A 72089-nucleotide genomic window follows, 5' to 3' on the forward strand; every position below is an offset into this window, starting at 1 on the left:
AGTTTTTACACCAGATTTCTTCAGATAGGAAGCCAGGGCTGTATTTGCCATGAGGCAAACTAGACATTTGCCCAGGGGGGCACTTTCAGGGGGCGGCAAAAAAAAGCTGCCCTAAGTGCCTAGGCAAATGCCTTGTTTGTCTCTTATCCTGGGGGGCCCAAGAAGTGACCCTTATGGTCACCCTCAATGCGTTCAGATATGCATACTGTAGGTGGGTGATGAGGGAGCACAGTCCTCTAAACTCTCCCTGCTCCCTCACGTGCCCTTCTATAATGCCGGGAGCCAGAATATGACGTCCCTCCGGCACCGGCGGTGCGTGAGGAAGCAGAACTCAGTTCCCTCGCTGCCTCCATTGAGCGCCTGCCCGTCTGCCCAGCCACGCAGACAGGCCCAGCAAGGAGCCTGCCAGTCCAGCCAGCAGCCCCAGCAAAGAGCCCGCCCATCTGCAGTCAGGGACAGGATCCACTCCAGCTATCCTAAAGGTAGGGAGGCTGAGTGGATTTAAATAATAAAAAAATGAGTGTGTGTGTGTGTCTGTCAGTGTGTGTGTGTGTGTGTGTGTCTGTCAGTCAGTGTGTGTGGCTGTCAGTGTGTGTGGCTGTCAGTGTGTGTGTGTGTGTGTCTGTCAGTGTGTGTGTGTGTGGCTGTCAGTATGTGTGTGTGTGTGTCAGTGAATGAGTGTGTGTGGCTGTCAGTCAGTGTGTGTGTGTGTTAGTGTGTGTGTGTGTGTCTGTCAGTGTGTGTTTGTGGGTCAATGAGTGTGTGTTTGTGTGTCAGTGAGTGTGGGTGTGTGAGTGTGTGTGTGTGTCAGTGTGTGTGTGTGTGTCAGTCAGTGAGTGAGTGTGTGTCTGTCAGTGTGTGTGTGTGTAGCTCTCAGTGTCTATGAGTGAATGAGTGAATGTGTGTGTCTGTCAGAGTGTGTAAAATCAGTGAGGATGTTTGTGTCAGTGACGATATGTCAGTGTATGTGTATCTGAGAATGTGTGCCAGTCAGTGAGTGTATGTCAGTGTATATGTATCTGAGAGTGTATACCTGTCAGTGAGTGGGTGTGTCAGTGTGTGTCTGTTAGTGAAAAAGTCGGTTGTTTAAACAGTGTGTGTACCAATGACGGTATGTATCTGCTAATGACTGTGTATCTGTCAGTGAGTATGTCAGTGCATGTGTAAATGAGGGCGTGCGTCTGTCAGTCAAAAAAGTGGCTTTGATACAAAGTGGTGGGGCAAATTTAGATTAGGGGGTTCCCGAATTTAGTAATGCCTAGGGCAGGCAGCACAAATCCAGAATATACCACTGTAGGAAGCTCGTTGTATGAAGTGACCCCTGAGAACCGCTTTATGGGCATTCCACAACCAGGTATCCTTTAAATATTGGGCAGAATTTTCCCTAAAATAGTTATTAATCACTGGTTCACCCAATGTTTTATTCTCAAGCTCAGTGACCAAATTGTCACAAAGTCTCCACTGTCTGGTTGGGTTTGACTGGAAAGATTCCTCTATACACATCGTTATGGGGGCATGATCGGACCAAGTACTGTCCGAAATATCAGAGCGTGAAACAAGGGATATGGTGTTCTCACCATGTTACATGTTATAAACTGCTGAGTGATAGGTCTAGTCTTTCTCTCATTCATGCCGTACATACCAACAGTCGAATAAGCCCTGAGAAAAAAGAAATTTGGAACAAGAATCAGCCAATTGTTTACTGTTATGATTTTTAACAGCGCTATTTGCATCTCTGATATTCGCATATCCAGAACAAAATTAGTGTCACTCCAGAACAAAATTAGTGTTACTCCTTTTAGTCTGCCTCTGACCCCATCTGAAACCTTGCTAACAATAGATTTCAAAAAGCAAAATTGCTCAGAGTTAGGGGAATACAGATTTACCAGAGTATACTCAACATTATTTACTGAACCTTTCCAAATTAGATATCTGCCATATGGATCCAAAGTCATGTCAGCTGTGTGGCAAGCCACATTTTTACAAAAAAATATGGAGACGCTCCTAGATTTCTTACAAAATGTACCATGATACTGGGTGGGATAGTCTTTCTTCAAAATATTAGGTACATTGTCTTTCTTAAAATGAGTCTCTGGTTTGTTACGTTTCATCTCTTTGAATAAAAGTTTTCGCTTGTGCGGAGTGTTCAGTCCCCTCACATTAAATGATAAACATTTTAGGCCCATACCTATCTCTTTAAAAAGAGCAAATTAGAACAAAAGAAAAAATTGGTGAAGAAATCCAAACACACTGCACAATCCAAAGTATGTTTTAAAATTAAGCAATCCCATCTGAGTAAGTAAGGTCCACCTGATCGATTTTTGTTTAACTCAGTGTATCACTAAAATCAGGAAAATAAAACAGCATATTACGAATGACATTATACATATTTTAAAGGCAAAAATAATAAAAGGGAAAGAAATCCCCCTGAGAAGGTGAAGAATAAATATGTGAAGTCCCCAAATAGGAGTAAAAAAAAACAAATCAAAAGTAAGGTATTTATAAAAAAAAGAAGGCAATGAGAGGAGAGGTAAAAAAGTTTTTATTTACAGGCCTACGTTGGGGGGGAGAAGGCCAGGGACACTGGGCATTATGAAAAGTAACTAAGAACAATGAAAAATGTGAGGCTATAAAGAAAACAATATTAATTTAAAAAAAAAATGGACAAGAGACTGAAAATAATAAAATAATTATAAAAAGAAAAAAATATATTTTTTTTTAACAAACTCCATAAAGAGAAATAATAAAAAAAATTGCATAAAGAAAGTAAAACAAATTGTAATGTGTATGACAAAAATAAACTAGTCCAGAATCAGGACCCGGAGACAGGAACCAGGATCTGAAAATAGCAAAACATCATAACGAATCCCAAGGAACAGGAACCAGCAGACTGGCATAAATTATGTAGAAATCCAGAACCGATCAACAGGAAACATTGTTCTGGAACCTCAAAATAATAACAGGAAATCAGGAACAAGAATGGAACGTCTAATCGTACTGGTACCAGGAACTGCAGACCAAATTCAGGAATCAGGGTTCTTCATAAGCATCATGTTTACTCCTTTTAAGGTGCAGGTGTAGATGGGAATAGAGTATGAAGTGTAGCTGAGGAATGCCTGTTCATGTGTTGCAAGAGTTCTATACCCTCTTCTGGAGAGGTAATGACGTAGTTTTGGCCATCCATCTGAAACTCTTTGATGGAGAAACCCCATCTGTACCTAATATTTCTGCAACGCAGCTCCGAAGTGAAAGGCTGGAACGCCCTATGTTTTTTCATTGTATACGCTGAGAAGTCAGGGAAGATCTTAATATTGTTGTACTCCTCAGGTATTCCTGACGTGCGTACAAATGTAGAAAGAAAAGTCCTGTGCTCACTCCCATCACTGGGCGGCTGCAATGACTACAGTACACATCAGCCCCAATATATAGTAAAAAACAAAGAAAAACAAGTTACCTGCACTCTCTCCTTAATCCCTATGTATTTTTAAACAAATTGAGGTTTTTTAGTTACCTCCAATGGCCATGAGAGGATGAGCCCACCTGCCAACGTCAAGGCAGACCCCCCTAGGTGGGTCCTAACTCTAACCATTCACCTTGCTTCCTTGAGCCTCTGGCAAAAATCTCTAATGAGACAGAAAGGGGTATGTTTTATATACACCCCTATACATAATTAACCCTTAATAGGGAACACATGGGATGGGCGGCTGCATTGTAACAAGGCTGAGTAATACAAAAAATGGATACAAATGCAGAAAGAAAAGTGCGCACAGGAATTCCTCCATGACGTGATAATGATTAAATCGAACTTTGACGTCCCTGGGAGCCGCTGCAGGTGCACTGTTAGGCTTAGGAAGTCTATTAATGTGGTCCAAAATTAAATCAAAGTTTGTGGCATTAAGTTTTACCACCTTCACCATATTTTGAAAATAGGATCCCCCTGATATGTAGATTATTTCGTCTGCTCCTGTCCTCTGCGTCCACAGATTTTTCAACCTGTCGGTTGAGTTGTTTCTGTAGATAGTTGAACTTCTACTCTAAGTCTAAGTGTGACTGTTCCTAATAATGAAGTCTATTTTCGATATCTTCCATTCCTGAATTAATATCTTCCATAAATCCATATATAGCATCGAAGTCCTTTTTGAAATCATTTCTGATTTCTACTCTTACATTTTTAATTAGATAAATCAGCATATCTGCTGAGGCTGAGGCTGGTAAAGCCATCTCAGGAGGCATGTTTGGATTTTAGGCAACTGCCCTACTAGAAATGCCTACATCTGTTTTTGTAGTACCCATCTTGCTTGTGGCAGCAGCCATCTTGCTTGTAGTAACAGTTGTATGAGATGTAACAGCAGCCATCTTGGTAGTGGTAGTAGGTGGTTTAATATCGGTAACCATCTTTGTTGTTGTGGCAGTAATGTCTCTTCTGCACCAACTATATGTGTTGGTGCCTCTTTAAATCTTGTAGAGGAGACAGCAGAGGCCCCTCTCGCCGGGACCAACAGCTGTGAGGCTGGAGGCCCTGACAGGGATCGGGACCTCACAGCACTCTCCCCTTTATGTGCAGCCAAATCGTTGTATAAACAAGCGATCGGGCCGCTCATGTAACTGGTCTCTCGTGACCCCCCTTGCACATCGCGTAACTCGCAGCACTTGCGGAAGAACTATCATGCCGTGTAGATCGCACCAAGTGATCAGAGCGGCTGGAGACCGTTTTTGAGCCTGCGGCTCTCGCAGCCGCGGTCCCGCCGCGTGGAGGAGCTAGCAGGCAGGCCGTGGCCGCATTTGCATATGTGCAAGGTGGCAAACCAGGGCGCGAGGGTGCTGACTTCCCCTTAGTCAAATTATTTTGTCTTGTGTAAAGTATTTCGATTTCATATGCAGAACACTAATATTGTTAGAACTAGCACACATCCAATGATTACTACAAGTCAGGGTAATGCTTTCACAGGTCTTCGCACCAGACCTATATAACCCATAATATGTAAAAAGTAAAAGTAAAACATGAACTCAGTGACTCCTTACTGTAGTCTTCCTTAAAACTAGGGTCTACCAGTTTGATCAAACAGTTTAACTAGAACAATGGGAAATATTTATCAGTGTTCTGAAATGTGACAGCTAAACGCAATCATTATTTTAAACACATTTACACATTTTAAAGTGTTCTAAAAGTGATCTAAAAAAGGATTTTTCAATTTCAAAAGATAGCCAAATTCAGAGTGGTGGAAAAAAAAAGAGAAGTAGAACAGAACATGCAGAAAGAGTGATAAATTCATTGCGTCACTGAAAAAATGGCATATTTTCAAAAATGTTAGATAACAAATGAAGAAACAGATTTAAAAAAAAATACAGACAGACTTAATACCGTATATACTCGAGTATAAGTCGAGTTTTTCAGCACATTTTTTGTGCTGAAAACCCCCAACTTGACTTATACTCGAGTCAATGTCTGTATTATGGCAACTTACATTGCCATAATACAGACAAGGGGCTGTTGGGGGCTGGCAGGAAGCGTTTACTTACCTTTCCTGCAGCTCCTGTCAGCTCCCTTCTCCTCCGCGCCGGTCTGGTCAGCTCCCTTCTCCTCCACTGCAAGTCTCGAGAGCCGTGGGGTCAGAGTGTTGCCACGGTAACCCACTCTGACCCCGCGGCTCTCGCGAGACTTGCAGTGGAAGAGAATGGAGCTGACCGGACCAGCGCGGAGGAGAAGGGAGCTGACAGGAGCTGCAGGAAAGGTAAGTAAATGCTTCCTGCCAGCCCCCTCCTACACAGCCCATCCACTGGACCACCAGGGAATGAGAGCCCCCCTCCCTGCTATGTATCAAGCAGGGAGGGGGGACGAAAAAAATACATACACACACATACACACACTGCACTCATACACACACACACTGCACTCATACACACACGCACTCATACACACACTGCATTCACACACACACACGCACTCATACACACACTGCATTCACACACACACACACACTGCATTCATTATATACACACACTGTAAAAAAAATGTCAATTAATATAATTTTGGGGGGATATAATTTTATTTAGAAATTTACCAGTAGCCGCTGCATTTACCACCCTAGTCTTATACTCGAGTCAATACGTTTTCCCAGTTTTTTGGGGTAAAATTAGGGGTCTCGACTTATATTCCGGTCGACTTATACTTGAGTATATACGGTAAAGTGCACTGTAAATTCACTGAAAGTTATGTGCTGGCAACACATTGATAAATCTTTCCCTTTGTTCTTGTTAGATTGTTTGATTACATTGTTAGACCCTAGGTTTCAGGAAGACTGCATGGTTGAAACTGTTGCCGTATTCTTGTTAGATAACTAAAAAACTATGCACTAAGGAGTCACAGACTTCATTAGTTTTACATATCTGAAATTACAAAGTGAAGCCAGGAGCCAATTCCCTAATTTGAAAAAGGATCCAGAACATTTTGTTATATGATGTCACAAAGAGCTGCAGAAGAATATGTCCTCCTCCTTTTTGTCATTGCCAATAAAGTATATGACGTTACTGGTACCCTATGCACCTTGAACTATGGTGCCGTTCTGAGTTATTCACTAGTATGTCAATTATTAGGAATTTGATGTGAACAGAATGTGTAGTTTATTTGAATATATATTGACTTTATGACAATTCACATTTTAGTATCACAGGTAACTAGGAATTATCTGCTATCTGTGTCAGTCTGCCATTAAAACAAATTAAGGAACAGCACACATATAAAAATAAATTTCAAAATTCTATAAGACTACTTAAAATCACCGAGCTAACAAATATGGGAATTAAGTTCCACCATATGGACTTATTGTGTTAAGCCTACCACTGCTTTACAGTACCCCAATATCGGTGGGTTCTACACTAATTCAAACGTGGGAGGCAATTTAAATAGTGCAAGTGCTAATTCAGCAAACATTTATTTTGATAAATTTGTTGTAAGAGCATTGTGAAAATATATCATGCAAAAAATATATAGTAGTGGCGGGCTTAACACAATATGACCATATGGTGGAACTGACTCCCCATATTTGTTTGCGGAGATAGATGATTTTAAGTAGCCTTATAGAATTTAGAAATGTATTTTTATGTGTCCAATGTAACTTAATCTGTATTAGGTATAAATGATGGTCACTACAGCAGCACCATTCATGCAAGATGCATGTTCCAGGTGTGCCCCCAATTCCGTTTTGTCTTTACCATTAAAACAAGGCATATTTCCTGTGACTAGTTTAATTGCTGAGTGGCTTATTCATTAAACTCTGAATTTTATGAAATGAAAATCTAAATGGCAAAATTTAGGCACAAATTAATCTGGAAAAAAATCCAACTGGATTATAGTCACATCTCAACTATTTTATCCTCATATTTGTAATTCTGTTTTTCGGTTTGCTAACTCTTGAAGTGTAGTAAACCGCCCTGCTATAATAACTTGTGTTGAGTTATCGAGTAAATTTGTAAACTTTAGACTAATAGAGCCACGTTGGCCACCACTACAACTGAGATGTACATTTTTTTTCTTGGCTATATTGACGTACATTTTGCAATGTGTATATATATATATCAGACCAGACTCTGGCACTCAACCCCCAAAAAAGTATATGAAATATGTATTACCAGGGTGCCTCCAGGCCAATAGATAAAAAGGTGAAAATCAGGAGCACTCGCTTGGATTTGTCAAATGTGAATAAACTGTTTAATCACAACTCAGCATCAACGTTTCGACCCTTCAGGGTCTTTATCAAGATAGTGATAATGCACATAGAATACAAATATATACATAATCATAATTGATTAACTTACCCCACCTGTGTGAAGTGATTCCGGAAGTGAAACTTCGGAGTGTGTGTATAGTAATGAGAACGTCCGCATCATGACGTTCATACGTGCGTGCGTGATGACGTGCGTGCGTAATGACGTGCGTGCGTCACAACGTACCCCCCCGTGTGGTGACGTCATCCCGTGTAGTGTACAGCGTAACCCTGGTAACCACACGATCCCCGTGCAGCTAACCCTTCAAGGAGGAACAAACTATTATAAACCTACAAACAGCTAATAAGGGAGAAAGATATCAGCATGCAAGAGTCACATTGTAAAATAAAGCCAGATATTATACCTGAGGCATGCAAACCGAAATAAGTGTGAACATAAAGTGAATGTATGCAGTGTATAGATGAATAATAAGCACAGCATGTGCAAAATAAATCCTAAAAAAGTAAGCAATAAGCAAAGAAAAAACATACAATACAAAGGAGTATGAAAAATCTGAATCAGATGTATGTGTGAATATGAGTGTAAGATCTGATGTATGTAGAAAAAGAGTGAATCTGGCAGACACTGTGATGAGAGTGAGAAGCTATATACAAAAGAATATAATGATAATAATAAAAATAATAAAGATAAAAAATAAAAAATAAAAAATATAAAATAAAAAATAAAAATACAAACATACACAACAAAATCAGTGAATGCACGATGTCAAAATGGAAAAAACATAAGTATGTATGCACCCCCAGAATGAATAATCCGAAGCAATAGAAACATGGCCAACCTCACTGTATAAATCATCTACATAAACAACTAAATAGATAATATTTACCCCCTGTCACTGAAATGGGGGATAAGTAACACTAACATAGTCACATGTCATAAATCTCTGCTGCTGATAACCATAACTACCCTCATAAACCTACATACAAAAGGAAAAAACAAAGATAAAAATAAGAATAAAGGCACAACACAACAGGACATGGCCGATGGAGATATATACAAAAAAGTACGTCCAAATCCTTAACGTATATAGAGCCACGAGCAAGCGCCCAATGGCCATAGCAATAAACTAATCTGAATATGAACTACAAACCAGTACCTCATAGCGATAAGCAATAAATCAACTGATCTAAATCTAAACAGGGAAGATAACAAAAAAATATAATAAAAAATACTGATAAACTAGCGAGTTTCCAAAAATGAAGAAAATGAAATATATTCATTCAGTCCCCTGGGTTGTAGGGTGTCCAATTGTTTAATCCAGAAGGTCTCTTTCTGGAGCAGTAATTTGGAACGGTCACCGCCTCTCATAAGAGTTGGTATCACATCAATGGCAATGAATTTCAAGGTGGGTAGTCTGTGGTTAAATTCCAAGAAATGCTTAGCCACCGGTTTATCTGTTTTCCCATCTCTGTAGGCTGTCATAATTGATGACCGATGTCCCCTGATTCTATCTCGAAGCGTAAGGTCCGTCTTACCCACGTAACATAGTCCACATGGGCACGAGATGAGATATATCACGTGGTCTGTCAGACAAGAAATATAGTGCTTGATCTTATATCTGGTACCAGAATGTGGATGTACAAACGTAGAGCCAGTTAACATGTGTCCGCACGTGACACATCCTGTGCATCTAAAACACCCCATGCTAGTAGGTTTAGTAGAAATCAGATTTTCTCTTGGTAAGTCCGTCTTCATCAATAGGTCCTTGAGACTTTTGTTCCTGCTATAAGCAATTCTAGGGGGATTGGAGAAGATAGTGCTCAGAGAGTTATCGGCTGATAAAATTTCCCAACGTTTTTTAATACTTTGTGAAATATTAACACTTGCCGAATTAAATTTCATAGGGATAGTGATTTGTGGAACATTATGTCGGATGGTGCCTTTTTCAAAAATCTCTCGGGCCCGTTTAAGGGCTTTCTCCAACGTATCCTTGTAATATCCCCTTTCAAGGAATGCTCGTTGCATCATCTCAATTTGTATGTCACAATTTGTGCTGTCAGAATTGTTCCTCAGTACCCTGAGGAATTGGGAGATAGGCAAAGACTTCTTTAGTGCATGAGGGTGAAAGCTAGTGGAATGTAATAATGTGTTACGGTCAGATGGTTTCTTATACAGGCTGAAGCCGATTTTATTATGTCATTTGTACACCTCCACATCCAAAAATTGTATCTTGTCAGTACTCCAATTGAGTGTAAGTTCCACTGGGGATTCATCGTTATTAATCACCTCAATCATGGATTGTAATTCTTCAACCGTTCCAGACCAAATAATAAAAATATAATCCACAAACCTATGGTACGAAATAATATGTGCACCAAACATATCCACAATCTTGTTACGTTCAAAAATATACATGTAACAGTTGGCGTAGGATGGAGCTATGGCCGATCCCATCGCAGTTCCCCGAAGTTGTATGTAGAAATTCTTTTCAAATCTGAAGTAATTATGAAATAATAGGAACTCCAGACATTCCATCAAAAATTCTATGGGGGGGCCATGGTAACAGTTGCTCTCACATAGCCAAGTACGTAGCGCTGCCATCCCTACGTCATGGGGGATAATCGTAAACAGACTTTTCACATCAATAGTGGCAAATATCACTGATGAATCCGGTAAGGTAAGGTCTTTGATCTTCATCAAGAAATCTTGAGTATCTTTCAAGGATGTAGGTATGGTCTCAATGCTGGTTTTGCAATGGTAATCCACAAATTTGGCCAAGGGTTCTAATAAACCCCCTCTTGCCGATACAATGGGCCTGCCCGGAGGTGTCTTTGGATTCTTATGCACCTTCGGTAATGTGTATAATACCGGGATTTTGGGATGTTCATTTACCAGATATGCCACCGTATATTCATCTATCCATCCTGAAGTCATGCCTTGCTCAACCAATATTCGTAATTTCTTCAGAAAAGAGGTGGTAGGGTCATAAGTGATCAGTTGGTATGTAACACTGTCACTCAGTTGGTTCAGAATTTCAGCTCTGTAGTCCGTGTAATTTTGAATGACTATGGCACCCCCTTTGTCCGCTGGTCTAATAGTAATAGTATGATCTTTCTTAAGATCCTGCAATGCTATTTTCTCCCCAACAGTCATGTTTTCTCCCATAGATTTGTGTTTGAGGAGAGTCTGGTCTATATCATGACGAACTAATTGTCCAAACGTTTTGATGGAGGCCTGAGTGGTTTTCGGTTCCCATGTATTTTTCAATTTAAATGGATGTTTTTCTTTGTTACCCCATTGGTCCCGTGTAACATTCAGATTGAGAGTACGATTCATCTTAAATAATTCCACATCCAATGCGAACCTATCTGGTCTGGAAAATGGTATAAATGTCAATCCCTTAGAAAGTAAATTAACATGATCCATTGTTAACTGTTTAGTTGATAGGTTGAATACAGGATTCATTTCTTCTTTATTGGTGGTTTGGATCTGAGTCTTGTAGATCCTGCCCCTTTGTCCCCGCCTAATGGGTCTGTATTTGTGCTTGCTCTTGCTGCCAGTATTGATGATGGTGGGTCGTTGGAGTGTTGTCCCCCACCTAAAAAATGTTGAGAGGAATCATATCTCGTTTGGGTTCCAGATCGTTTCATCATGTCTGCGCCCTCCGTTTCAGACATAGATTCTGCAGAGCTTGTGTCAATAGACATGAATTGTGGTTTCCTAATCCTGGTTTTCTGCCGTGGAAATTGCGGTCTCCGTCTCTCTCTCCCCCACTCAACCAGTGGTATACTTGATGATGCATATAATCATAATCAACCTTTGCAAGTTTTTGCTTCTTAAATTTGATCAAATCATTTCTATATCGCATAATCTCATCCTGAAGTTTGATCATTTGTTGTGCAGAAGCTGATGCCGTTATTAATGATGTATTGGAAATTTCCACTTTATTAATAGACTCTTTAACTACCACCAATTCATTCTTAACCTCCTCTACTGTGATAATCATCCAGTCTAAAGCACACTTATTGGCTATACTGGCCCATTTACGGCAGAATTCCGGATTCTGTCTACCAATGGTAGGTGCATTGCGCACCCTAAATCCTCTGGGGATCCTCTTGGATCTATAGTAATCAGAGATAAATATCACATGCAGATCCAAATCCACTTCTCGCCTTTTTAACTTAATAAGTTCATTGTATACATCTCTGATGGAATCCACATGTTGTAATTCATCAGTGCCTTTCGGCCAGAGAATATTCTCTGCCTCCGCTTCTGAGATTTGTAGTGTCTCGGCCGTGTCCACTAGGGCCCCAGCCCTAAGTAAAAAATCCTCCATAAAAAAATCCTTGATCAAAGATCAGCAGGAATCAATCCCCAAACTTGATGGTAGTAGAAAAATATATGTAGATAGTATGGTGGTGCTAACAGAGAGTGTGTGGCAAACACACTTACAATATATCAGACCAGACTCTGGCACTCAACCCCAAAAAAAGTATATAAAATATGTATTACCAGGGTGCCTCCAGGCCAATAGATAAAAAGGTGAAAATCAGGAGCACTCGCTTGGATTTGTCAAATGTGAATAAGCTGTTTAATCACAACTCAGCATCAACGTTTCGACCCTTCAGGGTCTTTATCAAGATAGTGATAATGCACATAGAATACAAATATATACATAATCATAATTGATTAACTTACCCCACCTGTGTGAAGTGATTCCGGAAGTGAAATTAGCCGGACGGAGTGTGTGTATAGTAATGAGAACGTCCGCATCATGACGTTCATACGTGCGTGCGTGATGACGTGCGTGCGTCACAACGTACCCCCCCGCGTGGTGACGTCATCCCGTGTAGTGTACAGCGTAACCCTGGTAACCACACGATCCCCGTGCAGCTAACCCTTCAAGGAGGAACAAACTATTATAAACCTACAAACAGCTAATAAGGGAGAAAGATATCAGCATGCAAGAGTCACGTTGTAAAATAAATTTAATTCGGCAAGTGTTAATATTTCACAAAGTATTAAAAAACGTTGGGAAATTTTATCAGCCGATAACTCTCTGAGCACTATCTTCTCCGGAATCCGGAATTCTGCCGTAAATGGGCCAGTATAGCCAATAAGTGTGCTTTAGACTGGATGATTATCACAGTAGAGGAGGTTAAGAATGAATTGGTGGTAGTTAAAGAGTCTATTAACAAAGTGGAAATTTCCAATACATCATTAATAACGGCATCAGCTTCTGCACAACAAATGATCAAACTTCAGGATGAGATTATGCGATATAGAAATGATTTGATCAAATTTAAGAAGCAAAAACTTGCAAAGGTTGATTATGATTATATGCATCATCAAGTATACCACTGGTTGAGTGGGGGAGAGAGAGACGGAGACCGCAATTTCCACGGCAGAAAACCAGGATTAGGAAACCACAATTCATGTCTATTGACACAAGCTCTGCAGAATCTATGTCTGAAACGGAGGGCGCAGACATGATGAAACGATCTGGAACCCAAACGAGATATGATTCCTCTCAACATTTTTTAGGTGGGGGACAACACTCCAACGACCCACCATCATCAATACTGGCAGCAAGAGCAAGCACAAATACAGACCCATTAGGCGGGGACAAAGGGGCAGGATCTACAAGACTCAGATCCAAACCACCAATAAAGAAGAAATGAATCCTGTATTCAACCTATCAACTAAACAGTTAACAATGGATCATGTTAATTTACTTTCTAAGGGATTGACATTTATACCATTTTCCAGACCAGATAGGTTCGCATTGGATGTGGAATTATTTAAGATGAATCGTACTCTCAATCTGAATGTTACACGGGACCAATGGGGTAACAAAGAAAAACATCCATTTAAATTGAAAAATACATGGGAACCGAAAACCACTCAGGCCTCCATCAAAACGTTTGGACAATTAGTTCGTCATGATATAGACCAGACTCTCCTCAAACACAAATCTATGGGAGAAAACATGACTGTTGGGGAGAAAATAGCATTGCAGGATCTTAAGAAAGATCATACTATTACTATTAGACCAGCGGACAAAGGGGGTGCCATAGTCATTCAAAATTACACGGACTACAGAGCTGAAATTCTGAACCAACTGAGTGACAGTGTTACATACCAACTGATCACTTATGACCCTACCACCTCTTTTCTGAAGAAATTACGAATATTGGTTGAGCAAGGCATGACTTCAGGATGGATAGATGAATATACGGTGGCATATCTGGTAAATGAACATCCCAAAATCCCGGTATTATACACATTACCGAAGGTGCATAAGAATCCAAAGACACCTCCGGGCAGGCCCATTGTATCGGCAAGAGGGGGTTTATTAGAACCCTTGGCCAAATTTGTGGATTACCATTGCAAAACCAGCATTGAGACCATACCTACATCCTTGAAAGATACTCAAGATTTCTTGATGAAGATCAAAGACCTTACCTTACCGGATTCATCAGTGATATTTGCCACTGTTGATGTGAAAAGTCTGTTTACGATTATCCCCCATGACGTAGGGATGGCAGCGCTACGTACTTGGCTATGTGAGAGCAACTGTTACCATGGCCCCCCCATAGAATTTTTGATGGAATGTCTGGAGTTCCTATTATTTCATAATTACTTCAGATTTGAAAAGAATTTCTACATACAACTTCGGGGAACTGCGATGGGATCGGCCATAGCTCCATCCTACGCCACTTGTTACATGTATATTTTTGAACGTAACAAGATTGTGGATATGTTTGGTGCACATATTATTTCGTACCATAGGTTTGTGGATGATATTTTTATTATTTGGTCTGGAACGGTTGAAGAATTACAATCCATGATTGAGGTGATTAATAACGATGAATCCCCAGTGGAACTTACACTCAATTGGAGTACTGACAAGATACAATTTTTGGATGTGGAGGTGTACAAATGTCATAATAAAATCGGCTTCAGCCTGTATAAGAAACCATCTGACCGTAACACATTATTACATTCCACTAGCTTTCACCCTCATGCACTAAAGAAGTCTTTGCCTATCTCCCAATTCCTCAGGGTACTGAGGAACAATTCTGACAGCACAAATTGTGACATACAAATTGAGATGATGCAACGAGCATTCCTTGAAAGGGGATATTACAAGGATACGTTGGAGAAAGCCCTTAAACGGGCCCGAGAGATTTTTGAAAAAGGCACCATCCGACATAATGTTCCACAAATCACTATCCCTATGAAATTTAATTCGGCAAGTGTTAATATTTCACAAAGTATTAAAAAACGTTGGGAAATTTTATCAGCCGATAACTCTCTGAGCACTATCTTCTCCAATCCCCCTAGAATTGCTTACAGCTGGAACAAAAGTCTCAAGGACCTATTGATGAAGACTGACTTACCAAGAGAAAATCTGATTTCTACTAAACCTACTAGGATGGGGTGTTTTAGATGCACAGGATGTGTCACGTGCGGACACATGTTAACTGGCTCTACGTTTGTACATCCACATTCTGGTACCAGATATAAGATCAAGCACTATATTTCTTGTCTGACAGACCACGTGATATATCTCATCTCGTGCCCATGTGGACTATGTTACGTGGGTAAGACGGACCTTACGCTTCGAGATAGAATCAGGGGACATCGGTCATCAATTATGACAGCCTACAGAGATGGGAAAACAGATAAACCGGTGGCTAAGCATTTCTTGGAATTTAACCACAGACTACCCACCTTGAAATTCATTGCCATTGATGTGATACCAACTCTTATGAGAGGCGGTGACCGTTCCAAATTACTGCTCCAGAAAGAGACCTTCTGGATTAAACAATTGGACACCCTACAACCCAGGGGACTGAATGAATATATTTCATTTTCTTCATTTTTGGAAACTCGCTAGTTTATCAGTATTTTTTATTATATTTTTTTTGTTATCTTCCCTGTTTAGATTTAGATCAGTTGATTTATTGCTTATCGCTATGAGGTACTGGTTTGTAGTTCATATTCAGATTAGTTTATTGCTATGGCCATTGGGCGCTTGCTCGTGGCTCTATATACGTTAAGGATTTGGACGTACTTTTTTGTATATATCTCCATCGGCCATGTCCTGTTGTGTTGTGCCTTTATTCTTATTTTCATCTTTGTTTTTTCCTTTTGTATGTAGGTTTATGAGGGTAGTTATGGTTATCAGCAGCAGAGATTTATGACATGTGACTATGTTAGTGTTACTTATCCCCCATTTCAGTGACAGGGGGTAAATATTATCTATTTAGTTGTTTATGTAGATGATTTATACAGTGAGGTTGGCCATGTTTCTATTGCTTCGGATTATTCATTCTGGGGGTGCATACATACTTATGTTTTTTCCATTTTGACATCGTGCATTCACTGATTTTGTTGTGTATGTTTGTATTTTTATTTTTTATTTTATATTTTATATTTTTTATCTTTATTATTTTTATTATTATCATTATATTCTTTTGTATATAGCTTCTCACTCTCATCACAGTGTCTGCCAGATTCACTCTTTTTCTACATACATCAGATCTTACACTCATATTCACACATACATCTGATTCAGATTTTTCATACTCCTTTGTATTGTATGTTTTTTCTTTGCTTATTGCTTATTTTTTTAGGATTTATTTTGCACATGTTGTGCTTATTATTAATCTATACACTGCATACATTCACTTTATGTTCACACTTATTTCGGTTTGCATGCCTCAGGTATAATATCTGGCTTTATTTTACAATGTGACTCTCGCATGCTGATATCTTTCTCCCTTATTAGCTGTTTGTAGGTTTATAATAGTTTGTTCCTCCTTGAAGGGTTAGCTGCACGGGGATCGTGTGGTTACCAGGGTTACGCTGTACACTACACGGGATGACGTCACCACGCGGGGGGGTACGTTGTGACGCACGCACGTCATCACGCGCGCACGTATGAACGTCATGATGCGGAAGTTCTCATTACTATACACACACTCCGTCCGGCTAGTTTCACTTCCGGAATCACTTCACACAGGTGGGGTAAGTTAATCAATTATGATTATGTATATATTTGTATTCTATGTGCATTATCACTATCTTGATAAAGACCCTGAAGGGTCGAAACGTTGATGCTGAGTTGTGATTAAACAGTTTATTCACATTTGACAAATCCAAGCGAGTGCGAGAGAGAGAGAGAGAGAGAGAGAGAGAGAGAGAGAGAGAGGTCTAAAGTTCACAATTTGCTTTATATATATAAGCATTGTTATTAGTTATCAGTTTGTCAGTTGTCAGTTTTGAAAACTGAGCTAAAATCGCTGAATTCACTGGTTAAAATCATTTTATAAAGTAGATTTAAAACTAATTTCATAAAAAAATAGCTTGTGAAATAAACATGTTTCAGTTATAAATAAACTGTAAAAATTCATTGTGGTAGGAAATAACATTCATGCTCACGCTACATCTATTCCCATATAAGAGTCATAGTACAAAATTTATTTTTTTTTCTAAGTTACTATTTTGCAATCAGAGGAAAATATAGTCCTTAAAATTTTTCTTGTAGTGAAACGTGTGGCTTGAATCTTTAAGGAAGTTTATTTATTTTTATTTTTTTAAATTCTTTATTTTTGAGTGCATAAAGAAGAATAACAATTGCGAATGTGTGTGCCATGCCCCAACAACATGTACCCGCTATATAGTAGTAAACATCATTGGCATGACAGTGAAATACAATGCACATTTTTTCAGTATAATGACATGATGACAATTTGTTTAAACTTAGATAAAAGTGGTATAAATCTAGAACCGGAACATATTTGTCTAAGTGAGGGATGATACAGAAGATTCATACATAATGATCCCTAGACATGACGATTGTTAAATTAAATAATTAGGGAGGGGGATAAACAAGCCAGCTACGCACCTCTGATTGTTAGCTGCCAGAGTTGTAAGCATGAACATTAGAATGCACATATCGGTAGACATTATAAGCAGATTAACTACAATGCATCGTAATAGGGTGTATGGTCTGGCTGCTTGTAATTTGACCTAGACTTATGTCTCGTGAGTATTATAGTATGCCTATTATAAATGAGTAGTAACAGTAAGCAAGTTTACATGCACACGTGTTGCTCTATTGAGTAATCCTGCTCCAGTTTAGTGGAATGCCTTTAAATAATTAAGCATAAGATTGTAGCCCCATGTAGCTAGAGCGCAGCTAAGCGGAAAAAGGCCTTGACAGGGGTTAGGAGGCGGGCTTAGGAGGAAGTAAGCGTGGGTTGGAATTATGGGTAAGTGGGATTGGCTATTTAAATGAGCAGCCATTTTAGGTGAGTCATTCTAACTTCCTACCTGGTCGAGTTTGTGTTCGCCTCGGTGTGCGCGGACTTTGCTTGGTCGGATTTCTTTTGTCTCCTCTGCAGGAACAATGGACGACGTGGAGCGTTTGCTGGAAGGGATCAGGTCGGCAGCACGGCATCAAGGTGTGGACTGGCTTCGGGCACAGCTCGGCCCTACCCTTGCGGAGGCGGCGGATCGGGACGGCGATGGCGGGAGACCGGTCCGGGCCCGGAGGCCCCCGAGGAGGCTAAGCCCGGGCGCGGGGCCCGGTGAAGTGGTACCCGGTAGCAGTGGAGTTCCAGTTACAACCGGCAGCAGGCCCGGGAGCCGCGTGGTCGAGGCCTTGCCTCCCCGTGTGCGGACGGAGCCTCGGATGTGCACTAGGCGGCAAAGGGATATCGTGGACGGGGGCGCGGCTGCTAGCAGGTCGGAGGCGGCCGGGCGGCCCCCTGGTGCTTCGAGACCCACGGAGGGGAGGCCCAGGAGGGCTTCCCCCCCTTCGGACAGCGGAGACAATGAGGAGGCTGGATCCGGGAGACCGCATGGCAGGCATCAGGCAAGTGCAGAGGGCTCAGGTCGGGGCCCTCTTGGCGGGAAGGTTGTTCGGGGGAGCTCTGCCACTGTGGGGGGCGGGAGTAAGCCGGTTGGGGGTACACAGGCCTTAGTGGGAAAGGGGGAGGGCCCTGGGGCCCCGAAGAGGAAATGTGGCTCTAAAGGAGTAAGTTCTACGGGTGGTAGGGGTTCCCGGGGGGGGGGGCCAGGTCAGACAGAGGGTCTCCCGTAGGGGTGGTGGGTAGTTCGGGGCCATCGGGGTCTGGCAAGCAAGGGGTCAGAGGTAAGGGGGTGGGGGAGGGGGTTTCGGAGGTAGCTAGGCAAGGGCGTAGGGTAGGCCGGGAGTCGGGTCTTTCCGTAGTGGAGGGGCGCAGGGGGGGCCCGGGTTCCAGGAGTAGTAGTGACAGTCCCTCGCCCGTTAGATCTCTGGGGTCCCGGGATGCTCGGGGGCGGTCGGGTCGGCACTGCTCCCCCTCGGATAGCTCAGCAGGGGAAGGTGCGGCAGCCCCTCGGTATGGACAGCAGGGGCGGCTTGCTGGTAGAGACGGGAGGAGCCGTAGCCCCAGGGGTTCCCGGGTGCCACGTGGTGGTAGAGGTCAGCGGGAGGCTTCGGTGCAGAGCAGGCGCTCCCGGGGTCGGGACGGGAGGGGAGTGGATGTTCGTTACCCCCTACCCAGGACTTCTTCTCCTTGTCCTAGATTTCGGAGCCGTTCTGCTTCCTCACAGGCTGGGCACCGGGTGGGCTCCCCGGTCGGCGAGATGGCGGCGGAAGTTCCTCTTCCCGGACGTCAGGCGACCTGCACTGCAGCCCCCACCGCTCCGGTGTCGGGGGGCTTGGCCGGTGAGTCCAGTGGGTCACTACACTCTAGCGCACTAGTTACCACACTTCAGGCACTACTCCACTCATTGGGGGCGGGGGGTGACACTAGCGGCGTTGGTCAGGTGTGGGCTCCGGGTGCAGGGGCTTCAGGTTCTCGGATCCGGGATTCCGCGGGGCCTAGTTCGGGCGGGGATTTGGCGGGGCCGCAGGACGTAGGAGAGGTTGGGAGCGAAAGGGCTGAGTTGTCCGGGGGTATCCCCGACGCGGCTAGGCAGCACGCGTACGTATCTTTTGCGGGCCCACTGGGGGTCCATTTGAAACAGGACGTGAAGGATAAGATTTGGAAGGGCGAGTTCTGTGAGATCTTCTCCCTCCTCCCGTTAGAGGACTTCATTGACCTCAAGGAGGAGGATAAGAAGGATGAGAAAAAAGAGGAGGAGGAGAAGAGGAAGCGGTACCGCAAGATACCGAAGTCCTTCGGTAATTGGTTGCGGGCCTTTTGTGTGCTGGCTAGTGTGCTCGGCGAGAAATCGCCGGGGTTGTGCTCGTCTTTGTTCTGCTATTTGGATGGCATTTGGGAGGCGTACCGGACTTACGGGGGGTTGGCATGGTGGAGGTACGACGAGCAGTTTCGGCAGCGGCTGGCGGCTAACCCGGGTATGCGGTGGGACCAAATGGACCTGCCGCTCTGGATGAAGCTAATGATGGCGCAAAAAGCGCAGCCCTTTCAGAGTTCGGCCGGCGCCAGGGGGCAGTCCGCCTCGTCGGCCACCTTACAAAAGGGCTTATGCTGGCTCTATAACGAGGGCCAATGCAAATGGGGAGCCTCCTGTCGTTTCAAGCATGAGTGCTCCGGCTGCGGGGGAGCTCATGGGCTCAACCGCTGCTTTAAGAAGGGTAAGTCCGGAGGCGCCGGCGCGGCTGTCGCGCCGGGGGGAGGGGGTGCATCCGCTTCCCCTGGGCCTAACCCCAGTGAAGCTAAGCGCGATGGAGCCGTGGCTAGGCCGCTACGGTAACAGGGCGGACGCTGCGGTGCTCCTGGCGGGGTTTGCGGTGGGGTTCTTTATTCCGTTTCAGGAGCGACGAGGGGGTCAAGGGAGGCTGCGCAACCTGAAGTCTGTGGCGGACTTCCCGGATGTGGTTAGGGAAAAGCTGGGCAAAGAAGTAGGACTGGGCCGCATGGCAGGCCCATTTGTAGTGCCTCCGCTGGAGGGCCTGCGGGTTTCCCCACTTGGGGTGGTCCCCAAGAAGGAGCCGGGTAAATTTAGACTCATTCACCATCTCTCATACCCGAAAGGGGAGTCGGTGAATGACGGTATTCATAAGGAATTGTGCTCGGTGTCATATGCATCTTTCGACCGGGCGGTCGATTTGGTCCGGCGGGCCGGGCATGGGGCCCTGATGGCTAAGGTGGACATCGAGGCCGCGTTCCGGCTGCTACCGGTCCACCAGGACTGTCATCACCTGCTGGGGTGTTTCTTTGAAGGGGCCTACTTCGTGGACTTGTGTCTGCCCATGGGCTGTTCCATTTCCTGCTCCTATTTTGAGAAATTCAGCACTTTTCTCGAATGGGTGATACGGGTGGAAGCGGGGAGTCGCCTTATTGTACATTATCTAGATGATTTTCTGTGTGTGGGACCGGCCGGTTCCCTGGATTGCCTGCGCCTGCTGCGGACGGTTGAGTGGGTGGCGGGCCAATTCGGGGTTCCGCTGGCGGCGGATAAGACCGAGGGCCCGACCACGTGTCTGAGTTTTCTAGGTCTGGAGATTGACTCTGGGAGGGGAGAATGTCGGCTGCCCCAGGATAAGCTGGCAAGGCTTCGGGGGGCGGTGGCTGCCGTTGCTGGGGCACGCAAGGTGACTCTGGTGCAGCTACAGTCCTTGATTGGGTTGCTCAATTTTGCGTGTCGGGTCATCCCGATGGGAAGGGTGTTTAGTCGCAGCCTGTCGGCCGCTACCGCGGGGGTTAAATCCCCGCACCATTTTGTACGGGTGTCGGCGGCCATGCGAGCGGACTTGGGCATCTGGGATGCCTTCTTGCGGGATTTTAATGGGACGGTGTTGTTCCGGCAGGAGGGCCAGTCGTCGGCCGAGCTGGAGCTTTTTACGGATGCTTCGGGCAGTATAGGCTTTGGGGCATATTTTGGGGGCTCCTGGTGTGCGGAGCGGTGGCCGGACTCTTGGGGTTCGAGCCCTCTTATGCGCAACTTGGCTTTCTTGGAGTTGTTCCCGTTGGTTGTTGCAGTAGCGTTATGGGGTGACAGGTTGCGTGATCGGAAAGTGGTATTTTTCTCGGATAACATGGCGGTGGTTCACGCGGTGAATCGCCAGTCGGCGGCATCAAAGCCGGTGGTTCAGCTGCTTAGGCGACTGGTATTGCTGTGTATGTCCCGAAATGTTGTTTTTCGCGCGCGCCATGTTCCCGGCTATTTGAATGAGGTGGCTGATGCTCTATCTCGTTTTCAGTGGTCCCGTTTCTGGCTGGCGGCGCCGGGGGCATCGAAGGAAGGGCTGGCTTGCCCGGACGAGATTTGGCAGCTGGGGGCGTCCTGCTTGGAGGACTCGTGAAGGCTTCTCTGGCACCGGCCACTTGGGCCTCGTACAGTAAGGTTTGGGGCTTGTGGGAACGGTCACTGGAAGGGTTGGCCATGGACAGCGGGGAGGCCCTGCGGGACGCTTTCTTGTGGTACACCTGTCAGTTGCTGACAAAAGGGCCGTCCCCTGCCGTGGTGGACAGATCCATGGCGGCGATGGCGTTTTGGTTTCGGTGGCATGGGAAGGAGGACTTTACCAAGACCTTCGTCATCAGGCAAGCCCTGAAGGGTTATCGCAAGGGGCGCAGGGCGCCGGATACCAGGCGCCCGGTGTCGGTGCGGCTGCTGGGGGATTTGGTGGGTATATTGCCTGAGGTTTGTTTTGATGGGTTTGAGGCTTTACTGTTCAAAGTAGCGTTTGTTTTGGCGTTTTTTGGGGCATTCCGAGTAGGGGAATTGGTGAGTGCTAGTAAAATGGCGCAGGGGGGCCTGCAATTTTCGGGGGTCCGTATCTTGGATAGGAAGGTGGTGGTGCACCTTGGCAGGTCCAAAACGGACGTCCGCGGCGTGGGCCGGGACGTGACACTGGGGGCCTTGCCGGGCTCGGCTTTGTGCCCGGTGGCTGCTACGGTGGAGTATCTGGCGCGGAGGCCAGCGGTAGGGGGCTCCTTATTGGTACATGCTGACGGATCGTCCCTTTCTCGGTTCCAGTTCACGAAAGTTTTTCGGTTGGGCTTGGGCAGGTTGGGGCTTCAAGCTGCACGATTTGGGACGCACTCGTTCCGTATTGGGGCGGCCACGGAGGCCGCACGGTTGGGATTGGGGGACGAGGTGGTGAAGAGGATCGGGAGGTGGGAATCGGTAAGATTCCGCTCCTATGTCCGGTTGGGTCTATTGGATTAATGGCATGGGACTGTTTTGTATTTCAAAAAAAAAAAAAAAAATAACCATCAAATTTAAAAGGTGTTGTGTTATGATATGAGGGGTTAATGGCTATGTTGGGATGTTTCGCTGTGTTGGTTGGGGATGGGGTAGGGGTCTCTGTTGGACTTCCCTCATCATTTGTTTTCTCCCCCCAGGGCGTGTGGCATGGATCGTGGGCCATTCGTTTGTCTTCTGGGCCGAGAGGAGGGCCGCAGCTCGAGCGCAAGGCCAGCAGCTGGGTTTTCCGAGAGGCCAGTTGGCAGTTCGTTGGTTTGGGTATCGGGGTTTTTGCTGGGGGGATGTTTGTGGGAAACTGTTTGGGATGCTGGCAGCAGGGTACACGCCAGACGTGCTGGTATTACATGTGGGGGGTAATGACCTGGGCCTTACGCCGCAGCGCCGGCTGGTGAAGTGGATGAAGCAGGACATTAATAAGTTGAGGGGCCTGCTTCCGGGGGTAATGTTGGTCTGGTCTGAGATTGTCCCGCGGCGCCGGTGGCGGCACGCTCGGGATACGGGGGCTATGGAGAGGTGCAGGAAGAAGGTGAATAGCTTGATGGCAAGCTTTGTGCGGAAAGTAGGGGGTGTAGTGGTACGGCACCTGGAGTTGGAGGAAGGGTTGCCAGGATACTACCGCTCGGATGGTGTTCACCTCTCGGATGTGGGTTTGGACCTGCTCAACTTGGGTTGGCAGGATGGTATAAGGATGGCCCTGTTTCTTCGGGGTGGCGGAGCTCAGACAGCTTAAGGGGTCAAGGTCTGAGCTTGTGGCGGGACGGGGAGCTGAAGGAGAGGAAATAGGCTCCCCTGGATGAACGTGAGGTGGAATAAACAGATTGTGGTCATCGGTGGTTGAGAGGTTTCGAGTCCTGGAGGTGGCTCAGAACCTGGTGGGGCAGGGGTATCCGGGTATACCCCTGCCGTGGTTAATGGTGGTTGGCACTTTGATATAAAGTTGGTGTATGTTATAATTATGTATATGTGTTATTATATGGGGGTCATTGCCTTTTGTATGGTAGCCGAAGGAACAGGATGCGAGGGGGCGGAGTATGGGGGGCAATGACCCATGTTTACCTGTTAATTTATTATCGATATTATTATTATTATTATTATCATTATTATTATTATTATTATAATTATTGGTTAATAAAGCTGTGGACAAATTTCCCCATACTACTTAGTGTCTGTGTATTATTGGGTTAGGTTATGGGGGTGGTTTGTCCTGGATTCCGACTGCCCAAATGGCGACTATAGACCTGTCATGTAGCCCCATGTAGCTAGAGCGCAGCTAAGCGGAAAAAGGCCTTGACAGGGGTTAGGAGGCGGGCTTAGGAGGAAGTAAGCGTGGGTTGGAATTATGGGTAAGTGGGATTGGCTATTTAAATGAGCAGCCATTTTAGGTGAGTCATTCTAACTTCCTACCTGGTCGAGTTTGTCCCACCCACCCTCCCTTTGTTTGTTTTGTGTTTATTTAACCCGTTTCTTTCACAGCGGCGGGACGGGGAGCTGAAGGAGAGGAAATAGGCTCCCCTGGATGAACGTGAGGTGGAATAAACAGATTGTGGTCATCGGTGGTTGAGAGGTTTCGAGTCCTGGAGGTGGCTCAGAACCTGGTGGGGCAGGGGTATCCGGGTATACCCCTGCCGTGGTTAATGGTGGTTGGCACTTTGATATAAAGTTGGTGTATGTTATAATTATGTATATGTGTTATTATATGGGGGTCATTGCCTTTTGTATGGTAGCCGAAGGAACAGGATGCGAGGGGGCGGAGTATGGGGGGCAATGACCCATGTTTACCTGTTAATTTATTATCGATATTATTATTATTATTATTATCATTATTATTATTATTATTATAATTATTGGTTAATAAAGCTGTGGACAAATTTCCCCATACTACTTAGTGTCTGTGTATTATTGGGTTAGGTTATGGGGGTGGTTTGTCCTGGATTCCGACTGCCCAAATGGCGACTATAGACCTGTCAAGCATTAGATAAAATAAGGTAAGGTAAGATAAAATAAAACAAAACAAAAACAAGGACTCTCATTCTCTCCCTCTAGCAATCATGGGAGGTTAGGACTGTCCCCACCAGCAGATATGAAACTTGTGTGATTATGCAGCTAAAGTATGTTTGGGTGCTAAGTGGTATAATCTTTGCCTGTCTCAGCATCCCCAGCTCTTTTCTCTGGTCAGCCAATACCCTGTGAGAGTGTGTCTCCGTTGTGCAGACGGAGGCCGGGTGGTAGGGCCAAAGAGGCAGGGGTGGTCTGCGCGTGGCAATGTTGGCAGCAGGGTCTTGTCTGTCTCTGGTGGGCTCGATTAAGTGTGGGCACTGAGTTTTACCTGCCACGTCGCCTGGGGTCTCCCTCCATGTTGTTTTCCCATCCGGATGGTAGGATCCCCCCCCAAAGTGTGGGTTCTGCTGACGGTGTCTGCTCACAGCAGGGATAAGGTGGCGGCGTCTGACAGCTCTCCTCTGCTTCTTAGCCTTCCGTGGTGTAGTGGGAGTCAGCTTAATAGGTGTTGGTTTGTTCCTGCTCTGCTCGGAGTGTGCCAATGTCCCGGGGCTCTGCTGTGTGCGAAGAGCCTTCCGGCTGTTGAAGTAGCTTGGTGTGCACGCCTTTGTGAAGGCATGAGCCGGATGGACAGAATGCTACTGCTGCTTTATTGATTGTATTTGGTGAGGCTTTGTAGGGAGGTCCGCATGGTAAACGCCTCCAGAAAGCTTGGCATATTTGTTCAAACCGGAGCTCGAATTGCATACTCCATTGCTGGATCTCTGGGTCCTGCTCTGAGTGCTGCTTGGTGGCCATCTTGGGCGCATCGTGTGTCTCTCCGCTCGGCAAGTCATTCCTCTGTTGCAAGTGAGCTTGCTTCCCCAGCTGGGACCGGGATATCCCACATGGTCCATAAGGGCGGGGGGTAGCGGGGATTCAGAGCTGCTGTGCGGTGCAGACCCCATGTCGGAAGAATGGCCGCCTCCCGCGTCAACCAGGCCGCTTGTCATGCTAGGCCTTATGCTCTGTTCTCTGCAGTACGGCGGTTATTGTCGCATGTGTGGTAGCAAAATGATCAGCATCACTGTGCCAGTCACTTGGTAGCCCGTTTTAGGCATTTCTGTGTTGTGTTGTGTCATTTTGCCATTGTTTGTGTCTGTCAGAGCAGGAGCTGTGCCAACTTGTGTCTGCTCAGTTCAGCGTTCAGTCCCGCCCCCAGGAAGTTTATTTTTAATGCAAAACCACTTTTTATAATATGTCCATAAATCTACAAATGAAATTTAAAAAAAACATCTTTGTTATTGTTAAATTAATAAAAAAAAATGCAAGAAGCACAGAGCTAGACTGAAAACTGTAAACTTACTTGAGGTGAATCTTGCCCTGGAGCACCCTCTGCCTCCGCGGCTGCGGTCTGAGTCTCTGGTGTAGACTGGTGGTTTCCCATCTCCGGGTAGAAAGGTTGCGTCAGGGTTGTACAGGGGCCTGAAGGCCAGAATCGGCTAGTGGCATGACCCCGTTGCCGACCAGCCCTGCCAAAACACCTCTGCTGTGAGTTCCGCCGAAGACTGTTCGCATGGGCGACAGTGCCTTATTAAGTGATGTGAATATATTCACTCGTTTGTTGAGCTCCTTTAAGAAGGCCTTGCCAAACAGTTTACCCTGTTCCAGGGGACCAAGCTCCTTGTCCTCCAATTCCACCAGTTTCTCGTCCATACGGAATAGTGTTGCACAGCGTCTTTCAGATGAGAAGGCCACATTTGTGTAACCAAGGAAGCAAAAGCACCATTGCGCTAACTACCTTATATCACGTGCCCAGTCACGCACCATATCTGAATCAAAGGTGTCAGCCTGAGCATATATGTCGTTGTCCAGGGATTTCCAGAACCAGAAGTGCATGAACTTTGCCAATTGGCCAGAGGGTGTCCATTCCTCAGAGCGAGGATGTCGGATGTTTCTGGGGTCGAACATCTGGAAGCCGGAGGCATCTAAGAAGACTTCGGAGTACTCCTGTGTCATAGGGTCTTCTCACTCTGAGACTCACTCAGAAAAGCACCCCGTTGGAAAGTCGGGTCAGATTTGCAGTCCCAAGTGTTGTCATCCGCTTTGGACGCTTCAGCTTGCCACTCATCCAGCACTGAAATTGCATGTGAGCGTTCCCTGGAGGAGTCCAAATCTTCAGAGTGTGCCTTTTTGGATGAAGGACTAGCACCGTTCTGGCTAGCGAAGGTTTGAAAGAAAGCCTTCTCCATAGATGCTGCGACTGCAGCGGCAATCCTGGCCTGTAAATCAGTAGGGGTCTGTGGCTCTTCCATGTTGGCTTAATATGGGGCTCACCCAGAGATACCACGCATGTGTCACGTATTCATCCGCTTATAAAAATGTGATTAGTGGAATTTACTGTTCAGACAGGAAAAGTTGTGCCGAGCAACATTACTGTCCTGGCAGTGTATGTGTCTGTCAGTATGAGTGTGTAGATTGCAGTGTATGCATGTAAGGAGGGGGTAGTGTATGTGTAGGGCAATGTGTGTATGGGGGGCAGTGTATGTGTGTGGGGGCAGTGTGTGTATGGGAGACAGTGTGTGAGCATGTGGGGCAATGTGTGTATGTGGGGCAGTGTGTGTGTGTGTGGGGGGGCAGTGTGTGTATGTGTGGGACAGTGTGTGTATGTGGGGCAGTGTGTGTGTATGTGGGGGGGCAGTGTGTGTGTATGGGGCAGTGTGTGTATGTGTGTGGGGGCTGTGTGTATGTGTGTGGGGGCTGTGTGTATGTGTGTAGGGGGGGCAGTGTGTGTGTATGGGGGCAATTTGTGTGTATATGGGGACAGTATATTTGTATGAGGGGGAGGGGCAATGTGTTTGTGTAGGGTGTGAGTGTGTTTGATAAGAAGGGTAGGGGGCTTTTTTATAATTTTTTTTTGCCCCGTTGCCCACCCTGGATCTGTCACTGCATCAAACGCTTTTTATTATTACATTTTCCAGTCTCAATGCCGATTGGGTTCGTTCTCCAATTTGAATAGGGGGGTTGTTTGAATGGACCTATCATGAACCCTTGGTTGAGTTTGGATACGTGCAGTTTGTCTGTGGTGTCGGTGTCTAAGGTGGATGATTGGAGGTTTCTACATTTTAAGGTGCCACCTGGGAGTGCCTCTAGCCCAGTGTGGAACCCTTCTGTGAACCTGGTGGTGAGAAAATTGACCAAGTGTGGGGAGGGGTGACTGGAGAGATAATAGGTGAGGTACCCAATGTTAATTTCTGTGAGTCATTGCTTAGGAAATAGCCGGTTGGGGCACATGGTCTTCGCATGTGCCCTAAAGCAAAGGGAACAGACATGCAACAACCGACACGCGCAGAAGTTGTTGCATATCTGTGCCTTACCTAGGAAGACAATGGGCCTGCCAAGTTTGTCCTTGAGTACCCTATCTGACTTGTTGGAAGTGGACTCGGCTTGGCTGGTAGTAGGCAGGCTGAGTTGGTGGGGCACTGATTGGTAGAATGTGCGGTTGAAGCACCTTTGGCACAGGACGGAGGCTTGAAGCCGGCAAAGTGGCGGCAGAACAGCTCTGTGTCAAGTTGGCTCTAGTCTGAGCGTAAGTTAAACTGAATCAGTGCTGCTGCCGCCTTTGCAGAAAATTATCTATGATAGAAGGAGTAGCCTCTGTACCTGTTGCATAGATCACCCAAGTTGTGGATATATAGGTCCAGCTCCTCCCGGCATTGGGGGGAAACTGAACAAATAACATCCCTGCACAGGCCAAATGCTATCACAAAGTCGGGAATGGATAACTTCTTATTGAGCCTGGGATCCTTGGCCTTGAGTACTACGGACAAATCTCCATAGTGATACGCCTTATTCTCCACCAAATCTTGGGACACTATCAGAAGGGAGACTAGGTTTACATCTTTCCCTTCTAGTATGTCTTTCTTAATGGACTGGGGTACTAAGTGGGCAGGTGTGATGATGTGTGAGGTTGATGGTGTCGGGTTAGAATTAGTGCTGTTACCCAGGGTTGGGGTCACTTGTGGAGGTGTGGCAGGGATGGCTGCTGGGGTGATAATGGCAACTTGGGTCCCTAGTTTCTCCTGTCTTTCATTAATGAGGTTAATGGATGACAGTAGTGCTGACATGGTAGCCTGGATTCCTGACATGTGTCCGTAGTTTCCCTGTGTGCTAGTTCTTGGTCACTGGGTGTCAGGGTTAGCATTCAACAGGCGATATAATTCCGCTTTGCGAGCCATGGCCGGGTATGGGACGCCCCTTCTCCTAAGCTCGGCCGCAATCTTGGGTATGGTCCAAGAACGTAGAAATCCCGCGCTTACCGTCTCTATGTTCTCAGCTTGGGTGCATGGTCTGACTCGGCTGAAGATTCTGGCAGGGGTGCTAGGTAGGGAGATAGCCTCAGCTATGTCAGAAGCATGCAACATTCTGGAACGTGACCCTTCCCCCCCCATACTTTTGCAAATGGTTGCTATCATGGGGGTAATTCTCATTCCTGGGCTACCATACGGTCTCAAAGACAACATAACCAGTCTGGCAAATTTCAATGTGTATCAACTGAAAAATGTGACATGCTATATTTGACCCTGTAACTTTCTAAAACACTCCTCTTTAGTATATGACAGGATCCTTTAGCCATATATAAACACCTTATCAGACAGTACAGTTAGTATTTATGGTCTTCCCTACACAGACTCAAGGATGATCACAAAGAATAACTGTTGGCTTTCAAACACTGTCTGACCTCCCAACAACCGACTTCGACAGAAACTCAACACTTTTTATCCACAATAACCTTACCTAGACTATCACACGAGCACAAAGAATCACTCATGAACTCCATCAATCTGGCCGAAGTAACACAAGTAATAACATCACTACCACACGGCAAATCTCCAGGCCCGGATGGCTTAACCAATACTTATTATAAAAACGTTTAGCCACACGATAGGACCACATCTAGTGGACACATTCAACCACATTTTAAACACTGGCACTATGCCGCAAGAGATGCTGCTAGCACATATAGTTACCCTACCGAAGCCGGGCAAACCACCAAATAAATTTACTAAACACTGACACCAAAATATTGGCAAAACTATATGCCACAAGGATGGCGAGTATAATACCTACAGTAATACAGAAAGGAGCGGACGGGACAGGGAAACTGTATAGTCTTCTATACAGTAAACAGGACCATGAGGAGACCAGTGTATTCCTGTCATTGGACGCTGAGAGAGCGTTTGACAGGTTGCATTGGGAATTTCTAAGAGAAGTTCTGAAAAAGTTTGAATTCCCACAGCAATTTTTAAATCTAATTTCAGCACTATATTCCACACCTTCCGCAAGGGTCACAAATGGGGGGTTCGTGTCCCCCCTCTTGTATATTTTAGCCCTAGAACCACTGATGCAAGCAATCAGAGAGGATAAATTAGTCACAGGCATCAATAGAGGAGGGAAAGAATATAAAATTACTGCATTTGCTGATGATGTAATGCTATCCCTAACCAATCCACAAATCTCAATCCCAGCCTTCACTGATATACTGATGAAATATAGTGTCTGCTCATATTACAAATTAAATGTTACAAAAACACAAGCAATGTGCATACACACAGCACCTGACGTCGCCAAAACACTACAACAAACTACCGCATATGAATGGAGGCAGGACCATCTTACATTCTTGGGCATTAAATTCACCACGCAGGCACATAAATTGTTCAAAGCCAACTACTCAACTACTATACTTCTCCACAATATAAAAAAACAACTAACGAGCTGGAAAAATAAATATGACACTTCCTAAACGCCAATATTTGTTTTGCATCGTACCCATACAACTGCCTAAACAATACATTAGGGAGGCACAAAAAATACTCAACTCTTTCGTATGGGCCCTGAAGAGACCTAGAGTCGCGGCACGCATACTTTACCTACCCACAAAGGGAGGAGGCTTGGGCCTCCTAAACATTGATCTCTACTACAAGGCGGCAATCATAAGCCCAGTGGTGGCAGCCTTCCATCAACACACCTCACCACCCTCCTGGGTGCATTTAGATGCATCCTACACTGAGGGGTATGATATCACTGTAATAGCAGGAATAAATAAGCAACACAGAAAACAATTCCAAAAGATGCTCCCGATCACAGCCTTGTCACTAAAAGAATGGGACAAATATGTCCAAACTCTCAACCCTAAAAATGAGATCTTCCTAATGATGCCCCTCAGGTCTTTCGAAATAATGATCCCAAATCTAAATATAGGCAGCTGGAGCAATCTGGGTCTGATATACCTACATCAACTCGTAGACCAAAGTGAACCCATCCCCTTCCAAACGTTAAAAAGTAAATTTGAACTCCCACCCTCAGCTACATTCGCCTATAGACAGATAAGCTCATGGATAGGGAGACACCGAGAGACGAGAGGCATACAGAGCGCAAAAGAGAACATGTCGGTTCTGGAACAATTATGCAATAACACCAGTAAAACTCCTGGTATCATATCCACAATGTATGATAGCTACCACCCTAATAAAGGGCTACGACATATGAAATTTGTAAAAATGTGGGAAAACGATATAGGTAACCAATTACCAGACATATATGGCGGCAAATATTTGTGGCCAACAAAGCATTGACCTTGTGCTCTTACCAGATGGAAAGGTCCAAAAAGATGCTATATAGATGGCATATGGTACCCACAAAATTAAAACACATAGACCCCAAACTGTAATGAAAATATACCCCAACACGCAGGATTCAGCTAAACAGAAGACAACACAGAGGGGAGATACATCTACCGGACCTTAGAGTGGCTGGACTCGACGTATATAGGAAAAGTACGTTCAGTCAGGAACGATCCGAGGTCAAGGGCACAAAGAGACAGCGTAAACTAGGACTGACCAAATGGCATAACAGTATATTCGTAATAGCCAGATCTAGTGTTGAATGCCGTCTTCCATTCATGGTCTTTCTTAATACGTATTAAATTGTATGCACCTCTAAGATCCAATTTAGTGAATACAGTAGCATGTTTGAGCCTGTCAAATAATTCCGTGATGAAAGGAATAGGGTATGCATTTTAAAAAAAATAAAATATTTATTTTATTGTGCAGATTCAACATAAGTGTCCACATTGCCACAACAGCTTGTGTAGGCACGTATTTCAACAAACATTAACATTGCAGTGGCATAGATAGGTTTAGCACATTTTTATTATTAAGGATGTAGTCGTGTTGTCTAACAGTATGCCTGACATGTCCAAATCCTGAGGGGTCTGTGTGTGTGCCTTCTGTGTGTTCGTATCTGGGCATGTATAGTGCTTAGTAGGTCTGCATTAAAATATGCGATAGTGGTGCACAATGATGTGTGTGGAGAAATCCCACAGGTCCCCTTAGTGTGTTAGTCTGTTCTGCCCCCCGTGTGCGAGGGTGAGCTCTACCTTGAGTGGGGTGCACCCAAAGCTGGTGCATGATTCTCGCCTGGAGTTCTCCCCCTATCCCCATGTGTATGTCGGTAGCTGCGTCTGCTGTCATCGGTTGAGGGGGCGAGTTAGGAGCAGGCACTGTTGGGAGTGCCTCTGGTCGTGGGTGTTAGCGTACCCCGGCGGGGTGTAATGATTGTCGTTGCGTGGTCGTCTCGGGTGTGTGGGGGTTAAGCTGGGGGGACCTGTACGGACTGTTAGGTTAGGTTAGCCAAAGGTAATTGGGAGGAACTCGGAGGTCAACATTATAAAGTTCGTGTTGGAACAGAGCCGGATCATCTTAGGTTGGAGATCAATCACTGAGGAGTGCAGTGTCAGCAGTCCCTGGGGTTGTAGCGGGAACCCTCCCGGAGGGTATGCATTTTTGATAGTTATTTTATTTAGACCTCTATAATCGATACACGGTCTTCAATCACCTTTTTTTTTCGATACAAAGAAGAACCCTGCTCCAGCCGGAGAAGAGGATCTCCTAATAAAGCCCTTTTCTAGTGATTCCTTAATATACTCCTCCATGACACGGTTTTCTTGAACAGATAAAGGGTACACCCTGCCATTTGGAGGTATAGTGCCAGGCAATAAATCGATAGCACAATCGTAGGGTGTGTGAGGCAGTTATTTGTCAGCCTCCCTTTTATCGTAGACAGTCTTGAGAATTAAGTACTGAGGGGGTATAACCGTAGACAAAGGAGGAGTAGTAGGAACAGTAATAGAATTCAAAGGGGTGACTTCAATAGTACAAGACTCGTGGCAGGCTTCGCTCCATGATTTTATTTGCCCTGACTTCCAGTCGAAAATGGGATTGTGAGCACGTAACCATGGGTACCCTAACACGAGGTGTGAAGAAGGAGAGGTGATGACCTGGAACCGAATGGTTTCAAAGTGTAAAACCCCTGTATACATGTGTAACGGTACAGTTTCATGAGTAACAACTGGAGAACTTAATGGTCTACCATCTATGGCCTCAACGGCCAAGGGTATCTCCTTCTCTCTGATGGGAATGTTGTTTTTCTTAACAAAACCGGAGTCTATGAAATTTTCAGCTGCCCCGGAGTCAACCAGAGCGTATATGTGCTCAGCTATACAACTCTCTCCCATATGTAAAGAAACAGGGAGAAGCAAACAGTTAGGAGGCAATTTAGGAGACTTAGATATCACACCCAAGGCCAGTCCCCTATAAGGTCTTAGGTGCGAGAGTTTTCTGGAAGCAAAGGACATTCCTTTACCATATGGTCTCTCCTACCACAGTATAGGCAGAGTCCGTCCCTTCTCCTATGTAATTTTTCAGTATCAGAGAGTTTGGCAACCCCTAATTGCATGGGTTCCTCCTCAGATACTTTAACACCCTCAGGTTTATCAACTCTGGGGTTAATAGGTGTAACCAAGCGTCTATTCCTGTTCTTAGTATAGAGCCTGTCACAAATCCTATTATCTATATCAGTGAGATAGTCAATAAGGTCCTCTAATGCAATAGGAAGCTCCTTAGCTGCTACCTCATCCAATATAGTGTCAGATAAACCTTCCATGAATGCAGTAGTTAACCCATTGTTGGTCCAATCTACCTGTGAAGCAAGGGTACGACACTGAATAGCATAGTCAGCCACAGACCTATAACCCTGTTTAATTCTCATTAATGCTCTTGCGGCATTTTTTTACCTTTTCGTTGTGTCAAAAGTTCTACGAAAAGCCGTAAGAAAACTGTTGAAATCATGCACCATAGGTCCATTAGCCTCCCAAATAGGATTTGCCCACTCAAGTGCTTTATCGGTCAGTTGGTGCATAAGGAACCCCACCTTAGACCTTTCTGTGGGAAAGGAACGTGGATACATCTCAAAGTGGAATTCTATTTGATTAATGAAACCTCTGCATGTCTTAGAGTCCCCTCCATACCTAGGAGGGGGTGTTAAATGGGCCAAAGTATTAGGCAAAGCAGATACCTCAGGAAGAAGAGGTGTAGGAGGGTTAGGTGTGGTTGCTGGAATAGTTCTAGATAAGAGCGTCTGGAGAGCCTGGGCTATCTGATCCATACGGTGATCCTGCTCTACAAATCTAGCCTTATGGGATGCCATCTGCTGAGCTAAATCTGCGGGGTCCATGGCCCTATCATAATGTAACGAAAATATACCCCAACACGCAGGATTCAGCTAAACAGAAGACAACACAGAGGGGAGATACGTCTACCGGACCTTAGAGTGGCCGGACTCGATGTATATAGGAAAAGTACAGAGTCAGGAACGATCCGAGGTCAAGGGCACAAAGAGACAGCGTAAACTAGGACTAGCCGGGGTCTGGTACACAGTAAACAGCAAGCCGGCAAACAGAACAGATAAGGATAAAGAGATAACGTAGTCAGAAAACAAAGCCAAGGTCAAGTACGAAGGAACACAACTGAATACAACAAGCGCTAAAGGGAACTGAAACAGAAACCACGATAGGGCAAGGAACTAAGGGGAAAAGGTTAGTATATATAACTAAACACCTATGTTGATTGGCCCCTGTCATATCCACGCCCCCAAAAGGTAAGTGTATGGGGAGTGTGGCATGACAGGGACCAATGGGAGGCCTTTTCCAATTTAGGCTCCCACTGTCCCTTTAAGAGAGCGCCAGAGACCCGCGGCGTGCTCTTAAAGTCAGACGGGACATGTGACTGCTTCTCGCGGTCACTGCCCGCCTTCCTGTTCCAGCCGTCGGATGAGCCGCGCGCGGCTCGTGCAGCAGCATGACCGCGCGCTGCTCGAACAGAGGACCCCAGCCGGCCCCTGGAAAGGGTAAGTACCACTACACAAACAAACAGGTGCATGCTGGAGATGTGGGCATAACATAGGCGACACCCTACATATATGGTGGACGTGCCAAGCAATCACCACCCTATGGGAGGAAAGACGAAGCCTCATACAGAAAGTAGGGAAGGTTGACATAACGTTATCACCATAAATATTCCTCCTACACTACATTCCGCCACGTATACCCAAACCCCAGAGATACCTAACCTACCATATAACAATGGTAGTAATTACAGCCATAGCTAAAGCCTGGCTCCAAAAGGACCCACCTTCGATAGAAACATGTATTCCCCAACTAGAAACGATCAAAACATATGAACACATAGCCAGAGCCCACCGAGCTCCACAAAAATTCTGGATGGAAGCATGGAGACTCTGGGATGCATACGCTAACTCTCCTAATTAGATACACCAAGTACAAACGAGAAAGGTGATAGGCAAACAACTGAAAGAGACAGAATAGAAAATGTACAGAACCAAAACAGATATACAGATACTCAGAGAAACAAGACATAACCCCCTCTAGTAGAGAATATAGAAACGTGCACAAATACACAAAACAACTGAACATAGAGGTATGAATATCCACATAGTATGTCTCTGAACATCTGAACCTCTAGCCGTACAACATAAGCATAGGAAGAGAACACACAACTGGGCAAAAGAAAAAGCACACAGGAAGGTACGAACAAATCAAAACACACAGACCAGATTAAAAACAAATGAATATGCACGAACACGGGAAAACCTCCACCCCTTTCCCCATCAAACCACCTCCCCTCCCCCCCCCTCTCTAGTTTAGGCTCACTAAATCTTAAAACTGGTACATACAGAGGCCAAGCTCACAGAAGTGGCATGTGGAAAATACGATCTAAGCTATACACGAAAGGAGAGGTTTATTATACACAAGGCTCAAACACTGCTGCGTGTATAGTAATCTCCATCTGTACTGTCATATTGTAACTGCATTGTGATGCATCTTCTGTAATTGTACCTTATAAAATGCAAATAAAAAAAATTTAAAAAAAAACACTGTCTGACCTAAGATGTATATATAGCTATAGGATCCTGTCATATACTAAAGTGAGAATTTAAAGTGAATTTAAAATGTGAGGTAAAAATACCAGAAACATTCTCTAAGTCAGCTATGCTACTTATATTTGAAATTCACTTTGAATTCTCCCTTATGTGAGTTTTAATCTTTCATTTTACATAGATTTTTTTTTTTAAATGAAGTACCGTATATTCTCGAGTATAAGCCGACCCGAATATAAGCCGAGGCCCCTAATTTTACCCCCAAAAACTGGGAAAACGTATTGACTCGAGTATAAGACTAGGGTGGGAAATGCAGCAGCTACTGGTAAATTTCTAAATAAAATTAGATCCTAAAAAAATTATATTCATTGAATATTTATTTACATTGTGTGTATATAATGAATGCAGTGTGTGCATATGAATGCAGTGTGTGCATGAGTGCAGAGCGTGTGTATGAGTGCAATGTGTGTATGAGTGCAATGTGTGTGTATGAATGCAGTGCGTGTGTATGAATGCAGTGCGTGTGTATGAATGCAGTGCGTGTGTATGAGTGCAGTGTGTGTATATGAATGAAGTGTGAGTGTGTGTGATGCAGTGTGTGTTTGTGTATGTGTTGGTGGGGGGTGGGCATTTTGATTATTGTTATTTTTTAATTATTATTTTCATTTTTTTGTTATATTGTTATTTTTTTAATTATTATTATTTTTAATATGTTATTATTATGTATTTTTTTTTCGTCCCCCCTCCCTGCTTGATACATGGCAGGGAGGGGGGCTCTCACTCCCTGGTGGTCCAGTGGATGGGCACTGTGTATAAGGGGGGCTGTGGACCTGCAGCTCCTGTCAGCTTCCATCCTCCTCCACGCCGGTCCGTTCAGCACCTCTGTCAGCTCACAGTGTAAGTCTCACGGCCGCACTATGACCCCACGGCTCTCGCGAGACTTACACTGGGAGCTGGCAGAGGTACTGAACGGACCGGCGCGGAGGAGGAGGGAGCTGACAGGAGCTGCAGGAGAGTTAAGTAAACGCTCTGCAGCCCCCACAGCCCCCAGTCTGTATTATGGCAATGTAAGTTGCCATAATACAGACATTGACTCGAGTATAAGCCGAGTTGGGGTTTTTCAGCACAAAAAATGTGCTGAAAAACTCGGCTTATACTCGAGTATATACGGTATATCTTCTTTCAAAACTTGATGAAAGGATTATTATATTAAAAATAGTTCTTACTTTAATGAATAACCCTGTAAAAATATCAGCAGCTGACTATTCTCGGTTACTCCTCAACCTAAAGAAACAAACTAATTAAAGCTAGCATTTCATGTATAAAAGGACACAAAATAGGGGGATAATTACAATTTAAACAGTCTAACCTAAGAATAAAAATATAGTAAAAGAAAGGAACTAAAAAAGATCTTTATAAACTGAGTTCATATAGTGATTATAGTGTTTTCCACAAATTCTTCTTCAGACAGTAATACTCTTGTTAAATAGCTCCTAAATACTATCTGTAGTATGGAATCCCAAAAAACTGGTTTTATATTTTTTTAAATTAAAGGTAAGCGTTGGTTCATGAAGGCTTGGCATCTGGCCACTTTTTTTTTTTTTTTTGTCAATCTGTGTTTTTATTGAGGCATATGCTGAGTCAGTACAGAAAATAAAGCAAGGAGTTAATGCATGAAAAAACATACGTTGTGCATAACAATTAGCAAGAACATTGCATGAACTTCCAGTGATAACGGGCTCTTTTTTTTTTTTGGTATGTACTGTTCAACAGTGTAATACTACGCAGGTCAAACAGGTAGGTGCCGTTTAAGTATGAGTAATAGGTACAGTCGAGCATGAAGTATACCCAGAGAAGTCAGTTTGTAATACGTGCGTTTAACAGGACACTGTGCTTAGTGAGGCAAGGCTACGCTGGGTCGGCCATATATGACTATTTGCTAGTTTGCTCTGACACAAGCTAGATTAGAGCTATCAGGCTAGGCAACTATCGTGGGCCAGTTCAGGGTAAGGTACGCTATGCTCAATTAGCAGGTCGGTCTAATGTGCCTAAAGTTAAGTCATCAGATGGGTAGCCGTCTGGGTTACATGGTAGATTGCATAATGTGGAGACCATGCGTCATAATAAGCATAACATTAGGTCACTAAGGACAGCACTTAAAAGTATACCGTTTCATTGATCAAAAATTAAGAAATAAAAGAAAATGAGAGGAGAGCATTCAGTCCCTTTCAGCCCATGCCGGTTCGTGGCAAGTTGTCTTCAGAGGTGGGAAGGCAGAAGGTGTCAGTGCGGCAATTGCGGGGCGAGGACCCCCTCCAGCCCCAGGCTCTTGCGGAGGGTGGCATCGTCAGACCACTGACTCGAGGGCTCTGAGAGTTCGAGGCATTCCCATATCGGGTGCAGGTGGAGCCGGTGTTTCTTCGCCGCCTGCGGCAGGCATTCCTCCTGCAGGGTGGTTGATGCTGCCGAGGCAATTTCCTCACGGCCCTCGGCCTCGGTGGGCTGTGTGTTTGGGGGCTAGCTTGGGGACAATTGCTTTGCCTGGAGTGGGGCGCCTCTTCCCCCCCGTTCCCAGCTCCTTTCTTGCGTTCTGTCTGCCCATGCAGTGGTACCTTTCTCTTTTCCCCGTGGGTACGGTTCAGCTTGCTCGCACCTGTCAAGGTTTGCGGATTTGCCTGAGGTGCTTGCAGCCGTTCGTTCAGTCTGTGCCAGAATCGGGCAAAAGTAGCTTCTAGACGCCGTTTAACATCGCTGTGGATCTCTGTCTTAGGTATACAGTTTGGCTCGTATGTTGTGCTTGTCGCCACCATTTTGGGTACGCCATGTGCTCGGCTGCCCTTGTGCTGCAGTTCGTCGAGTTGTGGGTGCAGTTTTTGACTGCCCCTCCTGTCGCTTGGTATGGACCTAGATGACCCCCATCAGTCCGGGGGGGGGGTGTAGATGGAGCTAACCCCGAGGGATCTGTGTCCAGGTCAGTCAGCGCGGGGAGCGGCCATCTCCCGGCTGCTCGATCTCCGGTAGGCTTCAGGGTATGTTGTCAGGTCCCCGGGGGGTTACAGGCTTGCTTTCGGTATCAGGCGATTACCCCAGGTGTCCCCATCATGATAGCTTCACTCCAGTGCGTGGCTGTGCCAATTTTTAGGGGATTTACCCCTGTAAAGTGCAGAATAGAGCGGGAGCTGAGGTTCAGCACAATCGCTCAGCCTGGATGCTAGGCTCCGCCCCCGGCATCTGGCCACATTTTATATTCACACTCTTTCATATTTTATTTTATTTTTCATATTTTATACAGCTATTTTTTTTTTATTATTATTTATTTTAATATACAAGCTACCTTATAAATATCAAGTCATAGACATAATATTTAATTTATTGAGGGGTAAAACTAAAAGAACAATATTAATTGTATTACTTTATAGTGGATATGTTTCCCAAGCTACTCCATCAATCTTCTATCATTTTGTATTACTAACTGAGGAGTCTAGTGATCTGAATCCTTTCAAAATTATCGTTTCAACGTTATGATCAATGATTACAGCATATACAGTTGCAAGAAAAAGTATGTGAACCCTTTGGAATGATATGGATTTCTGCACAAATTGGTCATAAAATGTGATCTGATCATCATCTAAGTCACAACAATAGATAATCACAGTCTGCTTAAACTAATAACACACAAAGAATGAAATGTTGCAATGTTTTTTATTGAACACACCATGTAAACATTCACAGTGCCGGTGGAAAAAGTATGTGAACCCCTAGACTAATGACATCTCCAAGAGCTAATTGGAGTGAGATGTCAGCTAACTGGAGTCCAATCAATGAGATGAGATTGGAGGTATTGGTTACAGCTGCCCTGCCCTATAAAAACACACACACCAGTTCTGGGTTTGCTTTTCACAAGAAGCATTGCCTGATGTGAACGATGCCTCGCACAAAAGAGCTCTCAGAAGACCTACGATTAAGAATTGTTGACTTGCATAAAGCTGGAAAGTGTTATACAAGTATCTCCAAAAGCCTTGCTGTTCATCAGTCCACGGTAAGACAAATTGTCTATAAATGGAGAAAGTTCAGCACTGGTGCTACTCTCCCTAGGAGTGGCCGTCCTGTAAAGATGACTGCAAGAGCACAGCGCAGACTGCTCAATGAGGTGAAGAAGGATCCTAGAGTGTCAGCTAAAGTCACTGGCAAATGCTAACATCCCTGTTAGCGAATCTACAATACGTAAAACACTAAAGAAGAATGGATTTCATGGGAGGATACCACAGAGGAAGCCACTGCTGTCCAAACAAAACATTGCTGCACGTTTACACAGCAGTACTGGCAAAATATTCTGTGGACAGATGAAACCAAAGTTGAGTTGTTTGGAAGAAACACACAACACTATGTGTGGCGAAAAAGAGGCACAGCACACCAACATCAAGACCTCATCCCAACTGTGAAGAATGGTGGTGGGGGCATCATGGTTTGCGGCTGCTTTGCTGCATCAGGGCCTGGACGGATTGCTATCATCGAAGGAAAAATGAATTCCCACGTTTATCAAGACATTTTGCAGGAGAACTAAAGGCCATCTGTCTACCAGCTGAAGCTCAACAGAAGATGGGTGTTGCAACAGGACAATGACCCAAAGCATAGACGTAAATCAACAACAGAATGGCTTAAACAGAAGAAAATACGCCTTCTGAAGTGGCCCAGTCAGAGTCCTGACCTCAACCCGATTGAGATGCTGTGGCATGACCTCAAGAAAGCGATTCACACCAGACATCCCAAGAATATTGCTGAACTGAAACAGTTCTGTAAAGAGGAATGGTCAAGAATTACTCCTGACCGTTGTGCACGTCTGATCTGCAACTACAGGAAACGTTTGGTTGAAGTTATTGCTGCCAAAGGAGGTTCAGCCAGTTATTAAATCCAAGGGTTCACATACTTTTTCCACCTGCACTGTGAATGTTTACATGGTGTGTTCAATAAAAACATGGCAGCATTTCATTCTTTGTGTGTTATTAGTTTAAGCAGACTGTGATTGACTATTGTTGTGACTTAGATGATGATCAGATCACATTTTATGACCAATTTGAGCAGAAATCAATATCATTCCAAAGGGTTCACATACTTTTTCTTGCAACTGTAATAAAACAGACCCTGAAATTGTTAATAGTAAAGAATGCATTAAGGTGCTTAAAATATATACACTATTAAATCAAACAAAATGAGGTGAGCCAGACTCTTTGACACTTGGCTATAAAAGTGCTATATTCAGCAATAAAAAGTGGAATCATGTCTTCAAATAGTGTAGTTCAGTAACTACTATTAATTTCATAATTTATAGACGTGATATCTGCATGTCCATCCAAATCATGCGAGTTCCATTTTAATTGCTCAATCTATTGACTGACTGCCAAGGAATTTATCCATTAAACAAAAAAAGAAACATGCAAAATCATGAAGCTGAACCTCAGTAAGGTCACAGTACTGTTGATCCAAAGTAAGATAATAAAACAAAAACTATATTGAATTTACAAACCATTTAACTTTTCTACATATCATTTCTTCTAGATTATTTTTTATTTCACAATTATCACTGGAGGAACCAGCAATCATTTGTATAATGATGCATACCCGCCTGAATATTTTTATTTTCATACAATGTGAAATCATCTATTAAAGATTTCTAAGGTATGGTTTAGCAATACCAATCCGTGACACTGCAGATGTTTGTCAACTTCCTTCCCATGATGCCCAACCAGTCTAATTATTTTGCCATGTTTTACTCAACAAATTCCCAGACATTGCAAAGATTTAATATTAGCAGTCAGCTGGGTTCAGACTAGAAATATATTGTTCAAATCCTGGAGCATAACTCCAATTTACCCTAATTTGTGACCTATGTTCTACTGCCCTGTTTTAATCTTTCATAGTTCTTGAAAACATCAGAGATAACAATATGGTTCTGTGCCTTAACAGGCACCAGTCACACAGGTACACAGGCAACCAGTGCACTGCACATGTGAGCTTGGTTGATTATTAGCAGGCAATTTTCCTTATTTGATGAGCTGTGCGTGCAGAGCAGCTGACAAGTAGTCACACAGATTGGGCAATGCCAGCCTGTGCTTCATCTGGGCATAACACTGACATGAATGAAGAATACATGCAATGACAGTTAAATGGCCTATGGGAGATATCAATATCACCTGTCAGTGTTTATTAATTTTTAGTGTTTAGTGTTTATTAATTTCACCTGTCAGTGTTTTTTAATGTTCTGGCTGATCAATGAATATTTTGCTGGTCATTAATACATTTGTGGTTCCCATTATTCATGCTCCAGCCTCTGATGTCCGTCTGGAGAGCCGCAGGGCACACTGGATGGTAGAGTTACTGTATACAATTCTAAATCTGTAGTACCGTGTGTATAATATAATAGTACTCACTTTAGAAGCATAACACCCTTGTGATAAAGTGAAGGCAGATAGGCCTATAACATTTAACCGCAGGGGCAGTATGTGTTGTAGGCAACACAAACCAAAGTTTAGTTATAGGCCCCTGGGGTGGAGCATTTGGAGAGCAGGGTGGGCCAATGCTCCACTCCGCAGTTTGCATACAACTGGGAGAAATACGTTCCAGGCCAGAGTTTTGATCTGTCGCCAACCCACTGCTCAGCTGCAGATAATCAGCTGCAGCAGTGGGAATAAACCCCTCCCTGCTAGGCAGGTAAAGAGGGAGTGCTGGCTTCCTTGGGAAGCAGGTAGGAGAGACGCTGTTCTCTCCTGTGAGACTCAAGGAGACTGAGCACTGGGTGTGCAGAAAGGAAAACAGTTAAGGCTGGCTTGGAGCACTGGGAGTGCAGAAGGAAGCAGTCAAGGCTGGCTTGGAGCACTGGGAGTGCAGAAGGAAGCAGTCAAGGCTGGCTTGGAGCACTGGGAGTGCAGAAAGAAAAGCAGCAGGCTAGCTGAGAGCACTGGAGTGTGGAAAGGAGAGAGAATTGTGTTTCTTTCTAGAAGGAATATAAGCCACATGCTAACTGAGTGTGGAGTGCAGAGATCTGACAAAGGCACTAGGTTGGTGAAACCAATTTTTGTTCTGTGATAGTTTAAACCGTTGATAGATAGGGAACTTGATGTTAGTAAGTGCTCAGACTGAGCTAGGTTTTTGTTTATAGGGATTTGTGTTACTGTTTTTTCATTTGCTGCTGTATCTGTGGTGGGGTTTGCCAATAAAATTGCCTGGATTATATGAAAACCAAAGGACTGTGCCTGCTGTTTACCCTAGAGGACCGTGCTACCTGCAGACAAGGATCACACCCTCCACCATATACTGAGTAGCAGGAAACAGAAAAGGAAAATAGAAGGATGAACCTCCAACAGAAGTAGATAAGGAAAAGAACCAGCAAAGGAGGTATCCACGCTTAATACAATCCATATCCACCACAGGCAATGGAATGCTTTATATTGTTAAATATCTTAACTAAGCATATGATGTAGGGTGTGTGGGCGAGGAGCTGTTACTGTTGGTAGCCAGTTGGAAGGTGGAGCAAAGAATGAAGGACGCTACTGGGAATGAATGTGGATGGAGTCTTGGGGGCATGGTAAGGCCCTCCATTCCTCCAATACTGCCTTGAATTTCTCACCCTACCCTAAAAATGTATTCAAGCTTTATTCCTACTGTGGCCCACACTACTCCCAATGCACCATTTAATGTTCTTTTTTTTTATGCCATTACCCTATTATCACAATGATCCTTTTTCTCATTGTGCTTCCAATACACCCCACCCTTTATCCCATTCTCCACAGTGCCCCCCAACACACACCATTAAATATCACATGCATCACAGTACCTACCAACCACCCAGTGGCCTATCTCATTCCCCTTAGTGCCTCCAATACAATACATCATATATACAATTTCCCACAGTGCCTCCAACACCGATCTGCTTAACTTGAGGATAGCTAAGCTGCATAAATATGACAGAAAAGATTGGGACCTGACAAATAAATTGTAAATTGTAATTAATACCTTATCTGCTCAGAAGTTATTTTGCACAATATGTGCTGCATATATCCTCTATTTATCAGTGTTCTAAATTAGACCCAGACTCGTGCTCTGTTTTCCTGAGCTTTGTCTCTGGTCCAAATAATAATCATTGCCAATGGCTATTTCTATTTGCAAGATTGGTGCCAAAAATAACTGGGAAAGGATCAGAAACCCAGGGCAAAGGTTTTTGTGTGGACAGAAAAGTTTACTTGTTCACAAAGAATTAACTACAACAACAGCTGGTGGAGTTTATATAAACACGGAGACAGAAAAACAAACACAATTTGTATTTCCAAGTATCTCTAGAGAGCTAGGAAAGACAGGTAGGTGATCTAGAAAATGTGGGTAACTGTACACAGAAGTAAGGTTTAATATTCATTCTATTAATGTTTTGATTCAGATATACAAATAACAGTTATATAGTAGGACTAGAGCATGAATAAAGAAGAAAAGCGACATAAATAATGAATCTAAAACAAATTGGCTATATTTTCAGAAATGTCCTAGTACTGCAGTGTATGAGAGTCACTGGCTCTGATTCTTTCTGTGATATCACAACCATACATATCCTATAGTGCACCAGAGTCCGGTCTCGTCCAAGCACCAGTCCAATAGTAAAATCAATAAAATCACAAGCACGTCTACATTTCAGATGCCTTTTTGTCAAACTGAGGTGTCGCACTCAGTGAATTTTGTATATACAGTATATATGAAACCACGGGGCTGCACTCACCTTAACACCTTAACGTTTCTCTCACACCTCACCCCTCTGCCAGTCCTTACATTGGCTTCCTGTATGCTATAGGAGTCAATTCAAGGTACTAACTCACACCTATAAAGCACTAAACAACTCTAGCCCCTCTTATATCTCCTCACAGATCCATAGGTATGTCCCTTCTCGGTCTCTCCGCTCTGCCCGTGACCACCTCCTGTCCGTTGTCCGCACTCGTACGGCCAACTCGCTCTTGCAGGACTTCTCGCGGGCGGCTCCCTTCCTATGGAATAGCCTGCCTACCGCCATCAGACTCTCCCCTAGTCTTGCATCTTTTAAGAAGTGCCTTAAAACCCATCTCTTTAGGAAAGCTTATGGCCTCCAAGACTAACCCCTACCTCACATACCTGTCTCTTGCCCTCTCCTAAAGTGCAGCCCACCTTATTTGATTGCAAATTCCTGTCCTAATGTGTTTTACACCCCACCTCCTATAGAATGTAAGCTCAATTGAGCAGGGTCCTCTTCAACCTATTGTTCCTGTAAGTTTATTTGTAATTGTCCTATTTATTGCTAAATCCCCTCTCATGATATTGTAAAGCGCTACGGAATCTGTTGGCGCTATATAAATGGCAATAATAAATAATAAATAAATAAAATAAATAAACATGCATCAATGGGTGGCTGCTGGGGCCAATTTATACAATACACAAGATCCAGCACACTCATCTCATCCACTAAACAGCAACTTCATAGCTCACACAGATTGTATTAGGTTTTTTAAATATTTTTTTAAACAACTAATCTAGGCAAAAATAATAGGGGTTTAGGTACAGTATATGATCATACATTGCATAAGCCTGCCACAACGTCAATGTACCCCATCTTTGGCAGGTCCTACAAGGCCAGCTCCTTGGGTTTGCACCCCTCCCTGTCACAGGTGCCACATTCCAGGGCCTATTTAACCTTGTACTGCAGAGAGCCCCAGATGGAAGTTTTTCCCCAAGTAAGTGGGTTAATCCCATAAGAGCGGACATTAGGTTGTTAGAACACTTCTCATGGAAATATTCTGGATGCATTATCCCTGTTCCCCCTAAGTTTTAAAGAAACTGCAATGTTTACATTGCAGTGCTTAGACCGCCTCTAGTGGTTGTCTACCAGACTGCCACTAGAGGTGCTTCCTGCAGTTTCACAGAGTTTGACTTCAGTGAAACGACACTGAATGTCCTCACTCATTACACAAGGACATCCACTATCAAACAAAACCATAAGAGAGCATTGATATGAGAAAGTTGCACGTGACATTGGAATCAGGTATGTGAGTGAAAGGAAGGTCCAGGGGTAGCTGTGAAGGCAGAGGGTCACTTAAGAGTTAAGAATACATCTTTGTAATCCTAACACAAAAAAGTGTTCCTTTAATCATTCTCATTAGTGCAATTTACTGTCCCATTAGTATGCTCTTAATTAGATGAAATGGGTGATCAGTCACTTCCTGTCACTGTTCTCACGGTGACCTCCAGACATGGTCACCCCAGAAGTTCCCAAAAGGGATTTTAACTGTGGTTCTTCTGTGCCACAGTCCTGCAGTTTTGCCTCAGAGCCACTCTCCAGTTTTTGCTTCAGCCTATGTTTATTCTCACCTTGTCTCCACCACCGGGGGCTGGACGTTACCTGTGGCTGCTCCTATCATCTCAGCCCACCTGAAGCAGATGTCTAATTAGGCAGGTGTAAGACACTGCCTCTCCCTGAAGGCAGTGTCAGTTCATTGACTCTGGTTCTGCTGTCTGGTTCCTGTTTTTGAGTTTCTAGATCGTTTGTTCCTGGCTCCTGACCTTGGCTTATTCGCATTGTGTATCCTAAATTCTGGCATCCTCTGACCTTGGCTTTCTTACCGTGTATCCTGACTTCCTGCATCTTCCGACTTTGGCTTACCCTTGACGATTCTCCTGCTTGTGTCTTTACCTGTACTGCCCCTGTGCAGCCCCCGTGCACAGACTCACAGGCCAGGTGAATTCTTACCTGACCACTTTGGCCTGTGTTTACACCCTGTTCCAAATTATTATGCAAATTCTATTTAAGTGTCACAAAGATTAAATATGTTGTTTTTCAGTTTAACTTATGGATGGCATTGTGTCTCAGGGCTCTTTTGATCACTGAAAACAATCTCGGACACCTGTGATAATTAGATTGCCAGGTGAGCCCAATTTAAGGAAAAACTACTAAAGGAGGGTGTTTCACATTATTAAGCAGAGCACCATTGTCATGCAATATGGGGAAGAAAAAGGATCTCTCTGCTGCCGAAAAGAGTGAAATAGTTCAATGCCTTGGACAAGGTATGAAAACATTAGATATTTCACGAAAACGTAAGCTTGATCATCGCACTATTAAGAGATTTGTGGCTGATTCAGAGCACAGACGGGTTCGTGCAGATAAAGGCACATTGAGGAAGATTTCTGCCAGATCCATGCATCGAATTAAGAGAGCAGCTGCTAAAATACCATTACATAGCAGCAAACAGATATTTGAAGCTGCTGGTACCTCTGGAGTCCCACAGACATCAAGGTGTAGAGTCCTCCAGAGTCTTGCAACTGTGCATAAACATTCTACTCGGCCACCACTAACCAATGCTCACAAGCAGAAACGGCTGCATTGGGCAGAAAAATACATGAAGACTAATTTTCAAACAGTCCTGTGCTCTGATGAGTGCAGTGCAACCCTGGATGGTCCAGATGGATGGAGTAGTGGGTCGTTGGTGGACGGCCACCGTGTTCCAACAAGGCTGCGACGTCAGCAAGGAGGTGGTGGAGTCATGTTTTGGGCCAGAATTATGGGAAGAGAGCTGCTCGGCCCCTTTAGGGTCCCCGAAGGTGTAAAGATGACCTCTGCAAAGTATGTGGAGTTTCTGACTGACCACTTTTTCCCTGGTACAGAAGGAAGAACTATGCTTTCCGTAATAAAATCATCTTCATGCATGATAATGCACCATCTCATGCTGCAAAGAATACCTCTGCATCAATGGCTGCTATGGGGATAAAAGGAGAGAAAGTAATGGTGTGGCCTTCATCCTCCCCTGACCTCAATCCTATTGAGAACCTTTGGAGCATCCTCAAGCAAAAGATCTATGAGTGTGGGAGGCAGTTTAGATACAAACAGCAACTCTGGGAGGCTATTCTGACATCTTTTCAAGCAGAAACTGTCCAAAAACTCACAAGTTCAATGGATGCAAGACTTGTGAAGCTGCTATCAAATACGGGGTCCTATGTTAAAATGTAACGTGACCTATTAAAATGTTTAAAAAGTTAAAATGTTATTATAAGTTTGATTGAAATAGCTTTTGATTTCAGTAACTATGCTGCAAACACAACAAATGACAATTTTCAGTTCTTTACAACCTATAAAGTGTTTTGAAACTTACTGTGCATAATAATTTGGAACAGTGCATTGTAAGTTGTTTATGTTTTAAAAAAATACTGTTATCATTAGGAGGTTTGATATAATAGTTGATAACATGAGAACTATGCTGACTGTTATCTAAATCAATTATTTAGGTAAATGAGAAAAATATAATTTGCATAATAATTTGGAACAGGGTGTAATTGCAAGGGTGAGCATAAATCTCTGCCTACCGGACTCCAACTAAGGTAAGCTGTGACACTTCCAAAATTAAATTTACATCCATTAGCTTCTTGTACATGGAGGCCCCTATCGCTTCTCTATTGCCACCATAAAAAAAAAATCTAAACTATATTGACAACGCATCATACTCATTAAATTGTAAATTATAAACCAAAATCATTATTATTCACATATTGGTGGAAGGACAGTAGTAACTGCCAGGGCTGACATTCAAAATCTCAGGGTCCCTTAAAAAAATATTGGCCTGGACCCCTCACCTAGATTTACATTCCTAGCCACACACAGGTATACAAAAATAAACTGTCATGCACCTCTTACCTTAAAAATAAACTGTCATGCTCCTCTTACCTTAATTACTGTTGCTGGGTGGCAGTCTGTGGGCTTGCTGGAAGGCTGTGGGCTTACTGGCTGTGGCTGGCAGGCTGTGGGCTTGCTGGCAGGCTGTGGGCTTGCTGGCTACTGCCAGCAGGCTGTGGGCTTGCTGGCTGCGGCTGGCAGGCTGTGGGCTTGCTGGCTGCGGCTTGCAGGCTGTGGGCTTGCTGGCTGCGGCTGGCAGGCTGTGGCTTGCTGGCTGGCAGACTGTGGCTTGCTGGCTGTGGTTTGCAGGCTGTGGGCTTGCTGGCTGTAAGCCTAACTGGTGGCCTGTGGGCTGGCTGGCTGGCTACTGGGGCACTTGTAGATTATTTAAAGAAATAATCCATGCACAATAACCACTACTGCTCTGTGTAGTCGTTATGGTGCCAGGAGGGCTGGGCCCCCCTTTCAGAGTAAGTAGTCAAACCGTTTAAGAACAGTTTGACAACTTACCTGGGGTCTGCTGGGATATGAGGCTGTAGTAGGGTATAGGAGAAGTGGTGCAATGTGTAAGGGGTGCAGTGTGTGTGAAAGGTTCAGTGTGTGTGAGGGGGTGTAGTGTGTGAATGTGTAGGGTGTGTGGGGCAATGTGTGTATGAGGGGCTGTGTATGTGTGTGGCAATGTTAGTATGGGGGCTGTGTGTGTATGGGTGGGCAGTGTGTGTGTGTGAGGCAATGTGTGTAAATGTGTATGGTGTGTGCGGGTGTATGGGGGGCAGTGTGTGAATGTGTATGGTGTGTGGGGGCAGTGTGTTTATGGGGCAAGAGTTCACTCTCACCACTGCGACCACCAGGAATCCCTGGTGGTCACAGTGTTGAGAGTGAACTCTAGCCCGTAGCTCCAGGGCTAGAGTTTACTCTCGCAAGAGCCGTAACGTTGCTGTGGTAGGACCCAGAGGAAGGACCCAGAGGAGCTGAAGGCTGAGCTCCCGGGTCTTCTCTTCCTCCCTCCCCTGCCGGCTGCCCGCACGGTGCCTGCAGACAGGGGAGGGGGAAATTGCCCTCCTCTTACTCCCCCCTCCCCCTCTTCTTACTCCCCTTCTTACTCCCCCCTCACTCTCTTCTTACCCCCTTCTTACTCTCCCCCTCTTCTTACTCCCCCTTCTTACTCTCCCCCTCTTCTTACTCCCCTCCCCCCTCTTCTTACCCCCCTTCCCCTCTTCTTACCCCCCTTCTTACTCTCCCCCTCTTCCTCTCCCCCTCTTCTTACTCCCCTCCCCCCTCTTCTTACTCCCCCCTACCCCCTCTTCTTACTCCCCCTACCCCCTCTTCTTACCCCCTTCTTACTCTCCCCCTCTTCTTACCCCCTCCCCCTCTTCTTACTCCCCCCCTCTTCCTCTCCCCCTCTTCTTACTCCCCTCCCCCCTCTTCTTACTCCCCCCTACCCCCTCTTCTTACTCCCCCTACCCCCTCTTCTTACCCCCTTCTTACTCTCCCCCTCTTCTTACCCCCTCCCCCTCTTCTTACTCCCCCCTACCCCCTCTTCTTACCCCCCTTCTTACTCTCCCCCTCTTCTTACCCCCTCCCCCTCTTCTTACTCCCCCTACCCCCTCTTCTTACCCCCTCCCCCTCTTCTTACTCCCCCCTCCCCCCTCTTCTTACCCCCTCCCCCTCTTCTTACTCCCCCTCCCCCTCTTCTTACTCCCCCCTCCCCCTCTTCTTACTCCCCCCTCCCCCTCTTCTTACCCCCCTCCCCCTCTTCTTACCCCCCTCCCCCTCTTCTTACTCCCCCTTCCTCTTTTTACTCCCCCCTCCCTTCTTACCCCCCTCCCCCTCTTCTTACCCCCCTCCCCCTCTTCTTACTCCCCCTTCCTCTTTTTACTCCCCCCTCCCTTCTTACCCCCTTCTTACTCCCCCCTCCTCTCTTCTTACCCCCTTCTTACTCCCCCATCCTCTCTTCTTACCCCCTCCTCTCTTCTTACCCCCTCTCTTCTTACCCCCCTCTCCCTTTCTCTTCTTACCCCCTCTCTTCTTACCCCCCTCTCTTCTTACCCCCTCTCCCTTTCTCTTCTTACCCCCCCTCCCTTTCTCTTCTTATCCCCCTCCGTCTCTCTTCTTACCCCCCCTCCCTCTCTCTTCTTACCCCCCTCCCTCTCTCTTCTTACCCCCCTCCCTCTCTCTTCTTACCCCCCTCCCCCTCTTCTTACTCACCCCTCCCCCTCTTCTTACCCCCTCCCCCCTCTTTTTACTCCCCCCTCCCTTCTTACTCCCCACTCCCCCTCTTCTTACCCCCTCCTTACTCCCCCCCTCATCTCTTCTTACCCCCTTCTTACTCCCCCATCCTCTCTTCTTACCCCCCTCCTCTCTTCTTACCCCCCCTCTCCCTTTCTCTTCTTACCCCCCTTTCTCTTCTTATCCCCCCTCCCTCTCTCTTCTTACCCCCTCCCTCTTTCTTCTTACCCCCCCTCTCCCTCTCTCTTCTTACGCCCCCTCCCTTTCTCTTTTTATGCCCCCTCCCTTTCTCTTCTTACCCCCCTCCCTTTCTCTTCTTACCCCCCTCCCTTTCTCTTCTTACCCCCCTCCCTTTCTCTTCTTACCCCCCTCCCTTTCTCTTCTTACCCCCTCCCTTTCTCTTCTTACCCCCTCCCTTTCTCTTCTTACCCCCTCCCTTTCTCTTCTTACCCCCTCCCTTTCTCTTCTTACCCCCTCCCTTTCTCTTCTTACCCCCTCCCTTTCTCTTCTTACCCCCCTCCCTTTCTCTTCTTACCCCCCTCCCTTTCTCTTCTTACCCCCCTCCCTTTCTCTTCTTACCCCCCCTCTTTCTTCTTACGCCCCCTCCCTTTCTCTTCTTATGCCCCCTCCCTTTCTCTTCTTACCCCCCTCCCTTTCTCTTCTTACCCCCCTCCCTTTCTCTTCTTACCCCCCTCCCTTTCTCTTCTTACCCCCCTCCCTTTCTCTTCTTACCCCCTCCCTTTCTCTTCTTACCCCCTCCCTTTCTCTTCTTACCCCCTCCCTTTCTCTTCTTACCCCCTCCCTTTCTCTTCTTACCCCCCTCCCTTTCTCTTCTTACCCCCCTCCCTTTCTCTTCTTACCCTCTCCCTTTCTCTTCTTACCCCCCCTCTTTCTTCTTACCCCCCTCCCTCCTTGTTCTTACCCCCCTCCCTCCTTGTTCTTACCCCCCCTCCCTCTTTGTTCTTACCCCCCCTCCCTCTTTGTTCTTACCCCCCTCCCTCTTTGTTCTTACCCCCCTCCCTCTTTGTTCTTACCCCCTACCCCCTCCCTCCCTCTTTGTTCTTACCCCCTACCCCCTCCCTCCCTCTTTGTTCTTACCCCCTCCCCCCTCTTTGTTCTTACCCCCTCCCTCCCTCTTTGTTCTTACCCCCTCCCCTGTAGCGTGGCCGAGCTGCTCTCCGGTCCGCGGTGCCCGGCCGGAGTGATAGGAAGGTGCACACTCGTGCACCTTCCTGTCAGTCCGGCCGGGTACAGGAAACAGAAACTCCTGTTCCGCGCGGAACAGGAGTTTCTGTTTCCTGTACCCGGCCGGACTGACAGGAAGGTGCACACTCAGTGTGCACCTTCCTATCACTCCGGCCGGCACCGCGGACCGGAGAGCAGCTCGGCCACACTACAGGGGAGGGGAGGTGAGAAGCTGCAGCCGCCTGAGGCTCTTAAGAGAGCGCTCAGGCGGCTGCAGCATTTAAAGGGGCGGCCGGGCCCCCTGATAGCGGGCCCCCCTCCCGGCCGGGCCCTCGGACCATGTCCGAAGTGCCCGACCGGTCAGTCCGCCCCTGGTGTCAAACATACTCAGTTATACATGTCCAAACAGTCAAACATACTCTCATACACTATCAAACACACACACTCATGTACACTTTGTCAAAGAGACACATGGCCAGTCATACACACTCACACACAGCAATAGCTACATATACATTGTTAAACTGATATACAGTCAGAGACACAGACACACAGCCAGACATACACACTCACAAACATTAGATACACACACATGCACAGAGACACACACATACACACAGATCCTCAACCTGTTCCCTCCACAGTAACCAACAATAAGTATCACCCTACCCTTTACACCCCCAGGCAGCCATACCTAAGATGCCATGTGTTCCAGATTGTGCGGCGGCACCATGTGAGAGACAGAGAGATGCTATATCCTGCCCCTCTATGCACTGCCTGCATCTAGTTAGAGCAGCTCCATGGTAACTCTGGGAAGACATGAAATCTACGTTATCACATTCTCCAGCACTGCTGCCTGTAAGGGAGCTTTTAAGGTTCTCATATAATAAAGGGCCTATTGTGATGCTGCTAGCCAATGCTGTCTGGTTCAGTGGGATTTACCTCACCAGCTACACCTGTAAGTGCTACATGGTACTATCTTTACAGTAGGGTTAGTAGGGGCCCAGGGGACATTATCAACATCTCAAGCTCTGGTTCAGGGGGTGGGGGTGGCCTTGTCACTGCCTTTTGGTTTTCAGGTGTTTTGTAGGCACCTGCTTGTTTATTTTTTAAAATCGATTTATTTAATTATGTATCTTCAAGAGCACCGACTAGCAGCTATTCTCTGCCAACAGCTTTTATTGGAACATATATTCCTTTAGATCATGACGTAATGTGTGCTCGACGTGAAATACCTGACTTGAATCAGTTCTAAGAGCTGGATCCAAGTCGGATGTTTGAAGACAGCCGAGTTGTTATACTTGTACTGCAAGTCTTTATTTAAACTTACTTGAACTTACCAGGCAAGAACTGGTAGCAAATACGAAAATAGCGAATATATATGAAAATTTAAAACAATGTATTCAAGCCTGTATAGAGCCCCAATAGGTCAGACATATATTATCTTAAACCAGTTTTTTTCTTTCTTTGGATATTATGACTCCTCCAACATTTTGCAGCTGACGTTTTTTCTTCAAAGTTAGACCTTAATGGACAGAACCCGTTGGCTTTAAAGTCAAATCATTTTAACACACACATTATATATATATATATATATATATATATATACATACACACACCATTTTCTATGCTCATTGAATAAATTATTTTTCGTGTTAAGGCCACTAACTAAAAAGGGAGCTGGTTTTATGTTTTGTGAAAAGAGTTTTTATTTATAATAATGAGTACACAAAACAAGATGTGCAATGTAAATATGCTAGGGCTGCCATAGACAGTTGGATAGACTTTGTGAGGCTGGATAATATTTATTGGTGGATTTGTATCTGTATCCAGCATCTTCATTATTTGTTTATTATTGCACTGATATAGTATTTAGATGAGTGGGTTTTATTATGAAATATAAATTCTACAGGGTAGCATTCTTTTTAATGAAGTCCTGTTTGTTTTATTGTCCATACACACCCATAGATGGATCCAAGTAGGATCCTAAACTGATAAAGTAGGAGCAGAACTCATAATCTACAACTAATCACATGTTGGCCCCGTGTCGATTGGTGCTAATCGGATGCAAAAGGGCCATTCAGAGTGCAAAATCTGGACATTGTTCATGTAATTTAACAATATCTGGATTTTATAAGTCAGGGCCTAAACAGACCAGAATTTCAGTTGGATTGAACACGAATGGCTGAAATCCAGACCGAATGAATTAAACACAGGCCAGGATAAAAATAAATAAATACAAATCGGAACTATTTATTTAACTGTGGTAAGGGAGGTTTTATCTAATAAACTTTTTAAAACTAGTGACAATACTTGGATTATTATTAAGATTAGGGTAGGAGCTGTTGGGGGACACTAAATCCTCCCCTATAAATATTATAATAGCACCCATCCACTGACCACCTGTTTATTTTATGGCACATCCCCACCCGCTGGCCACCAGATATTTGACAAGGAAAATTAGGGATTATTCTAGCCTTGGTTGCTGCATAATTGAAATTTTATTAAAGACAAGAGGTGAGTATTTACATTTTCATTTTTTACTCCTTCTTTACTGACACCTCCAGCACCAAAGAAACAGTTAACACAGACTGAATAAAACAACCAATGAGATCACAAATGGGCATATATAACCACTTACAGCACCCTCTTACTTTGAGCATCAGGACAAATGGCAAATGAAGCTCCAAACATGTAATCAAGAACAAGAAAGTAACTGCCACCGAAGACAACTCAGATATGGATTAAACTGCAAGAAAAGTGAAAAGTGTTGGAAAAGTGAAAATCCTAAATGCAATATCCATAAGGCAACCTTCCCCAAAACCATAATGCCAAAGGGGAAATGTACCAATGCAAATAGGAACATAGTCAAACAAGCATAAGACAAAACATAAATAAATCATGCTAAAATATAACCAAAGACACACATGCAGGATAAAATCTGGGAAGAGAGAGGGAAAATATTATTTAATACAATGTAGATTACTTAGACACCAAGGCTAGAATCATCCCCAATTTTACAGAAAGAGAGAGGATGAGGATTCCCCTCTGTATTCTGCAAGGGCAAGTGTAGCATACATACAGGATCAGCACAAGAGAACTCCAGAAGCAAAGGTAACTAGAGCTGAGCATCTCAAGTTGAGCAGTAGAACAGTCACATGCTGGTGCTACATTAGGTGAGAAGAATTATGGAGAAGTGAGGGAATGCATAAGTTCACCAAATGAGGCCAAGGTTGGAAACATTCTTTCACCACTGCACTGAGAGTTTCCAGGAGCCAACTGAAGAATTCTAGGAGTCGAAAGGTGTTTGTGTGGAGCCTCCAATTACTGGTATCCCTTTAATGATGAGAAAACCAGTCCGCCACCGGATTTTCTCATCACAGAAGATACTCCGCCCGGATGGAGAGGTGGTTGACCGCATCATGTTCCTCAGTCAGGAAAGCACCAATGATAAAATATTGAGTGCCACTTAGGCTGCAGCGAATACCTTGGACAAAGAGTCTGCCAGGTTGGAGCACAGTCACACTTGGAGGCGATCTGGGACCTGGAAATCAGTGTCTTCAGTTTAGCCAGGAAGAAACCGTGAATAAACACAGAACAGCAGGGCAATGCCCAAAAGTTGCATAGGAAAAAAACAGGGTCAACCTGTCGGGATCGGCATGGAACCTAAATGTGCAGACTATAATACAATACATAGACTAGCAACGTACTGATCCTTAGAGTGGCCTGAATAACACTAAAGGAGTCAGAGAGAATGCTGAGGTCAAGAACAGAGATACGGATAAACAACATGACAAACAAAGGTTTATAGAGATCAGGAGATTTAGGAGTGGGCTATTTCCTAAAATGAATCACAAAATATTATAGTGAGCTGTCAACTTTGGCATCCTTGATATCAGGTAAGTAGGGTCACGGTCTGAAGGCAGGCATGTCCGTGATGCATTCAGCATTTCAGACAACATCACAACTCACAAAGGGTGTGCATTAGGCATGTGCATGGGAAAAAAATTTGGTTCGGTTTGGCATTCCGAAATTCGGGATTTTCACAATTCGGGACTTCAGCAATTCGGCAATTCGGCACTTCAAGACTTCGGAAATTTGGCAACTTCGGAACTTCGGCATTTCAGAACTTCGGCACCTCGGGACTTCTCTTGCAGCCGCTTGGTAGATAACTCCCTAATTCCCACGGTATCAGTGAGTTATCTACCAAAAGGCTGAAAGACCTAAATTGGTCTTTCAGCCAAATTTACTAATACTAAGTAAAAATTACTTGGTATTAGTAAATTTTGCCCCTACTCGCTATACCACGAGTAGGGGCATGTCTAGTAAGCAGTGAGCAGCCTGTGACTGCTCACTGTTTAAAAAAAATAAAAATAGTGCCCCCCCGGCCCCAACCCCTGAGCGGCGGCTGGGGGCCCTAAATACTAATAAGGGGGGGACCTAATGTCCTCCCCCTGGCCCCCACCCCTGAGCGGCGGGTGGGGGCCCTAAATTGTAATAAGGGGGGGACCTAGTGTCCTCCCCCCTGGCCCCCACCCCTGAGCAGCGGGTGGGGGCCCTAAAAAAATATCCCTCCCCAGGTGACTAGGGGTCCCCAAACCCCTAGTCACCCCCTCCCACCCAATAAAACGTATCCCCCTACCTACCCCCCTCACCCTAAAAAACTAATGAGGGGGGGACCTTTAACTAAGTACCTGTAAAAAAATAAATAAAACTTACCATTCGATGTTTTCTTTCTTCTAAAATCTTCTTTTTTCAGCCCCAAAAAAGGCCAAATAAAAAAGCCACAGGCTGCTCACTGTTTAATAGACATGCCCCTACTCGCGCTAGACATGCCCCTACTCGCGCTATAGCTATAGCGAGTAGGAGCATAATTTACTAATACTAAGTAATCTTATTAGTAAATACTAATGAAAGACCAATTTAGGTCTTTCAGCCTTTTAGTAGATAGCTCCCTAATACCGTGGGAATATGAATGTATGTTACTTGATTGTTGTAAGTGTTGCAAATGCTTACAGGTGAATTCTGGCTATGTTTGTATACTTTTTATTTAAAATTGTATACAATGTAACATTCTTCTTCTTTCACTGGGTAAGTATATTAGTACTTAGGCAATACTGTGCTTCGGAACTTTGGCACTTTGACACTTCGGAACTTCAGCACTTCGGTAATTTCGGGACATCGGCAATTCAGCACTTCGGACATTCGGAAGTACCCGAATGTCCGAATTGTCCGAAATTCGTCAGAATTCCTATTCGGACCGAAATTAATTGCACATGTCTAGTGTGCATCATGCCAGCGTTTATGCGCACCAAGTCTACCTCGGCAGCCAATCAGGGCCGTCTATTTATTGAGCACTGTTTTAGAACTCGTTTATGGGCTTAAAATGCCCTGAAGCTAACTCTAAGTGCACCATACGTGCTGTAAAACAGACATTTACAGTGTATTTCCCCTCAGTCCTTACAAACTTAGGTGATGGCGTTGGGCTGTCAGGTGATTGTAAGGATCGGGAAAGACTGTATATTTGATTTGACAGGACTGTTATAGCTCTTCAAAACCTGGGGGTTGGCATGCAATATTAATATAGCTGTGCTGGATATAGTTTGTTTGGATATCTAGTACACATTTCTATGTATTTAACAATGCTTATGCTTAACAGCTATAGACTTTTACCTGACACATACATTTTAAAGTATTAGGAATGTATTTGCCCACACACCTGGCACTCACAAGTAATAGCATTCGGAGTTCCAGGAAAGATTGCATGTCAATACACAATTATTCATTTTTGGCACTTGGAGTCTAATTTGTGGTAAACCTGCCTGGACCCCAGCTGCTCTAAGTAAGCTAAATAAATCTGGACCGGCATTGAGCTCTTTCAACACTTTGGCACTCTATGTACAGTATGCATCCCAACGTTATTGGCATTGGCAATGCCTTATCCTCAATTTATTGCTGGCATATTTAAACATGGCATTAATTCAATTATCCAAAAAAGGGAAATATGTTTCATGGTCATACATATATATCACTTGCAGTGAAATCTCAGTGGTTTATACACATTAGATCTTTGAATTTACTGCCAAAATAGAAACTTAGAGATCAGATAATGTGCTCTTTAAAATGCACTTCTGTCATATTTTATCAAAGCCAAGCTTTCCTGCAATGAGTTAATTGCAACAAGATGCCTCTTATAAAAGGACACTCCAGACACCTTAATATGCTGCATTCATATTAAAGCTTACACTCATTTAGTTTGCTTAAAGAGTTATTCATAGTAACTTTGCATAATTGCCAAGGTTACCATGCAACTTCAAAATAATTTAACAGAAAACTGACTACTGAAGGCAGTAAAAGTCACTAGGTATTACCATGAGTAGCAACTGCTTACTTTGTTGTTAGAGATAGTGCCTGCTGTGTATGACAGATACCACTTTGCACTGGTGATTTGGGGGAACTGGATCATCTTTGGGATCTTCATGGAGATGATGTAGTCATTCTCCCTCCCAAACAGCAGATTGCAGCCCAGGAAAAGGAGGAAGAGGTAGCTTGCATCCCTCTCCAGCAGCAGATAGGGCTCCAGGGAGAGGAGGTAGCAGTCCTCCCTCCCCAGCGGAAGAATGAGAATGAGAGGAGGACAACATAGCCGGCATTCCTGCCCAACAGCAGACAGGGCTTCAGGGACAGGAGGCAGCTGTCCTCCCTTCCCAGCAGAATAATTTGTTTCAGAGAGCAGCACCCTTCCCCAGTGGCAGTTGGAACCCCAACGGCCTAGTGAGTTTAAGGGAGAGGGTGCAGATGGCACGAGTGAGGTTCCGAGAGAGGAGGTAGTTGACCTTCCTCCCCAGTGGTGAAGCATGTTTCTGGGATAGGGTGCAGGTGTCCCTGGAGGTTGATGTTGGATCTGGATAGGAAAGAGTTCCACTTTCAGATGTGGTTTTGGCTCAACTGTATTTCAACAATGGGTGCATGGAACAAAAAGTCCCGACTAACATGGAAGTAAACTGGTCCTGGGTTTCCTCCTGGGTTAGTCTCCATTGGAAGGGGGAGAGGTGATATATGCTATTTTGAGCTAGGGATTTGTGGGACATGGATCAGCTTTGGGAAGGCTGGATAAAGAGAAACCCCTGGATCAGACACATTCATCTAACCCTTTCTTTTTTTTTTTTTTTGAATTCTTTATTTTTGCAGTGCATATGGTAATAACATTCAGGCACGTGGTACCCCAAAGGCAATCCGCATGCATAGTTCAGATCAAAGAGTGTACAACATAGAAAGCATTGGGATATGGCAGTACAATGCACTATTTTTATATTTAGGAACAGGCTTAAAACACGGTAATTAGGTATATCAAAGATTATAAGATGGCTTTACAGTAGTGTTGTCAGTCGCTGCCTACTTTAGGTATTACTATTAGTCCTCGCTGGAGGTCTATTTGAGTTAACGGTTGCATATCATCACTTGTTATAGTTAAGGTAAACAAGATTGCTGAGGCTGTCTACGAGGTCTTAATGATAATAATGTAGGTAAAGTAACTTAGCTTTAAATGCTCTGATTCGTGTTGGTACAGTATCTATCCACGATATCAACAGTTTGTCAGCAGTAGGGGGATCAATAGGTAACTCTGCTGCCTGTTATGTATACTGACAACATGAGTAGTTAGGTCAATAGGGTAAAGGGAAGGGGAGAAAAAGCATGAAGTATAAACCAGTAATTACTAGACTTCCCTTTTGATCACTAATATTAAGATTAACATAAGTTTGATCAAGCTTGGTGAGATCTGCTGGGTCAGCTAATGAAACTTATATTGTAAATTTAGCTTAACAATATCATCTGCCTAGTTATCATTGGGTGAGTATATAACAGTAAGTCCTGATGGGGGCATGGGTACCTCGCTCAGGGGCATGTGGCACTGTTAGCCAATGCCTCGGCTTGGTAGGTCCATACCGTCCCTGGGATTCATCGGATGTCGGCCTCGCTGCCTTGCCTTGCAGAGTTCCGCTTGTCTGGTGTGGATGGAGACATCTAGGCAATCACTTGGGGCTGTAATGGTGATGAGGGAGTTCATCCCTCGAGCTTGTGCCAGAATGGTAGTCTGATCGCTGCAGGCCTGGTGACCTCCGGTTGTCTGCTGCCATCCGGGTTTGGGTCTCACGCTGGAGTTCTGTCTCATCTGGGTTGTGCCACGGTGTCTCGGATGCGGGAATCCCCTCTTGCCCCGGAGCTGTGGGAGAGCTGGTGCTCGTAGGCCACGAGCCTGGGAACCTTCGTGGTCCAGGATCGGCCCTTTCGGGTTGTTGCGGGGAGGTATATCAGGTCGCTTGGGGTTTCGTTTTGCCCCTCTCCGCTTGTGTGGCCAGCACCTCTGGGGTACCCCCCATCATGCTCTCAGCCCAGGAGGGCTTAGGATGTGGGGGATCGATGCGGGGGTCTTAGAGTCGCCCTGAGGAGGACTCCCATTCTCCCTTCCGCCATCGGCTCTTACCCTTGTGGGTGACGTTTGGCTGGGCGTTGCAGGCTGTATGCGTGCCCGTAGTTTGGCCCAGAAGCGGTCGAATATTAGTGCGATGGGATCTCTTGCACAGTCCTCGGTGTCCGCTGCATCCGGTGGTTGCTGTCGCTTGTCCGCCATCTTAGGCGCTCCCGTCCCCTCGTCTCTTATAGCAGTCTGTGTGCTTGTCTGTCGGTGTGGGGTTCGTGGCAGCCCGTCAGGCGAGGACCGGGATATCCCCCGCCGGTCCATGGGGGGGGGTGCGTGTTTTGCACTCGCTCGTCAGAGTTGGGATCCGGCGGGAAGGCTGCCACGGTTCCCGCTCGAGTCTGGCCCCACGTTTGGTACCGGCATATTCGAGGTTGCTACCCCCAGCCTACTGGCAGGTTTGTAGGGGAATTGTAGTAGTCAATCCTCAGATATCTGCAGAATTCGAGCCTATATTGCAGGAGCTCATGCAATGTGCGTCTATTCAGCTTGCCTGTTTAGCTCCGCCCCCCCTAACCCTTTCTATGGAAGAAAAATACGAAGAGAGCACATATAATAGAAACCTGTGTCTTTGCTAATTTACTGCCTAACTAGACAACCTCTCCTTCTTATTGGGAATAGAGATTAGCAAAATACTAAACTTGTACCCAAGGTGCAACCAAATGTCAGCAGATGTAACAAAACACAGAATTTTCCCAATTCTATACTTTAGATGCTAAATAATTTTGTCAATTCCTTTGGGGGAAAGTCCAAATAATTACTGTTGCAGTTGAGGACCCAATAGTATACTGGAAATTCCTTAAGGCAAAGAGAGATGAAATATAGTGTAACTCTAAAACATTTATTGCCCCAGTACAAAAATCCCCCCCCCCAAATAGGAACTCTAAGGACCATGAAAATGGCTCTTATTGCTGCTCGTTCTCTTCAGATCCCCAGAGGAATGCCTCGTGCACAAAGGCAGGCTGTCAGAAGATTTTAGAGTGGAAGAACGCTTGGAGTAAATCCGGCTTGTTCCTGGAACTTGGTCAACAAGTGTGTGCAGCAGAGCTCAGTCACTAGCACCTTTCAACGCGTTTCGCCCTTCTTCTAAGGGCTTTTTCAAGATAGGTGATGTGACCGTTGCTTGGAGGTTTTATACTTTACCGGGCAAACAGATTCAAAGAACAAGCTTTCTTGTTTTTGTTTTTGTTTTTGATCCTGTTATTCTTTTCTTCTTTTTTGGTATTATTATTCTTCTTTTTTCTTAATTTCTCTCTGGTATTTCCCCTATAATGAAATAGGAGAGGGAACATCTACATCTATCTATATTTGGAAGCTGACAATTAATTCTCAAAGGTGGGGGTCATCTTTTAGATATTCGAATACACCTTTAAGAACGAATATAATCAATCTGTCTAGCCCACAGTGAATTTTATTAACCCTATATTAGAACTAAACTATATTCAATAGACAATATAGATTCCCTTGGGATGGAACATGAACTATCATTACAATGAAACTACAGGGATGTAGGAAAATCACTGTTTAGTTTGTATGCCGCAATAGTTATCTTCGATACCGCTCAGAAAACTACCAGAGGTATGAGCGCTGTGCGACAGCAATAAATGAAAAGTGGAAGATTAAACAGTTTCCATCATATGCTAGATTCTTGAAAATTAATTTTACACATAATTGTATACAAAGTATCAACGGGAACAATTTGACATTAACCCCTTAAGGACTGAGGACGGTTCAGGACCGTCATCGGCATTTTTGCATTGCCGACCGGTGACGGTCCTGAACCATCCTAACGGTCAGATGTACTTACCCGATCGGCGTTGCTCCCGGTGTGGGGAGACTGCCTGCAGCCCAGGCAGTCTCCCCTCGACGGATTAGGACCCCTGGGGCCATGTGATCGCTCTGTTGAGTGATCACATGGCCCCAGGGGTCCTAATCCGTCGCAATAGGTGTCCATGTGTCTCCCTGCTAGTGTAAAATCAAAAAATAAAGGTTAATATTAGTAAATAAAAATATTATTATATATGTGTATATATATATATATATATATATATATATATATATATATATATATATATATATATATATATATATATGATATATAGACATATATTATATCTATATAATATATGTCTATATATCATATATATATAATGTCATGCTAAGTGTATTTTTATATTAATATGTACTTATATTAATATAAAAATACACTTATAATTAAATTACACATGTATATTTATATATAATATATAATAACTATATATGTTGTATATATACAGGGAGTGCAGAATTATTAGGCAAATGAGTATTTTGACCACATCATCCTCTTTATGCATGTTGTCTTACTCCAAGCTGTTTAGGCTCGAAAGCCTACTACCAATTAAGCATATTAGGTGATGTGCATCTCTGTAATGAGAAGGGGTGTGGTCTAATGACATCAACACCCTATATCAGGTGTGCATAATTATTAGGCAACTTCCTTTCCTTTGGCAAAATGGGTCAAAAGAAGGACTTGACAGGCTCAGAAAAGTCAAAAATAGTGAGATATCTTGCAGAGGGATGCAGCACTCTTAAAATTGCAAAGCTTCTGAAGCGTGATCATCGAACAATCAAGCGTTTCATTCAAAATAGTCAACAGGGTCGCAAGAAGCGTGTGGAGAAACCAAGGCGCAAAATAACTGCCCATGAACTGAGAAAAGTCAAGCGTGCAGCTGCCAAGATGCCACTTGCCACCAGTTTGGCCATATTTCAGAGCTGCAACATCACTGGAGTGCCCAAAAGCACAAGGTGTGCAATACTCAGAGACATGGCCAAGGTAAGAAAGGCTGAAAGATGACCACCACTGAACAAGACACACAAGCTGAAACGTCAAGTCTGGGCCAAGAAATATCTCAAGACTGATTTTTCTAAGGTTTTATGGACTGATGAAATGAGAGTGAGTCTTGATGGGCCAGATGGATGGGCCCGTGGCTGGATTGGTAAAGGGCAGAGAGCTCCAGTCCGACTCAGACGCCAGCAAGGTGGAGGTGGAGTACTGGTTTGGGCTGGTATCATCAAATATGAGCTTGTGGGGCCTTTTCGGGTTGAGGATGGAGTCAAGCTCAACTCCCAGTCCTACTGCCAGTTTCTGGAAGACACCTTCTTCAAGCAGTGGTACAGGAAGAAGTCTGCATCCTTCAAGAAAAACATGATTTTCATGCAGGACAATGCTCCATCACACGCGTCCAAGTATTCCACAGCGTGGCTGGCAAGAAAGGGTATAAAAGAAGAAAATCTAATGACATGGCCTCCTTGTTCACCTGATCTGAACCCCATTGAGAACCTGTGGTCCATCATCAAATGTGAGATTTACAAGGAGGGAAAACAGTACACCTCTCTGAACAGTGTCTGGGAGGCTGTGGTTGCTGCTGCATGCAATGTTGATGGTGAACAGATCAAAACACTGACAGAATCCATGGATGGCAGGCTTTTGAGTGTCCTTGCAAAGAAAGGTGGCTATATTGGTCACTGATTTGTTTTTGTAATGTTTTTGAATGTCAGAAATGTATATTTGTGAATGTTGAGATGTTATATTGGTTTCACTGGTAAAAATAAATAATTGAAATGGGTATATATTTGTTTTTTGTTAAGTTGCCTAATAATTATGCACAGTAATAGTCACCTGCACACACAGATATCCCCCTAAAATAGCTATAACTAAGAACAAACTAAAAACTACTTCCAAAAATATTCAGCTTTGATATTAATGAGTATTTTGGGTTCATTGAGAACATGGTTGTTGTTCAATAATAAAATGAATCCTCAAAAATACAACTTGCCTAATAATTCTGCACTCCCTGTATATTATTATAAAATACAAATAAGTAATTTAAATTAAATGAAAAAATGTAAAAATAATAATAAAAATTGAAAAAAAATGCTATCCAGATGAAATTGTATTCTAACTGTATTTTGATATTAATATATATATATATTTATATCAAAATACACTTAGAATGAAATTGTATATATCTATGTATATATATATACCGTATATACTCGAGTATAAGCCGACCCGAATATAAGCCGAGGCCCCTAATTTTACCCCAAAAAACTGGGAAAACGTATTGACTCGAGTATAAGACTAGGGTGGGAAATGCAGCGGCTACTGGTAAATTTCTAAATAAAATTAGATCCTAAAAAAATATATTAATTGAATATTTATTTACAGTGTGTGTATATGAGTGCAGCGTGTGTGTATGAGTGCAGCGTGTGTGTATGAGTGCAGCGTGTGTGTATGAGTGCAGCGTGTGTGTAGTAGTGCAGTGTGTGTATGAGTGCAGTGTGTGTATGAGTGCAGTGTGTGTATGAATGCAGTGTGTGTATGAATGCAGTGTGTGTATGAGTGCAGTGTGTATGAATGCAGTGTGTATGAGTGCAGTGTGTATGAGTGCAGTGTGTATGAATGCAGTGTGTATGAGTGCAGTGTGTATGAGTGCAGTGTGTGTATGAGTGCAGTGTGTATGAATGCAGTGTGTATGAGTGCAGTGTGTATGAATGCAGTGTGTATATGAATGCAGTGTGTATATGAATGCAGTGTGTATGAATGCAGTGTGTATGAATGCAGTGTGTATGAATGCAGTGTGTGTATGAATGCAGTGTGTGTGTGTGTGTGTGTGTGTGTGTGTGTGTGTGTGTGTGTGTGTTGAAGAGCCTTGGTGGGGGGTGGGCAATTTTATTTTATTTTATTTTTAAATATATTTTAATTTTTTTTTATTTATTATTTCTTATTATTTAATTTAATTAACTTTTTTATTTTATTATTATTCATTTTTTTTTCGTCCCCCCTCCCTGCTTGATTCATGGCAGGGAGGGGGGCTCCTTCCCTGGTGGTCCAGCATTGGCAGATCAGTGTGGGGAGAAGGGGGCTGTCAGAGCTGTACTTACCTTTCCTGCAGCTCTTGTCAGCTCTCTTCTCCTCCTCTGCGCCGTCCGTGCAGCTCTTTTGTCAGCTCCCAGTGTAAATCTCACGAGAGCCGCGGCTCTCGCGAGATTTACACTGGGAGCTGACCGAGGTGCTGAACGGACGGCGCAGAGGAGAAGGGAGCTGACAGGAGCTGCAGAAAAGGTAAGTACAGCTCTGCCAGCCCAGTCTGTATTATGGCAATGCAAATTGCCATAATACAGACTATTGACTCGAGTATAAGCCGAGTTGGGGTTTTTCAGCACAAAAAATGTGCTGAAAAACTCGGCTTATACTCGAGTATATACGGTAAATACAAATAATACGAATAATACATATGTCTATATACAAAATTACATAAATAATTATATAAATATACACGTCGACTTAAATATATAAATATGCATATATATTTAAATTCTACATGCGTATTTATGTAATATTTTTACATAATTAAGTAATTTTATTGATTGCAATTTGAGGAGCCTGCCTGCCAACCCAGGCCAAAAGTCCAGAGAATTTAATTTGCTAGCACTGTATTTTACCCTGTAATGTTCTAGGACACCCTAAAACCTGTACATGGGGGATACTGTTTTACTCTGGAGACTTCGCTAAACACAAATATTAGTGATTCCAAACAGTAAAACATATCACAGCGATGATATTGTCAGAAAAAGTGACTTTTTTTGCATTTTTCACACACAATCATCACTTTTACTGATGATATAATTGTTGTGATACGTTTTCCTGTTTTGAAACATTAATATTTGTGTTCAGCAAAGTCTCATAAGTATAACAGTACCCCTCCATGTACAGGTTTTATAGTGTTTTTGAAAGTTACAGGGTCAAATAATTAGTTTAAATATTTTTACATTGAAAATGGCCAGGTTGGTTACGTTGCATTTGAGAGCGTATGGTAGCCCAGGAATGAGAATTACCCCAATGATGGCATACCATTTGCAAAAGAAGACAACCCAAGGTATTGCAAATGGGGTATGTCCAGTCTTTTTTAGTAACCACTTAGTCACAAACACTGGCCAAAATTAGCGTTCAATTTAGTTTTCTACTTTTTTCACACACAAATAAATATGAACGCTAAATTTGGCCAGTGTTTGCGACTAAGTGGCTACTAAAAAAGTCTGGACATACCCCATATTGAATACCCTGGGTTGTCTACTTAAAAAAAAGTATGTACATGTGGGGTGTTATTCAAAGATTTATGACCGATAATAGTGTTGCAATGTTACTATTGATACATTTTCAAAATTTATGTTTTGAAACCGCAATATCCTACTTGTACTTATGGCCCTATAACATGCAAAAAAAAAACATGTAAACACTGGGTATTTTTAAACTCAGGACAAAATTTTGAATCGATTTAGCAGTTTTTTTCATTCGCTTTTGTAGATGAGTAAAAGATTTTTCAAGTAAAAGTAAAAAAACATGTATTTTTTTCAATTTTTCATCATATTTTTTTTTATTAAATTACATGAGATTATATAAATAATAGTATGTAAAGAAATCCCTTTTTGTCCTGTAAAAAACAATATATAATTTGTATGGGAACAGTAAATGAGAGCGCGGAAAATTACAACTAAACACAAACACTGTAAAGGTGTAAAAAGATGCCTGGTCGTCAAATGTACAACATCACAAAAACAGCCCGGTCCTTAAGGGGTTAAATACAACGAAAGATACATTTGTTTCATTCAGTGAAGTTATGTCCTCTAAGTCAATTTGAAAGATAACTTGGTGTGTTTAAAGAAAGAAAAAAAGAGTCAGATAAACTTTGAGGCAAAAAACATTGAATATATGAAGGTTTCCAAGTAAGAGATTAGGAGTGTCCGCAATAATAATCCAGCACTGATAGCAGTGATAAGGACAGCCCTTAAAAAATGTTGTACACATTAAGGTATAAAGGTCTAAAGGTATGTTATATTATATTGTTAACAAAATGCACTTTATATGTATTTTTATGGAAAAAAAAATTGAAACTTTGTGTTTACTGTGATATAAATGTGATAATGGTATTGTACAGTTTGTCTAAACATGATTCTGTATACCAGTAGAAATGTATTGCTAGCAGTATAGTCAAAACTATTTTAGGCTATAGTTGTTTTTAAAGTATATACACCTTTAAAAAATGTAGAAAAAATGTAGAAAAAGGGCCATATACATTAGCCACATTAATGTAATGTATTTTATTTAATGTGGCTAATGTATATGGCCCTTTTTCTACAATAAATTTGCATATTTATTTTACCCATACCTACATCGGAGTCTCATTCCATACTTTGGTCTGCTTGGAGTTCCAGTGGAGAGTGGAGGCGTTCATCCGCCCATGTTTATCGGGGCAGGCACCTTTTTTGGCGCATTATTCATTTCGATCTTGTGAGTGTATTACTACATCAGCGCACTATAACTTGTCTTACTGTATCACACTATGTACTTTTTTCTGTTCCTGTTTTAGATTATGTACAGCCGAATCTCATTACCTTCTGTGCCTATACATATAATAGTATACATCTCCCAAATCAACAAAGTCCCATGGAATAACACCAGATAGCTAAGTGCATGGTGGGGTCTGATACCCCTGGAGATACATTGACTTGTGTACCAATGTGTTGGGCTCTTTCTTATGAGTTGAGCTGCAGTGTATTTCTCTAACACATGCATTTCTAGCTTTTGGTATAATATGTCTAAGATGAACGTACTTATTACAGTCACAGGAAAAATTGTCAATTAATAGTTATGCTAATAGGTACAGTTTCATATTAGCATCAATAAGATTCCCTAAAGATTTCACACTTCCCCATTCAATACTGTCTAATATGACTGAGCAACAAGTCAAATCCTACCCCCACCCCACTAGCCTCTGCTTCTAATACAATTAGCTACTACAATGCATGAGATGCAAAAGTGGATATTGGGGCAGCTTTGTTACTGTGGAAACTCACAAACACAGACACACAATAGGACAAGATGATGTAGTACTGACGAAGTAAACAAAAAGTCTGGAAAACACATCTGTATGTTCCATGTACAATATTGAATGTAGACTATAAAGCAGTGGAACATGAGGTCCTGCCCCACCCTCTACATTTTAATTGAAGTGCTGCTGAAATTCCCAAATTATATACTCAATAAATACTGTGTCAATCACATCATTCAAAATATGAAAACTATTGTATAAACAAGAAAGTTAATATATTTATTTAGTTTAAAACATAAGATTGTACTAGGATTCAGCTAGTAACCAGATGATAGGTAGAGGTTATGTTATAAGGATATGTGCTAAAGTGGTTATGGTGTTTATAGTATCTCTTTAAAGGAACAGTCTAAGCACCATAACCACTATAATTATTTTGTCGTTGTTATGGTTAACAACTCTTTGGGTTCTGTTTCTTTGGTTTTTGACTAACTCTTTTCAAGGGTTAAAAGAGGGTCTCGTGCCTAAAGTACAGACCTTCTGCTATGGCTCAGCTAACTTCCTCATCAGCTGCTCAACTTTGGACCTGCTGGAAGAGCCCTGGTGTTTGTTCAATCCCTCAAAAACTATTTGACAAAAGCAGGTCAGATCAAAGGTTCTTGCACCATAACCACGCCAATGAGCTATAGTTACAGGATTTAGAGTACACTATTAAGTGAGTATCTTGTTGTATTTAATTCTACATTGTCAGGAAACCTACCTCTGGTCGCACATGAGTCCCTGTTGCCCACCTTCCACTGCTGCGCACAGAGAAAATTCCAGAATTATTTATTTCTGACCCACCTGATATTTGAGATACCCTGACTTTGCCTGATTCAGGTTGTGCCTTCCGAGGAAGATTGGCAGAATGTAATGATTCTGACACATAAATGATCCCCTTCTGTATGTATACAGAAACACTGATGTAAATATTTTACAGTGCACTGAATAGATTACATGAATCCAACTACTTGCTTACATTGGTTAATAGTGATATATTTGGTGATCATGCTATGGTGGGTTTTCTGGACAACTATACTTTTAATCATTAGCAAACTTTCACGTGCTCCATCCCAATTTGAGCCATCTGTAATTTTCTTCCTACCACAGAAGCTATATAGCAGTCAGTAGAATTTTGTTTACTCCTTGCTCTTTCTCCTTACTTAAAAGACTTTGTGCTGTTCTTGGTGGCCTGGTTTAGATTGGTTAAGGACATGTGGAGTTTTGAAGATCTGGAGAAAGGTATGTTATTAGATGGTTTTATTGACTAGACTATATTAGACCACACTAAGATTCTATTCTGCACAGCATCATTTATATTTAATTTAACCACCCTGTACATGTATTTTATATATCCTGTGTGCATTGTATATTTTCTTGCCTTTATATCGTGTCTGTCATGCTAAAGTTTAGTTTTGCTAACCCTGTATGAAATGATTTCATTCACCTATATGCATTCCTCTATTTTCCCTCTGATTTCTGACTGACCTTAGACCCCACCCTTCTTTTATTGATATGTTTGTTTTTATTTGAATAACTATCCCTTCATCACTGTGCCTAGATGCATATCCCCCTCCCTCAGTTTTATTGCAAGCCTATCTGACTCTCACATATATTTATTCAACAACCTGATTTCAGAATTATCAAGCCCAATGCTGCCGTAAGAAAGTCTGATACCCGCCCACCCCACCCAATGCTCATTACATTTATAAATTGTATGTCACACCCAAATTTTAGATTAAAAAAGTGTACACACTGCCTCTTATTAGTACACTCCTGCACTTTCTTAACCCATAAAACTTAATATTTACCCTACCTTCACCTGCTCTTGATATTCCAATTATTTCCAATTTACTTTTCCCAGTTTAGCAATGATCTGTCTTCTCCTCCTCTTTATTTCCTCCTTCTCCCTCAGTATAAAAATCTCTCCTTACAACCATTTCACTCATCCCCCATCCATATTTACATATGCCCCTCTCTGCTACACTCCCCCCTTCTCTCTTCTCATTAGACATCTGCAATTTATTTCGGTCCGAATATATATTCGGACAATATCGGCAATTCGGACATTTGGATGCTTACGAATGTCCGAAGTGCCGAAGTTCCGAAGGGTCGAAGTTCCAAAGTGCTGATATCCAGAAGATCCGAAGTTGTCGAAGTGTCGAAGTTCCGAAGTGCCGAAGTGTCGAACGAAAAACAAGAGAGAGGGAGGTAAAATTATGTGAATGATGACAGGAATCTTAACCAATAAGCTAATTCCTTTTGTGCAATGTAATTCTTGCTTGCCCAATCCGGTTTCACTATTCCCTGTCCAATGAAACTAGCAATTTTTTGTTTGATGTTAGAGGACAGCCAATTAATGGTGAATTTGTCACTGACACTTGGCCAATGAAAGCACACAGAGTCATTAAGGTAGAATAGCAATAAATCAGGCTGTCAGGTGTTGGCTTGCATTCATGTGACCAGACGGCAGGCTAGTTGTGATAGCACAAAGTGACTGAGAAAGGTAAACAACATTACATTCCATTTACCAAGCGGGGGTGAGAGAGTGTGTGTCTTTGCAAGCCAGCCTGATTGCCAGAGTCAGTGTCTCTCTGCTGCACTGTGATTTTACTGAAGTAATTAATTTTGTGTTTTTTAGCGGTTGGCAGGTAGCCTGATTGATTGCCAGGGTGTCTATTTGTTGCATTGTGACTTTGCTACAGTGATACATTTTGTATTATTCATATCAGAAAATAAATCATAATGGACCGTCCACATCCTCCAAGTCCTCACATTCTCCCCTCAAGCAAAGTGACTGATGAAACTGGTAGCCGCCATATCGCTGCTGGTAGTACCACTACTAGCTCCTCCACCAGTACAGGTAGTGGTACACTTGCTTCCTCTTCAACTCACCTGAAGCGGAGGCAAATTAAACAGCAGGAGCTGCAACCAAAGCCAGCAGTAGCACTAGAAAGAGTTCAAGCTGAGTTAGCCCACCTATGAAACTGAAGAGGGCAGAGAGGTAAACTGCAGGTCCCAATGTTCAGCCATTTGGCACCAAAAAGCAGCAGCAGATGCCTTCCAGTGGCAGAGTTGAGAGGTCCCCTAGGTCCACAAAGCAGCCACCATCCAAATCTCGTAGACAGCTGTTTACTCCTCTCACAACCACCAGCATTGCTAGTAGTGACAGTAGTACCTCTACCTCCACTACTGCCAGCTCCACTGCTATGTTTTACAGCAGCTGGGCAGTTTCAACACAGCCTGTTACCGCTGCTCATCCATTTAGGCAGCCTAAGAGGGAGATATTGGAGTAAGAGGAGGAAAACAATGCGAGTGCTACTCATGCCACCACCACTACTACCCCTGCTACTGCACCATCTCTCATAGCAGCAGCAGCAGCACAATAATTGATGACACAATACAAGAAGATATTGTAGTTCCCAGTAGCCAGAGAAAA

The sequence above is a fragment of the Pelobates fuscus genome, chromosome 3 (genome assembly GCF_036172605.1).
Source record: "Pelobates fuscus isolate aPelFus1 chromosome 3, aPelFus1.pri, whole genome shotgun sequence".
Lineage (NCBI taxonomy): Eukaryota > Metazoa > Chordata > Amphibia > Anura > Pelobatidae > Pelobates > Pelobates fuscus.